This window comes from Ananas comosus, linkage group 11 (genome assembly GCF_001540865.1).
Source record: "Ananas comosus cultivar F153 linkage group 11, ASM154086v1, whole genome shotgun sequence".
NCBI classification, from domain to species: Eukaryota; Viridiplantae; Streptophyta; class Magnoliopsida; order Poales; family Bromeliaceae; genus Ananas; species Ananas comosus.
In genome coordinates, this window is record NC_033631.1 from 11,071,527 (window position 1) to 11,136,984 (window position 65,458).

General features: G+C 35.8%; 6 protein-coding genes and 2 long non-coding RNA genes across 12 annotated transcripts; 4 read left to right on the top strand and 4 right to left on the bottom strand.

The window, feature by feature from the left end:
- On the top strand, window positions 636-4,977 carry LOC109717382 (sphinganine C4-monooxygenase 1-like). The gene is made up of 2 exons (XM_020243141.1): window positions 636-860; window positions 3,884-4,977. Exons 1-2 carry the CDS (start codon window positions 636-638, stop codon window positions 4,463-4,465), a joined length of 807 nt encoding a protein of 268 aa, XP_020098730.1. The 3' UTR covers window positions 4,466-4,977.
- On the bottom strand, window positions 5,155-13,089 carry LOC109717381 (common plant regulatory factor 1-like). 2 transcript variants are annotated; one of them, XM_020243139.1, is made up of 13 exons: window positions 12,857-13,089; window positions 10,829-10,906; window positions 10,596-10,640; window positions 10,419-10,511; window positions 9,283-9,363; window positions 9,067-9,126; window positions 8,683-8,831; window positions 8,540-8,588; window positions 8,389-8,437; window positions 7,914-8,161; window positions 7,099-7,176; window positions 6,894-7,019; window positions 5,155-5,778 (listed from the first exon to the last, which is right to left on the bottom strand). In XM_020243139.1, exons 2-13 carry the CDS (start codon window positions 10,886-10,888, stop codon window positions 5,560-5,562), a joined length of 1,257 nt encoding a protein of 418 aa, XP_020098728.1. In that variant the 5' UTR covers window positions 10,889-10,906; window positions 12,857-13,089; the 3' UTR covers window positions 5,155-5,559. The 2 variants fall into 2 exon arrangements, with proteins under 2 accessions (XP_020098728.1, XP_020098729.1); XM_020243140.1 differs by lacking the exon at window positions 9,067-9,126 and having other exon boundaries at window positions 12,857-13,088.
- Window positions 18,719-20,226, top strand: LOC109717032. The gene is made up of 2 exons (XR_002218101.1): window positions 18,719-18,971; window positions 19,101-20,226. It is a non-coding gene; the product is annotated as an uncharacterized LOC109717032 (long non-coding RNA).
- Window positions 26,337-36,574, top strand: LOC109717515 (ABC transporter C family member 10-like). 4 transcript variants are annotated; one of them, XM_020243353.1, is made up of 15 exons: window positions 26,337-26,546; window positions 26,986-27,982; window positions 28,572-28,640; window positions 28,728-28,799; window positions 28,899-30,934; window positions 31,389-31,709; window positions 31,801-31,887; window positions 32,114-32,710; window positions 33,029-33,193; window positions 33,294-33,588; window positions 33,967-34,181; window positions 34,379-34,684; window positions 35,151-35,214; window positions 35,308-35,547; window positions 36,180-36,574. In XM_020243353.1, the coding sequence occupies exons 4-15, from the start codon at window positions 28,784-28,786 to the stop codon at window positions 36,293-36,295; spliced, it is 4,458 nt and encodes a 1,485-aa protein (XP_020098942.1). In that variant the 5' UTR covers window positions 26,337-26,546; window positions 26,986-27,982; window positions 28,572-28,640; window positions 28,728-28,783; the 3' UTR covers window positions 36,296-36,574. The 4 variants fall into 4 exon arrangements, with proteins under 4 accessions (XP_020098942.1, XP_020098944.1, XP_020098943.1 ...); XM_020243355.1 differs by having other exon boundaries at window positions 28,732-28,799; XM_020243354.1 differs by lacking the exon at window positions 26,986-27,982.
- Window positions 36,848-38,283, bottom strand: LOC109717705. Its single transcript, XM_020243580.1, has one exon. It carries the CDS (start codon window positions 37,975-37,977, stop codon window positions 37,057-37,059), a length of 921 nt encoding a protein of 306 aa, XP_020099169.1. The 5' UTR covers window positions 37,978-38,283; the 3' UTR covers window positions 36,848-37,056.
- Window positions 38,755-44,126, bottom strand: LOC109717164 (receptor kinase-like protein Xa21). Its single transcript, XM_020242838.1, has 4 exons — window positions 44,010-44,126; window positions 41,677-42,796; window positions 39,642-41,540; window positions 38,755-39,450 (listed from the first exon to the last, which is right to left on the bottom strand). The coding sequence occupies exons 1-4, from the start codon at window positions 44,124-44,126 to the stop codon at window positions 39,233-39,235; spliced, it is 3,354 nt and encodes a 1,117-aa protein (XP_020098427.1). The 3' UTR covers window positions 38,755-39,232.
- Window positions 44,141-45,971, bottom strand: LOC109717165 (receptor kinase-like protein Xa21). Its single transcript, XM_020242839.1, has 2 exons — window positions 44,903-45,971; window positions 44,141-44,644 (listed from the first exon to the last, which is right to left on the bottom strand). Exons 1-2 carry the CDS (start codon window positions 45,969-45,971, stop codon window positions 44,271-44,273), a joined length of 1,443 nt encoding a protein of 480 aa, XP_020098428.1. The 3' UTR covers window positions 44,141-44,270.
- LOC109717706 lies at window positions 46,064-48,448 on the top strand. The gene is made up of 2 exons (XR_002218261.1): window positions 46,064-46,150; window positions 46,254-48,448. It is a non-coding gene; the product is annotated as an uncharacterized LOC109717706 (long non-coding RNA).

A 65,458-nucleotide genomic window follows, 5' to 3' on the forward strand; every position in this document is an offset into this window, starting at 1 on the left:
GAACTTATATTATGAAACATATTTGATCTCATAAAACTATATAAACTGCCAAGTTTTTTTGTATAATGCTAATTCTTATTCAAGGCCCTAATGTTTTATTTAGTTGACTCTAAAATTTTAATAATGTTTTAGTATAGTCCTTACTACCTTAGAGTAAAAACTACGCTAGTCCTTAATTAGCTTTCAACAATATTTTTAGTTTCTACACGATAAATCCCGACAATCAGTAATTCATCCACTAACACTTTTAGTTTGACGACTTAATTTTTCAATAGAAAAAGTCTTATTACTCAATCCAAAATAGGGTTGAAATATGCGATGAGATAAAAGAGTAATAAATGCACAGATGTAATCGCTGTAGGTACGTAATAATTTACTAAGTCATCTATAAAAGTTTGAAAAATGTTACTTCAAAACATAATGGTCATTTTTGAAATAAAATTCAGCGTCAAACAGTAAATCGACGCGGTGGATTAGTTTACAAAATTTGCAAATAATTTGGGGGCAAAATCACAACTTCGCAGGTGTATATATAGGAGCATTCCTGTTCCTTTGTTATTCACATACCTTTTGAAACATTTTGTTTCTTCTCCATCCACCACCTTGTTCCATAACGTTTCCCATATATGCAAACAATGGGGTTCATCGGATCCGACGACTTCTACATGATGTTCGCTCCCGTTGTAGTTTACTGGGCGTATTCGGGGATGTATGAGGTGTTGAGCTCTCGCGTGGAGAAATACAGGTTACATTCGAGGAAAGAGGAGGAGACAAAGAATTTGGCGTCTAAGAAAGATGTAGTTAAAGGTGTTCTTCTGCAGCAGGCCATTCAAGCAGCTATTGCATTCACTGTGCTCCAGGTTTGTGACCGTGGCTTATCCTACAGTATCTCTTCATTTTTTTTTATTTTTGTTGTATCAATTTCTTTTTAAGCCTCTGTAAGATTTTTCTCTCTTTTCTTGATCTTGTTAAGGATTCGGATAATTAATAAGAGAGTAAATTATTAATTTATACTAGTTTGTAGGCACTTAAACTTGTAGATTAAACGGATTTTATTAGATATGTCATATTCCTACACTCATCTGGGCCTAGGCTGGTCACAGAACTGTCTAATAAATCTGCGCGCGTAAGCTATTATCCAAAATGCTGTGGTTTTGAGCGCCATAATTTTGAAATGCATGAGTATGCGAGAGTCCGAATCTCTAACTTTTTAAGTAGCAGTTGACGTAACAAATTAACCACTAATTAATTAACTAGCTGGGCCTATGTAGTGGTGGTTCCTTTCAGGATCTGTTGCTAAGATAAAGAGAAAAACTTAGTCAAGATAAAGTGCTTGATCATCATGATCTTTAATGGCAAATTTATAGCTCCTTTAAACATGAGCTAATTAAGCATTTATTTTGGCCTAGTATCTAAATTTTTTTTTATTTTAAGAAACTTAAACACACGTACCATCCCTAGCGCAAGTGGCAAAGGGCTTGATGCTTGGTATTCGAGGTTCTAAATTCGAGTCCTAGTTGATTCACATTTTCAGCTGAAGTTTATTTCTAAATAAAATAAATGAAGCAGGTAGCATACTTTAAAATTTTCTACTTTTTACAACTACAGAAAGTTATAAAATAGAACAGTACTTTTACAGGGAGCTCCGACAGGGGGCGGAGAACAGAGAAACCTTTCCCCACATAGAGATGTTTTGCTTGATAGAGTAGGTTTACGATCGTGTTAGTTCACAATTGTTAGGCTAGCAATGCTCTATCCTAATTAAATCCCTACTCTATTGGTCAAGACAAGTCAAAGGGGGTGTTGGTCCCCTCTTAACCCAATTTATTCCATTTGATATGTACATGTAACTAGAATTTAATTTTAATATATAATAATAATATCCACAGCTATTGTACCTCTGAGAAAGGTTCGGAATCAAAGTAGACCCCCATCAAAAATATTCAAATGCATTTATTTATGAGATTTAAGCACGGATTGACTGTACGTGCGGTCCCGAGCCGGTCGTGCCGTACTGTGCCAAAGTTGTGCCTACATGTTTTTCAATATGTTTGAGCTCTTTTAGAGCTATTTCGAGATAAAAAGGTTATAAAATATTTTTTCTCAACTTAAAACATGTATATATCTTGTTGATCTAACAACTGTTTGATCAAATAATGGATCCTAATTGTATAATTAGTCGGATTATAATAAAAAAATATGAATTTGAAGATTGCGCCTAATTTCTTTTATTATTTGTGATTTAGTGCGTGTCTTTCTACAATTGACTTTAATTTCTTCTCCGTGAATGCATTTTTGTTATAACATGTTAAAATAACATTCTTAAATTATCAAGATGTCTACGCTCTAAGAAACTCCTTTCTTGTATTGGCAAGTTCGAATCAGTTTCCAAAGGGCTTTTTTTGTAAATAGCCCCCTGACAAATTTTATTTGCGAAAATAGCCCTGTCCAAAAATTATTTACAAAAATAGCCCTGCCCCTACCACGCCAGCGCCACATCAGCGCCACGCGGGCAGGGCGGGCCCAGATGTTTAAGTTGAACACGGTGAACCATTCACCGTGTTTTGTATTGGACACGGTGAATGGTTCACCGTGTCCAATACAAATACCCCAACAATGGCTAAGTTAGAGATATTTGTATTAGACACGGTGAACCATTCACCGTGTCCAATTATTTGTATTGGACACGGTGAATGATTCACCGTGTCCAATTAGCTATTTTATATTGGACACAATGAATTATTCACCGTGTCCAATACAAAAACTTTATATTGAACACGGTGAATGATTCACCGTGTTCAACTTAACCATCTGGCCCAGCCCCGCCCGCGTAGCGCTGACGTGGCACTTGCGTGGCGGGGTCAGGACCATTTTTACAAATAAATTTTTGACAATGCCAAATTTAAAAAAAAAATTTGTAAGGAGGCTATTTGCAAAAAAAGCCCGTTTCCAAAACACTGCTAACAACTACATCACACCTTGGAAAAGCTGTGTACTGTATATCCCACCTCCCATTGGCAGTGTCAGTGACAGTAACAGTAACAGTAACAGTGGATAAGGGGAGTTGGGTTCAGCAATTACCCCTCAGGCCTCAGGTTCATAACACTCGACCCATTATCCATATATAGTTTGGACCATGCATGATTCACCGGCGCATTTTCCTTATTGGATTCGAATTGTTTATTTATATGCATGTAAACGTTTGTGAGTATAACATGTAAGTAAATTCAAAGTATTCATCTGGTTACTATCCCGCAAGAGGACTTGTAACTGTCGACCGCCTGCTCAAACGTGGCATTCTAGCAGTTCATCACAGCGTCTTTTGCGCTTTCGACATGAAAACATGCGACCACCTGTTTAGTCAGTGTGTTTTTGTCCGATACCTTCTCCTCACTGCGGATGGACCGCTCTTATTCACAGAGCTCATGGAAGACGTCCGAGATCTATGGATAAGGGCTTCTAGCCTTAACGATGTTGGTACAAGATCCCAATGCCTAACCCGCCTGGCGGCTGTCTGGTGGGTGATCTGGACCGTGAGGAACAACTTCCTCTTGCGCGAGATACCCCCGGTCCCTTCTCTCTCACTGGACAGCGTACAACGTTTGATATCAGTATATATGGAGCGAGCTTTCGGCAGTGTTCTGACTCATATGTTTTACTTTTACTTTTACATTTACATTTACTTCTATTTTTTCTTTACTTTTTAATTAAACTTTACCTTTATTTTCTTTTGTTGCCTTTTTTTTTTCTTTTAGGAAGTCTTAGCTGCTTTCACCATGTATGCCTAGTTTATTTTACCTAATGAATGAAGCAGGTAGCTTGCTATCTTTTTCTCAAAAAAACATGTAAGTAAATTAGACACTTGTTGTTTTTGTGTTGACAGCTAACAGGCGATCGCGCTCAAATCGCTGCTGCTTCTGCCGCCGCCACAAGCCCGCTGCATTCTCTTCTCGTACTCGCACAGCAATTCCTCGTCGCGATGTTCGTCTTCGATGCGTGGCAGTACTTCATCCACCGGTACATGCACTCCAACAGGCAGTTGTACCGCCAGTTCCACTCCTGGCACCACCGCGTGGTGGCGCCGTACGCGTTCGCCGCGCAGTACAACCACCCGGTGGACGGGGTCGTCACCGAGACCCTGGCGGGGGCAGTGGCATACTTCATCTCGGGCATGTCGCCCAGAACTGCGGCCTTCTTCTTCTCGGTGGCCACCGTCAAGGGGATCGACGATCACTGCGGCCTCATGCTGCCGTGGAATCCGTTCCACGCCGTGTTCCGCAACAACACGGCATACCACGACATCCATCACCAGCTCGCAGGCAGTAAGTGCAACTTCTCGCAACCGTTCTTCGTGATGTGGGATCGGATTCTCGGGACGTACGCGCCGTACACGCTGGAGAGAAGGGAGGGGGGCGGCTTCGAGGCGAGGTTGGTTCGGAAAGACAAAGTCGGCCACGATTCTTAAAGTATCAGCCGCATTCTGTACCATGCTGCTTGCGAAGAGCAGTATAACACAGTTCTAAGGTTGAGCAGATGTAAAACTAACAAACAAATTACGAATAAAAGCTTGAGTATATGTTCCAAAGTATAAACACTCATTTTCATACTCTCCGTTTTTTTAATAAACAAACAAAATTTGAAAAACAAAAACACTACTCTTCCCAAGAACCAATTTGACAAAAAAAAAACTTAGATCAATCAGAAATCCATTTTCCGAAATATTTCCCCGCGAAAGTGCGAAACCCAACACCCCCAAATGGATTCAAAGACGGAAAAAGCCAAAGCAATTTGGTGATACTGTGGTATTCAAATAATGCCAAGCTCTGACTGAAAATATACAACGGAAAACATTTGAATACTGTTTCATACGCAAAGATTTAAATTTTTAGAACAATCAAAATGTTCGCATTTATAACCAAAGCAGTGGTTAATCTAAATCCCATCAGACTACTAATTTTATTTAATCTTCTTCCCTAGTCACTTCAAAACCACACCACATAACCATTTTAACTGACAACATTCTTTCTTCACATCACCGTACCGTCCGACATCCGATTCCATCATTTTCCAGGAGATAACATGCAGGCAACCAAAATCTGAACTAAAGATGAATTCACAGCACACGAATAACATAAGCACAAAACTGAAACAGTATAACCTTTAACCATTGAACACTAGTATTAACTACTAAACACACAGCACAAAAGATGGAAAGGTGTTTTGAGGAACAAAAGTGAAAGCCTTTCTTAAATATTTATAGTTAACAACAGTTCTTTCTTAAAGTATATGTCCCTAACAGCAGTTCTCTTTCCAAATGACCTCCACATGGGATTCTAAAACATTCCAACTCCATGAATGGGATCACACAACTTATATAAACACATTATAAAGTTAGAGACAATAATATTACAAAACGAGTTAATAAAAAGAGTCCGAAAGGAAGGTTACCTCATCTGTACCTAACCGCAGGCTAGTTCAATCAAATTCCCAGAATGATGTTAATACTAGGCAGTAGTTTTGGGCTGATAAACTTTCCCAAAAGTACAAGATTAGTGAAGATCAGTTCGCGGCAACAGCATCCGTTCGCTGGCTCGAGCCCAGAAGCTGGCGAAGCTTCGCAGGCTCCTTATTGTCTAACTGCACACCTCTGCTAGCTGAGTTAGGGTTATCGATCATTGATAAGAAGTTCTCGACAACAACTGATGAAGATCCATCAGTTTCCATTTTGTCAGGAGATACCTCTTCTATTTGGGTCATTCCGGCGTTCTTGAGTTTTTCCTGAAAGTCAAAGAAATAAGTAGTTCAGAAGATGAAAAAACTGATATTCTTCAAGCAGACACACGTAGATTAGTTTAAATGTTTTGTAAATTCGTTCTCCATTGCCAAAGAGAGATTTTAAATTATCAAAGCACAGTGTCACTATCAGCACTTAACAGCTAAGTTCGTTTTGACACCAAAAGTAGTTTCAGAAAATCTGAGTTACCCTAGAAATAATGCACAGAGAATAGTTCCATCCTCCACATGGAATAGCATCCCATTTTTCCTCATAACTACTAAAATTCACCCCTCAAAATTTTTTGTTTGGGCAATCATAGAACGAATGTATATATGTATATGCACATGCGCATGCACATGTGCATATACATAGATACATTGGTTGTGCATGCACATGCACATGCACATGTACATATGTATGTATGTATATATATATATATATAGAGAGAGAGAGAGAGAGAGAGAGTTGAGCTGGAATGCTATCGGTAGCAAACGAGCTCCGTTGCCACCCATTTGTTTTCGATGATGGAGCCTTCAAATCGACGATCGGCACCGTTGAACATGATCTATATCACTTAAAGTATCTAGAAATCAAATTTCAAATCTTTTCAACATCATTGACATAATGATCAAAGGGTTTCAACATTCGTAATTTTAATGGTCGATATGAGGCGTTTTCTCGTTTAACGGTGTAAAGCTATCCATATCAATTGAATTTTTGTTAAAAAATTCTTTAAACTATTTAGAACAAGATCTATACTCTCGATCTTGATTACAAAATTCCTATCATCACTTTTTAGAGGATATTCATTTTCAGCCGTTCATTTTTACGCCCACTTGATGAACAAGAGAACAATATCGAAAAAGTATAAAATTTGATTTCTAGATACTTCAAGTGGTATAGATCATTTTCAACGGTACCGATCGTCGATTTGGAGGCTCCATCATCGAAAACAAATGAGTGGCAACGGAGCCCGTTTGCTACCGATAGTATTCCAGTTCAACTCTATATATATATATATACATATATTAAATTTTCAATCATAGCAGGATGAGCCAGGAAGAGAAAAATGTTATGCCACACAAATATATCCTCAGCTGAAACTGTCTTGAAGTACCATGAGAGCAGAATTTTCTAATCTGAGCTTCTCCGAGTTCTCCGTCAGCTGATTTATTTCAGATCTAAGGGACGAATTCTCAGCACTTAGTGACTCAACTTTTATGGCAAGCTCCTCGGTCTCAGCCTGCAAATGCAAACATAAGAAATGTAATAAGTGAAGAGACAGTAAAAATACTCAAATATGAGGTACCGATGTGAAATACCTGTTTCCTCAGCCTTGACCTTCTCGCAGATTCTCTGTTCGACTGCTTTCTCCTTTCACGTTTCAGTTCTCGTTCATCCTGGAGAAATATGAGTTAAAAACAGAGTCAGTCAGCTAGAAGAAACCATAATTGCAAGTGTAAAGCCAGAAATCATCTGATGTACATCTATCTATTCTTGCAAGCTTTTCCTTGAAGCCACCGCTCTAAACCATATCATAAGATTTTAGACCATCCAAGAAAAGTCTAAAGATTCACCAGAGCATTTCCAAGATAAAGATAAAAGACAGTCAAGGAAAACAGGAGGAAAGGATATCTATACCATATCATAAGATTTTAGACCATCCAAGAAAAGTCTAAAGATTCACCAGAGCATTTCCAAGATAAAGATAAAGGACAGTCAAGGAAAACAGGAGGAAAGGATACAATAAAGACAACAGCTTTAGGACAAAGGGGTAGGTAGGGCTGGATCAAAATAAAGCACATGTTTGAAGTAAAATAAGAAGCACATGAAGTGATCATCGGAGTAGGAATTGCCAGATTACCAAGATTCAAGGACCTGATTGATGATCCATTCAGGGCTTCTGCAAAATTATTTATAGAGCAGCACGAGAAATGATGACAATCTGTTTATCACATCTCCCAACGCATTCATGCTAAATCTAGAGGAAGAGAGCTCAAATTGGAGCTCTTACTTCTCAAGTAGAGAAGAAGTTTCAAAAGATGAACACGCATCAAGTGGCCTTCAGAACACGCATCAAGTAACAACCAGTAGCATTCACACCAATTAAGGTAAAATTTGAAGAGAACAAACAGACCTTTGCCCATAATTCAGGAGGTACTCCATTTCGACCAGTAATCATAACGCCAGCAGGTGGTGGAACTGGCGTGCCAATGGCTTTTACTTTAGTGATATCGAAATCCATCCCTGAACCACTTGAAGGCACAGAGCCTACTGGATTTCCCACGACATTTGCTGTTGCCACTGTAACACTTAAGGGTATTTTTGAGCTGTTTGTTCCCCTGCCTTTGGATGCATTGGCCCTTTTGTCTACCTTACAGTCATCTGTGCATACAATTCACTGTTAATCAAAGACTAATCACTGTGGAATCCTAAGAAAAAACTCATGGCTTTGAAGAGAAAAGCAGAAAATGAATTCATTTGATGCCCACTTGGCAGCCACATAAACAGTCAAACAACTCTAACAGAGAAATGAAATTGCTTTTGCCGTCTAAGCAGTTAGATGCTACCACCCTGCCTAGTCGATATATTACAGTAGGAAACAAAAGTACCCGATGTTGGTCTGTCATCTGAGCTCCGCTTTCGTTCATTTCCATTCCCCTAGAAGTATTGAGACAATTTTTAAAAATGTAAAGAAGTTATTCCAACTGCACCTGCCTGAAAAGATCTGAAAATTATTTAAAAAGGAGAAAATTGCAGTACCCCAGATTCACTACTTCCATCACTTGAGCCGTCTGTACTATTGTACCCACTGTACAATTTGTACCCACAAAAAAAAAAAAAAAAAGAGATCAGCCGACAATACATAATCTATTAGTAAAAGGACAAAAGTAAAGAGGTCTAACCTCCCAGCATCAGCACCAGATTTATTTTCAGCATTTTCATCATCCACTGAAACAGAAATTCCATCAAGCCCTTTGAGTTTTTTTGTCGGCCCTTTGTCCTTATTACTTGCTGACTTGGCAGGTAAATCCGTGCTCGAAGGATTCGCCGTCTTAGGAACAGATGTAAAATGAAAAACACAATTACCAATCAAAGTACCAATATCAAGTTCAGCACACAACACAAAGATCTGTATTTGAGGTGTAATACTAGTATATATTCCGACAGCAGTAGTAAAAAAACAAACAAAATTATCAATCAGAAATAGGTAAAGAACCCCAAAACAATATTTGGAATGTAAGAGCAGCACATGTCACAGAAACAAATACCTAACAAACTATGCCTACCACTAGAGCTCCGCGAGAAGCGGAAGATGGTGAGACCCCTTGAGAATGCACATGAGATCCCTGAGCATAAATCAAATTATTGTTGAGTTGATTCACCTATATCTGGACTAGGTATGTGCAGCACTTACAATAGTTCTTTTACAACATCCAAATTTTTTTCAGCCAAGTTGATTCAAATATCAAGTTAAAGCACATATGATGCCATCTCTGACTTACAATGGGCGCAGATGGATGAGAGTAGACTCCCCCAGGTGAGTATATTGGAGCATAAGGTGACCCAAAAGGCGGCAGCAAAGGCTGAGTCACAAAAAAATTATCAGCGAGTAAATAGCAGGAATGATGCCAAAATCTGGGTCATGCAATAAAATATACTAGATAACTAGACAAGGATTTTTTGCCTAAGCCTTGAAATTTTGAATATATGTCCAGTACTGAGTATGCCGACTTGTCAACACATAACATGATGGCTCTGTTGAAAAACTTTATGCTCTTCATTATGTGCCCCAAACAAATATTAGAAATTTTTAATAGAAAATCCTTTAGCAAAACCTCTTGGAAATTGCTAAAATACACATTTGGTGAGGTTTTAGTTTCTGACAATCAGTTCTGACCAGGGATTTTAGAAGGAACTCAAGGTCCAATGGAAAGAAATCTTCAAAATAAATATTTTCAATGTGGAAATTCGACCTTTACAAACATGTTTCCTGACACATTCTTACATCATGTGAATCATTCAGATGCAAGTCTATAACAAAACCCCAAATTTACAAAGGATTTAATCGTTCGATACATGCTAAATACCTTCACTGCATATTGTCTTCCAACATGTGAAGTTCAAACTTCACAACTTAAATTTTTTTTAAATTTCACTTTACAGAAGTTCGAGTTCCGTGATTTACTTCTTGTCCTGGCACTTTCTTTCTGTCTAACATGCATTCTCTTCTACATCTTTCTTGTGCATCATTAGGCAATAGGCATGTGAAGATAAGCGAGACATGCTGAACCAACGAAATAGGTTCTTATTCTTCAATGTTATAAAATGCAATTTTGCCAGTAGAATTGAGCAATCAGGTGAACTCTTAAAACTGAAAGTGTCATCGTAGTTAGTTGGTCATTCTGTTCATCAAATAATATTCTTGATTAATATACTGCCTAAAAGGTTGTTGAATGTTGATGACAATACCTAACCAACTGGTTGATGATGTAACTTTTTAACATGTCTACGCTAATGATATTATCTAACTTATCAGTCGCAAATCCCTATTACTTTTCAAAGCGGATGTTTACTTGGAAAATGGAAAATTTCAAGTTGCACAACAAGGTATGGAACAGAGGAAATAAAATTCAAGTACCTGAGGAGCCCACATATATGGAGGAGGTGCATGACCAGGGGCAACTGCTGCGCCAAAATATGGAGGCGGCATCACACCAGGCCCATAGTAGGCCTAAATGGAGAAGGAACTAGATTAATACATAGTGCTAAACATGTTGTTGAGACAGGACAAATAGAAAGATTCGGGTAACCATACCTGCATAGCTGCCCAATCAGGATATGGGTATACAACTGGTTGATCCTGCAAGCATGAAAGAAACAATTGAGCTTACACGGTTTGGATTGACTAGAGTAGTGAGGCAAGTGGAGACCAATTATTCTATTTTTGACGTTCACAGGTGATATAACTAGCTTTGGGGCAACGCATACTTTCTAAAATACCATATGATTTAAGAAGATCTTCAACATTCCCCAGCATTATTTACTTACCTGAACAGGTGATGCCGATTTATCAGACTTGGGAGGGGCTGCAGCTTCTTCATTTCCCATAGAGATCCTTACGGAAACCTGAGCAAGGAGAAATATAGTTATTACACTCATGATTGATTATAATTTGGACAGCTACCTCCAGCATGATAGATCTGCATTTAAGGAAATTGGAAGCATTGCAACACATATAAATCGCGGTTGTCCGCACTCTGTGTCGCATTATATCTATCTTTTCTGGAAAACCCACGAATAGTTTACAAAATTTTATGGTTGGTGGAATAGTTCTCTATGCAAGAAACCATGATCTATGCACAAATGAGACAGTTTCATTAGTTTAGCTCTGAAAATGGAAAGAGATAACTGTATAAGAAAACTTACTTTTATGTCATACTTTAAAAGTTTTTATCAACCAAACAACTTTTAACTTTTTTTCCCCTAAATTTACATTTTGTCACTTACTCAAACTTTTCAACCCTGCCGAATTTATCCTAGCCAAAATTTGTGATTATTTGTCATGGTCTTGCAACTATAAATCTTAACTCCACTGGGGAAAAAATGCAACACAGAGAAGCATGTGCTTAAAAATTACGTGTTCTCAATTGCATCCTCATAGACCCGAAACGAAGCCTAAGTTCTTAAAAACGAAAGGAAAAAAAAAAAAACAAGTATGATATATTTTAACTAAAAAAGAAAGTTTGTTAAATTAGATATATCCAGCCAGATGCCTGCTTCCATAGACAAGAATAACAGATAGACAAATTCTGATTTCTGCATATTACAGCAAGCAGTAATCCGAAAAGCCAAAAAGTAAATCATTTAAAGCCTTGAACATAACTTTATAAAAGAGCAAAAATAGAAACAATCCAAAAAAAATGAAGATCCATACAGAAATAGCATCAGATAGTAAACAACTTTAAACCAACTGACCGACCGTCCCTAGAGCAAGTGGCAAAGGGCTTGGTGGTTGGTACCCGAGACCCAAGTTCGAATCCTAGTTGATTCACATTTCTAGCTAAGTTTATTTCTAAATGAAATAAACGAAGCGGGTGCTACCTATCTCTCTCTCAAAAAAAAAAAAAAAAAAAAAATTAAAACCAACAGTAGGGCACACAAAAAAAAAGGTTTTGAGTCATATTAACTGCTCAAAAATTCAATTCTCACCTACAGAAGAATTTTCTCAGGGATTAAAAAAAAAAAGCACAACAAAGGTGTGATAAATTTGAAAGATGAAAGAACAAAAAAAGATTCTTCACAGAGCATGCAAAAGTTAGCTTTTTTTTTTTTAATCTGGGTTTAATTATCCCTATATCCACAGGGAAAAAAGGTATAGAGCAAATTAGGCATGTGTAAGCTCATACAAAAATCGCCTTAATTTGGCTGATGCGGAATTTGCTCGATGTGATTTATCCATAACTAAAAATATTTGTTTTTTAAAAAACAAACTTACTAAGAAACAAAAGAATTGAGAAAAAGTTAAAGTAATCTGGAATTTTCCTTGAAGGGTGAAGTGAATTGAACTCTAGAGCGGGGGCAAATTTGTCTTTTCGGGGATCAGAAGGCACAGGTCGTCTAACGTGTCTACTTTGAACGGTCAGCGATGAACTCGTTGAGATGCGAAATGACGAAAATACCCCCCACCCCACGAAACATAGCATAGTCGATTTTTTTCGCGACTCGTTCGCGATTCTCCAAACCTTCTCGCCAAATATTTAAAAAAAAAAAAAAAAAAAAAGCGCTCTACCTCGAAATTTTCACTGCATCCAATTTTAAATACTTTCGCTACGATCAATCTCCTCTTTTTCTCTCGCAATCGAAACAAGTTGTAGATCACATGATCATAAAAAGCGAACGATTCTACTTCAAATTCTAAGTAAATTCCCGAGTAAAAAGCATTACGAATCACAAAGTCGCACATGACGAATTGCGTAAAAGTTTTAAGCCCTAGAGATCAATAGCAACAACTACTTAGAACCAAGTAAAGTACAAATCCAGCATTCTTAAGCACAAACTCCCAAAATTCCACGTTACCTGAAACTTCTCCACGAAGAACACCTCGCTCTAAACCCTTCTACGTGACGAAGCTCGAATTTGAGAACGTTGATTTGAGGAAAGGAGAGGAGAGGAGAGGAGAGGAAACCGTATACGATTCTCTCCAATTTCTACTCTTCCTCCATTAGAGAGAGATTAGAGAGAGAGAGGGAGAGAGAGAAAAGAAGAAGAGAGGAGGGTTGTAGAGAGAGAGAGAGAAAGAGAGGAGGTGAGGGAGCCAAAGAGAGAGAGAGAGGAAGGGGGAAGCGGGCGCCAAGCCAATTGCCACGTCACCAAACACGTGTCCACATCCGGGACTGGGTATACGGCGTACGAGCGCGATCCTATGCGGACCAAAAAATCCGCGCCACCATTTGTGACCACCGCTACTGAACCAAACGAGAAATTATTGCGTGCACCCCGTGTATAAATATTTAATTTAATATATATAAATATAAGAATATACACCACACACATAGAAAGCTAAATTTGAAAAAATTAATATATCAAAAATCATCACTCTTTATGATTTGATTTGATTGGGTACACAAATATTTTATTTTACATGTTTTTTTACTTACTCAAAAAAAAAATGCAGTAATTATTTGATGACAAATATAATTAGATGTCTAGAATATCAATCTATACTTATACTCTTAATTTTTTTTTAAAATAGAACAAAATGAATTATGTTAAATATGAAATGAAATTTGTCTAAAATCATAGCTCTCTAAAGTTTTCATATAATTTGTACGTATTTGTTTATATCCATATTTATTTTCCACGGCAAAGTTAATAAAAAGTCCATAGCTTTAAAATTATAATTTTTCAATTTTATTATTTATTTGACAGTAATACTTACTTCACTAAATGTTCTCATACTAACATACAAAAGTTAGAACAAAAATTACGTGAACTAATTTTTTATGGGCGTCACTATCGGCTAGCATTTTCAAAAAAATAATTTACTGACAAAACTCAAATTACAACAAATCAAATAATAATAATAATAATAATAATAATAATAATAATAATATTTATTCCTGAAAAATCCAACGAGGAGAACAGTGCTACGGATACACCGTGATCACTGATCAGGCAATCACCGGGTCGGGGGCCCACGGCATTAGGTGGCGCACTGGGTACAGTTCGGGTGCGCATAATTTCTCCTTTTTTTTTCTTTTTTTCTTTTTTTTGAGGAGAGAGAGAGAGAGAGAGAGAGAGTTGGCCGTCGGTGTTGGGGGAGGGGCGTAGGGCCAATAAATAAAATAGTTTATTCCCCGTCAGCTGCGCGACACGTGTCGAGGGATGGGGCGATCTACGCGTCGACGCGTCACGGATGTCGAGGTCCAGCTAATATCCGAGTCATGTGGCTGACGTGGTGAGACCACACCCCCGTGGGCCCCACTCTCCTACCTCTCCCCTAAATACAGTATCGCTGCGTCGACCGGGGGTGTGCGGTTAGGAGCCCAAACTCTCTCCCCGATTGGAGGGCGCGGGGCGGGGCCCACTTCGGGGGTCCAATTGGAGGAGATCGTGAGAGCGGGCGTGGAGGCTTTTGTAGCAGCGTTTGTTTACGGGAGGGTTTAAGGCGATTGGAATAGCGATTCACGTCCGGAAAATGACGGGCATCCGGGTCTCAGGATCCCGCGTGTCCTCTCTTTTTTTTTCTTTTTTTATTTAAGAAAGATTTTTTATTAGAGTTAATTTCTTTTTTTTTTATATAAACATAATAAATTATAATTATACTAGGCTGGAATACTATTAATAGCACCAATAACTTACTGCTATTAAGTTTTCTATCCTTGGATTAAAAGATATACGGTTAGAATGATGTGAGCCCCCTAGGATCGAGTTGGTGGTTGGTTGAATAGTATAATCTAACGGTTGACAATGATAAAAGAGGTAAATCTAACGGTAAAAAACTTGATAGTACCAAATGCTTTGTGCTATCGATAGTATCATAGCCGGACTCATTATATTCTTATAAAGTTCAATTTTTATATATTATTTTTATAAAAGTCCTAATATTTTAAAATATATCATTCTGATTTGTTATCGTTAAAACGTGAGTTATTTTATAAGTAAAATAATATTTTTAGAATCACAAATATATCTTTCTAAAAGTCCCAACTATTAATTAAAGTGGAATAAAAATATCAATTCATCTCATTATCTAACTAGGATTAAGCATTTTATTTATAGTTAATTAATTTTTTCTAACGGAACCCAACGACAGAAATATATTTAAAAATATTAAAACTTTTGAGAGACAATATATGAATATTAAAATTTATATGGATATATTTGTAATTTACTATGTTAGTAGAAGCCTATATAAAATTAACCTTTTTATTGATTTTAAATACGTAGTTCCCAATTGGCCCGTAAAGTTTGTGAAAATTACAGGAACAACCCCCTCCCCTCCTAATTTATTTGAAAAGAGTAAAACGGCCTTCAATTCAATTTAGAGACTTAAACGGAGCGGATCCGGAGGCAAAAAGAACTTGTATATTTCGCTTCGTTTTCCTAGCTGGTCAAGGCTTATTAGGAATGAATTAATTTTTATTTTATTTTTTATTCCTATGAATTATTTTTATTCCGAATAAGTTGGGATAAAAATATCAGTCGATCTACTTTTATTTTCTTAGCTAATTGGGTCGTACTCGGGATAGATTTTTCTTTTTTCTATTTTTCACCCCCAACATATTAATTTATTCCGTATAGATTAGGGAAAGAGCTCCACTAATCGGATCCATCTGCAACCCCACTATTTTTGTGTAGAGAAAATGATATTATATAATTTTGTGGATGAAAATAATAATAATAACAATTTTACTGATTGAATCAAAAACTTTACAAATTGATTCCGATGGGAACAGAGAAATTTGTGAGCTAATGTCAAGTTGGGCGGAGATAGAGTTAATTAGGGTGAATGGGTTCCGTAACGAATCCAACTACAACCTAAACTTGATCGGATCCGATGCAATCCAAATCCAACGTAAAATTATAACTCCGTGTGTTCTAGTTGTCATATCAGAGAGGATTGAATAAACATGGCTTGTCATTTTGATCTCAATTTCCTTTGTTTATATTTTATGCATTAAATTTGGCATAATATAATTCCAGGGTCCGGCTACTATACTATTATGAGTACGATCACCTTCGTACTCATAAGTTGTTTTTGATGATAGAGCTTCCGAATCGACGATCCACACCGTTAAACGTTATTTACAGTATTTAAAATTTCTAAAAATCAAATTTTATAATTTTTTGACATCATTTACCTTACGATCAAGAGGTCACAAATTTGACAATTTTTAACGGCCGGTATGGGATACTTGCTAGTTTAACAGTGTAAAAGAATCAGAATTTGTTGAATTTTAATAGAAAATTTTATTCACTACGTAGATAAAGATCAATAATTCCGATCTTGAATTGAAGGATCCGATCATCTTTTTTTAGAATGTCGTTCGATTTTGACCGTTCATTTTATGCCCACTTGATGGACTTTATTATGATTTCGAAAATTTACAAAATTTATTTTCTATAAGTTTCAAATACTTTAGATCATATTTAACGGAGTGGATCGTCGATTCGGAAGCTCCATCATAAAACAACTGATGAGTACGCGAGCTCCAATACTCATAATAGTATAGTAGTCATGGCCTATAATTCCATTATTATTATTATTATTATTATGTAATCCAACGTGGAAGTTTGAAGTTTGAAAATGACCCAGTTTAGCACACAAGCAGGTTGGACTAGAGCTGGAGAAATTTATTGCCTACACATTAAAATAAAAGGATAGGTTGTAGGCTTAATTTTTTACCAATTATTCTGCAAACTGATATGGACATTTGACTCAACAAATAAAATTTTCTTATATTATCAAACATAAAAATTTTTGCACGCAAAAAAAAAAAAAAAACGGTGCCTCATTAGCAATGGTATAGATCCACACAATTTGAATTTGACAATTCATCTAATTGCTAAGGAACAGCGGAATCAACTTCGTGTCAATTTATATAGAAATTTTAATTGATCAGACATATTCAAATTCTTAGCAGCGTCCAACTAAAAGCTAATTAATAGTCATATAATATATATAGGGGTGTCAAGGAACCGAACACAAGTGAGTTGGAGCCGACCCGTATTCGGCTTGTTCAATACTAATTAATAGCTATATATATATATATATATATATATATATATATACGTAATATATATATAAAATAAATTTATAAAAATCTTACCCATTAAACTTTGATCTAATGGTTAAAATTTTACATATAAATGAATTTTTTTATAATTGAGCTTGGCTTTATTATTTTTTTGCCAAAAATTAAATAATAAAAATATATATATTACGTATAATTATTTATTTACATATATAAATATATATAAATAAAAATTAAATAAATTATATATATATATAAATATAAAATATATGTATTCGATGTGTTATCGAGTGGTACACGAACGAGTTGAGCTCGGCTCCTGTTCAGCTCGTGTTCGGCTTGTTTACTAAACGAGCGATTCGACCTCGAGCTCATTTCGAGCCGAACACGAACTGGCTCGCGAGTAGCAAGCTGAATTGCGGCCACCTGCAAATATGTCACAACCTGTAATTTACTTATATCATCATGAAAGATCAATCAACTAATTTATAACATTCCAATATCATCAATCACTTTTTTCAGTGGTTGCATGATGAGCGACTAATGATTAATCTTGAGAAAAAGGGCCAAAAAAGAAAAAAGAAAAAAAGTTGCATGTCGGTTTAAATTGGGTCACACACGAGTCGAGCTCAAGTGTCCAACAGGTCCATGTTAAACCTATGATCAATTGTACGGCTCACATTGATTCAAAATTATAAATTTATTTTTTTACTTTTTTTTTCAAGTTTTTGACATCTTCGATTTAAGAAGATGACATATTTTATATAAAAAATAATTTTAAAATAGAATATTGTATGTCAATTGAGACATTTAATCACGCTTTTCACATACTAAATACTACAAAAATTGGTTAGTAAATTTAAAAAATATATATTAAATAAGATATTCATGCATTCGAATAAAATCTTAAACAGTTGATTAATCGAATCTTCAACCTTACAACTAGTGATTCAAAAAGAAATTCACAAGGAACAAGTAGAAAGATAATTACATAATATTTTTTCTAATTGTGTTATTTAATAATACTTTATTAAACAATACTGAATTTTGTAGCGGCGCCAACCAAGAGCAAAATTCTATATAGATAGCTCTTTACAAAAGATAACACAGTAAGGAATTGGATACTCTTTATCTGAACAGTATTTTCATCTCAGCTACCAAATTTATTTATTTCTAAGTACATGCAAAGAAAGTTATAAAAAATATGGAAAGTACTTAGACAAAAGATAGAAAAAACTTCAAATACCTCCCATATGATTTTACTTTTTTTCACTTAATATCCTGTGGTTTAAAATATATTAAGTTAATATCCTGTGGTTTTGCACTTTTTCACTTTAGTACCATGTGATTTAAAGTGTATCAAATTAGTACCATGTGGTTTCGCACTTTCTCACTTTAGTACCCTGTAGTTTCGCACTTTTCACTTTAGTATCTTGTGGTTTAAAAACTATAGAGTATTAACTTGATACAAAAATAAAATCATAGGATACTAACTTGATACAAAAATAAACCATAGAGTACTAACTTGATACAATTTAAACCACTGAATACTAAAGTGAAAAAGTGTGAAACCATAGGGTACTAACTTGATACACTTTAAATTATAGGATACTAAAATGAAAAAGTATAAAATCACATGAGCTGGTTTTTGAAGTTTTTTCCAAAAGATACGCAACCATTATGTAAGATTCTAGAATTTTCTACAAAGCTTTCCCCCACAAAACAGGTCCATAAGATAAGAAACTCCAATTCGCAGGCGTGTTAAATTTGCTACATCTAATCAAATTTAATTTTTGAATACTAGCCAAATCAATCAGCGCAAGTTACCGAATGATTTTGGTGTTACCATCCCAGCCAATACTGTTTGGCTTTCAACCAATACTGCTTGGCTCTAGTTTTTCACAAAATCTCCTCCTCTGCCACAATTATCAACGGTTGTTCTTTAAGTTGATTTTATGATTAATTCAATCATAGGCTAACTCCGTTAATTAAGGAGGTGTTTGGAATTTTGAAAAGTATCTCGAAAAATTATTTTCTGTCTGTTTAATTGATTTTTATAGCAGGTAGTGTGCGGGATGCACCATCAAAATACATCTCCCAGTGTGGGCCGATGCTTTCGGTCAACATCACCTCTTCATCAGGTAGATTGGTGATTAATGGAGAGTCGTCGGGGAGAGGGTGAGCAGCTAGGAAATCGGCCAGTGCTTGCCCTTTGATGGCCTTCTGAGGCACGTAGGTGATGTCGAACTCCATCATCAATACTGCCCACTTGCCAATCCCCAGAAGAAAGAAGAAAGCGCCTCTTGAAAGCATTCTTTGAAAGCCTCAATTCCTCTCTCACTCACGATGAAAGCTAAGAGCTTGCTCGAAGACAGCCCAAGACGGGGATTTGACCTCTTCTTGTTGAATTGATTCAGATAGACTCCAAAAATCGCAAGATCATGTCGAGAAAGTAGAAAAGCCACAGGCTCTCGTTCATCTTACCATCTTGTTAGAAAAAACTAAATTTTTTAGTTTTGATGGTCCTCTAAAACAAATTCTTGTCCTTGGATTATTGATTCTGGCTGAGTTACTCCAAATGGGGGGATTCATTCTCCCTTTTTGGATGGCATCATCCATGGAGGGGAGTCAGATTTCTGCGGATTCCAAAAAAAAGAGAATCATTTTCTTTCATGCGTCTCAGTTTATTCTTTTTCTTGCTAGGGCTTTGAAAGCAAGAACATCCTGCTTCCTGCTGTGTTCGGGATCCAGATCGGGATCGGGATAAAGAGTTGGCCGGATTGAAAGAGCGAGCGCGGGTGATCAAACTTCTTGGAAAAATCTATGCGAGGCAGACAGCTAGCTATTTTGCTTGACAAGTTCTATTAAACAATGAAGCCTAGCTGAGATACTGGATGCTTACCGAAAGAGGGGAATTGCAAATATTTTTTTCTCTTTTTTCCAAATTTTATGAAAAATTATGTTTTTATTTTCTTTTTTTTTTTGAAAAATGGATGTTATAAAAATATTATGTTCTTTTCATGCTTTTATAAGAACCAATCAACCAAATAGACAAATATCTCTTACCAGATTTCGGAAAAACCAAACACCCCCTTACAAAATTAAGGGCCACCGTGGCATGCAACCCACCCAATGGGGCCAGAGAGAGAGAGAGAGAGAGAGAGAGAGAGAGACCAAAAAAAAAAAAAAGAGAAAGGTACCTCAAATTTGGCTTCTTGCAATATAATGTATTTTTATTGCTCAATTATTATTGCATGGTTCATAAAATTATATTTAATTATTATTAGATGGTTTAGTATATTTTTGTTTGTTATTTCGTATTACAAATAATTGGACACAGCTATTCTGTAATTTTACTTTTACTTTACTATAAAACTTATTATTAAGTAAGATGCCACTTGGTGATGTTTAAAAAAATTTATTATACTATTTTGTATGAGGATAGATTTTCTTAAACAGAGATAAACTAATATATAATTAATTATAATTATTTAAATTATAGAATGATAAAATAAAAATAGTCTGTATTGCGGAAAAATAAAAAAAATAAAAAATAAAAAAGCAAAGAGTGAGAATAGAATCCGATATTTCCAAGCATCAATTTGATCTTCTGATTAATTTTGGGCTCCAACGTGTGAACGAGAAAAAAGTCTACTGTATTGTACTTACACTATATTATCAATAACAAATCAACTATATTTCTTTATTTGAAAACAAAGTATAACAAAAATATTTCTTTATAATTATGATGGGATAAATAAATTCAAAAAAAATATTTGATTGGTTGGAGATGTTGCGTCATTAATATAGCTGGTGCATTCTAAATTTTTTGGTAAACACTGCCGCATCTCTTGGACCACTGTTTCCTGCACCAGATCTATAAGTCATTTTGTACACCACAATCTCTGAAAATTTCAACACAGGAAAAAAAAAAAAAAAAAACCCTTAANGCTGAGTAGCAACAGATTCAAAATAAATTAATTTTTATTTTATTTTTTATTTTTATTGTATTAATGATCGATTCAAAACGGATGAGAAAAGAAGCGAATTTCAAGTGAATTTCTTGTTAATCAAAATGGATAAAGAAAGAAGAAAAGAAAATATTTTATGGCTCTTGTTCTATTTTCTTACCTAATCAGGGCGAGACTCTCATTTACGGTTTCATTTAAGATAGATCGAAAATAGGAGATCCGTCGAACCGGATCCATTTGTATCCGTTATTGGGATATTATGTACGGTATCTATACCATTAGATTAATTTTTACTTCTGAGACGTCTGAATGTCTGATTATTTGATAGCTGCGGTGTATCGAGTGTGTGTGTACGACCGGTGCAGTGAGTTGCGTGGTTGACAATGATGCGTGGATTGAACTACAGCCGTTGGATGATCAGAATCCCTACTGTCCAATATGGACGGTGCAGATTGGTTGGGTTTGTTCGGTAGGCAACGTCAGCGTCACACCCGCATGTGCGCGCTGAGAAGAGCGCACTTTATTACAATAATAGCATATAATGTATACAGTATAAAATATTCAACTATATGCAATTATAATTATAGCTTTTTTTTTTCTAGAAAAAAATAATACGCTATCGGCTTCATTTATTAAAATAATGAACTAAGCCACAGGGGCAAGACAACCCGGCCTCGGGGTGGGGGCGCAAAAAAGAAAAAAACACTAGAGTTTAGGGTTTAGCGTAGTACTATCGATTATCGATTACCAACAAGCCGCCGATTAGTTGAGAAAGATTGCTTCCAAAGATACGTCAGCTGTTTGATTTTGTTGGGAATTCCAAATAATTATAATTATAGTATTATACTCGGTTTATTTGGTTTTGTGCAAATGCAATTGCTGAGTTACATATTTTTTGTCTATTTAATAACCGGAAGTTTCTAACTATATTTGTTTTGTTATATATGTATGCAGTTATAAACATAATGTAGTTGAAAATATAGCAATTATAACTACATTCAAATATTTGGTTCTATGCAGATGCGACGGTTGCAGTTATATTTTCATGATCTGAAGCCAATAATTATATTTATAAATTCTATCTCCTCCCAAATAGTGTCATGAGATTATCTTATTAATTATTTAAATTTTTTATTTATAAATAAACAAGTGAATATGTGTAATATTTTTAATATTTTTTAAACTTATCAATTAATGGACACAGTATAAAATTTTTAATCTACTTAACTTTAGTTGATAATTGAAATTTCTAAAAATCTATTACAATTCTCTCTATTTTTTTTTTCAAATTCAATAGTTATATTTAATATTTAATTAGATTAGTAAGTTAACATCCACAATCAAATTCTATCAAAATTTATAAATAAAATTAGCATATGTTTATTTTTTTGCACAAAGCTTGCGTTGCATGCACATGGGCACTTTTATTAGAATTTATTTATTTATAATTCTATCTATGCAACGTGCATATTTATTTGTTACTTATTTATTTAATTAGTAGGTGCATGATTCCATTTCTCATTAACTTCTACAATTAGAACTTTAGTCAATTCAGTTATAGTTCTAACTGCAGTATTTGAATCTTTTTATATAATTCTAACTGCAATAGTTGAACTAAACTGCACTAAACGAATTACAGACTTTGAGTTCACATATAATTATAATTACAGTTCACAAAATTTTAGTTCGCATGCCGTTACAATTATACTACTGTTGTAACTAAATGCAATTAAACAATCCTATATTGTATCTTAAATTAATTATATTATGTCATCTAATATAGTAAAAAATTTTAATTATAAATATTTTTAATATTTTACAGTATACACAGTATTTATAAAAATATTTAATTATTTTTATAGAATAATTATGATAAAAGAAGATTTTTTTTGAAGCAATGTTGACCACAGCCTACAGACGGTCTTCCAAGCACAATTATTGCACAATTATTGACCACAACATTTCTCTATTCTAATATAATATAATCGATACCAGTGAAGGTACACGTGCGTTGCGACAGAATAATTTCACAATAAATAAATAAAAAAATAAAATTAAATAAAAAATATTAAAAATATATGAAAAATAAAGAAATAAATTAAAAAATAAAACATAAAAAAGTAAAAGAAATTGAAAATAAAAGCATAATATAGACAAAAAAAAAATAAAGGTAAAACTGTAAGAATCATAAATTATATTTATAGTATCAATAAAAATTGAGGACTAAACTATAAGAATAAGAAATTGTAGTTTAAATGAACATTAAATTTCATCAATCTCTCTCTTATTTTTTTGATGTATAACATATTTTTGAACAATCAGTACTATAAAATTAAGAATTATATTTCCAACTAAGTTTATTTTTAAATAAAATAAACGAAACGAATAGCCCATTTTCCTTCCAACTGCCACCTGGACCATCAACTGTGAATTCGATTTGCAATAATAGCAACTAACTGCATGGGGCAGAAGCAGAATCAACTACCACTCGAGTACAACAATGGTAAATTCATTGCATGGAAACGTCTTACAAAAAAGTTATCTTTTCAGGGTAAAAATCTCTTTGGTTTTGTTGATATATATAACATCAAACGATTTAATTTTAAAAAAAACTTCAAATACCCCCCTCGTGGTTTCACTCTTTCTTACTTTAGTACCATGTGGTTTAAAGTATATCAATTTAGTACACTGTAGTTTCGCATTTTTTCACTTTGGTATCCTGTGGTTTCGTACTTTCTTTCTTTAGTATCCTGTGGTTTAAAAATTACAGAATACTAATTTGATACAAAAATAAAACCATATGGTACTAACTTAATATACTTTAGAAGATAAACTAAGGGTACTAACTATATAGTGCAGGGTACTAACTATATTTTTCTCAGAAAAAAAAAAGAAAAAAAATATATTTTTTTAGGAGTTTTCACACAAAACTCGATGAATTTCGCCTAATCAAGCAAAATGATTTTTTTCTCCAGTGGTAATTTTGCTTATATCATAAACCCGGTCCATAGACCGCAGCCCATGCAATAACCTCTACGCCAATCGATTCTGACCGTCGATTTGCCCCCGGGCCGCCCTTTCCCCCTTCCGGAAACCAACGGCCCAGATCTTCCGACTAACCCCTCCATCTGTCCGTGCCGATTCGCGTGCCAGATCGTCGTCGCATCCCCAAACACGTCACCTCCTCTCTCTCTCTCTATTATTATTATTATTATTATTATTTTACTTTTAATTTTTCCCCACTCGTGGTCCCCACGCAGCACGTGTCCCACGTGGGGCCCACAGAGGATTCCCGAAGTGATTCGGTGCCAGCTCACGCCCCCCTCGCACCACTCCCCGGACGGTTGGATCGATGACGTGGCGCGCTTCCACGTGACGCTTTCATGTGTCGATCACCCATTGGCGGTGCGTCCCGTCACCGCGAGGCAGCGGAGGATCCCGTCGTAGCATTAAAGCGAGATTGCGATAGGTGGACTCGCGCGGGGCGGGGGGGTAGGGGGGGGTGCACGGTAAGCTTACCGCGCAAGTTGCCCGGCACTGCCGAATCGGAGCCGTTGGTCGTTGGACGAACGGGTAGAGATGAGGATGGGGCTTTGCGATGGAGATTAAACGAGGCTCCTCTATTCGGGTGGGGGATTACAGAATTGCGGAGCCGCCGTTATGATCCAATCCGAATGAGGCGGTAAATATAAATAAAATATTTTAAAAATACTTAATTTTTTATTTTATTTTGATTCATCCAAAAAATGCGGCTAGAATTTTTTTTTTCTTCTTTTTGATTTGTTTCAATCCACTAAAAATTAACTCTTGTTCCATCTCGCTGGACTTTGTTTTGGTATAAGTAGAGTGGTGGAACTCGAGTTCCATTACTGTCGTTATTTAATTATTTTGATATAAGTCAAAAATATAATGTAACCCAAGTTACGTTAGAACTCCACTTTACCTACTCTCGACTTCCTCTAAAATGCTGAATTCGACTTCCGCCACACTCAATCTCCTCTAAAAAATTTATTAAATAGTAAAATCTAAATCCTACTTCATTTATAATGGATTAGAATTATCTTAGTTATAATAATTTAGAATTATTTTTAAATAATAATAAAAAGTTTAATTATATAATTGGTTAAATTTTATAGCGATAAATTCGCCATTATATTTAGAAGATAACGGAATCTACTTACTTACAACAAAACAAATAACGAAATTTAAAAAACTAACTTTATCAGTACCAAGTTATATCAAAACAAATTGAAGAAGTAATTGAATTTAGCTTTCAAATTGTACAAGTTACGTCAAAACAAACAACAAAAAAGTAATAACACTTCTGAAAAACTCAAATACCACTGCACTTGACTTATATTGAATCTATGAATTCGTCAATCCAAACGCCCCCCAGGCAACATGGTAGAATCTGAATGTCTAAGTAATTATGTATTTTAGTAGTTTTTAAATATTTACCCGGTACTAATATACTATCTACATTATAGAAACATTTACTCGGTACTAATGTATTATCTACATTTAATAATCTTATAACTACGAGTTTATCATTTAACTGTATAATAATAATTTTTTTTTGTTTCAAAATTGAAAATGATGTATGTTTTTTTTTTTCCTCTGCACGCAAACAAATCACCCTATTTCGCTTCATGTGTAAAGCTAGCCGTGCCATTACTAACATGATAGTATGATACTATTGTTTTGGACCGTTCACATTGAAGAATCCTAGTTACACTGACCGTCTCTAGAGCAAGTGACAAAAAGTTTGATGATTAGTATTCGAGATCTCAAATTCGAATTCTAGTTGATTAATATTTCCAGCTAAGTTTATTTCTAAATGAAATAAACGAAGCGGATAGCGTGTTATTTATCTCTCTAAAAAAAAAATCTATCTATTAAACTATATAAATTCTTAATAGTTTTTGTTCATATATCAAGCTTTTTTTTACCCTCAACCGCATGTGATATTTACCTTTTCCTTCATCAAATTTTTAATTAATATATTTAATTGATACATATAAGCAGTTCTACTATTAAAATTTTAATTAATGTATTTAAATGTTCGTACAATCAGATATGATCCTCACATTTCTATTTCTAATTAATAATTCATCATGACCCTGTTCCTTTCCCTTTCCCTTTCCTCCACCTCCTACTTCCATTTATAATTCTCATATTTTTATTTCTAATTAAATTCATCATGACATTCTCCTAGATATATATAATTTTCATATTTCTATTTCTAATTATTACATTTTTATTTCTAATTAATTCATAATGACTTTTCGCATTTCTCAATCAAACTTTCAATTAATCTATCTAAACGATCTGTCGTCATCTACAATCCTCACCTCTGCATTCCTCATCTTTTCTTTTAAATCATTGCCTCCCTCCCTTCCTCCCTCTCCCTCATTAACGTGTGCGCACCTTTCCTCTCTGCTGCGGCCAAAGGGATCGTCATTACCATCACTATTGTTGTCGCCAGAGAAGGCATTGCCGGTTCTATACCCACTGTCAACAACGAAGAATCTTTAGCAGGTGTGGCAAATTATATATACACAAAAATATTTGATGTTATTTTATTATTAATTATTCTATAGTTTCTATTCGCTACTAAGCCTCTTCGTTAGTGTAATGCTTATTCATGGCTCAGAATTTTCTTCGCAAGCTGGTATAAAATAGATTTTCGATGATGTAAGATTAATAAAATTCTCAACCGAGATCCAGTAAAATTTAATTTTTCAGATAATGATAGTACTCGTATGTGCATCAGATCACGTTTTCGTTCAATTTTATAAAGCAACAATGATAAAAAAGACATGATATATCAAAAGTTAATATTCTTATATGCTAAACAATGCCTTCTTTTTCCTCTTTTTTTTTTTTGGATTTTTGGATTTGTTTAATGCTTAGATCATCAATTTACAAAATGTATAAAATTCCAGACACATTTATCCAATTAAAATTTTAATTTTAGGACGCTCATTGCGAAATATACTCTCGGTGCACGGACTGCGATATATCCGGCGCAGGGATATTGGTACACTTGCTCACTTGTGATTGGTCGTCATCATCTAAAGCCCCGAATTGAGACGCCACGTCGTGTCCACATCCTTTCGTATTGACACGTCATCATCGCTGTGCGCTGTGCGCTGTGCGCTGTGGGGTCCCACCGGGGAGACCTTTCGGTGAGGTGGTTGCCCCCGACACGGTGACGTGGCAACCAGAGCCGCAGAGACTGGTGGGGCCCGCGGAGACGTGGACGCGAAGGAAAAGGAGAGCGTGGGAGAGCTTCGTCGTCCGTAGCCGGATCCAGCTTCTCCGGATTTGTTATTTCGCGGGGCCCAGATACGAAAAAGAACCAACGGCTAGAATAAAATCTCTCGTCGTATCGTGGGGTCAGAGAAAAAGCCTATTGGGTCGGGTTTCCTCTCCCGCAAAATAAAATCTCTTTGGATTTTATTTATTTTTTTCCCCCAATTTTTACGGGACGTATCCTATAAATGGATTGTTACATGCTTTGGGCCAGTTTGGATCTCGGGCTTGGGCTTGACCCATGTTGAGTTAACAACTTAACATGGGCCATGCTTAGCCCAATTTGTGGTACGGCCCGGTACGGCACCGGTACGGCCCATTACGGGAGAACAAGCCGAAGCGCGCAACATCGGAGCTCCTACACCTCGCGAACCCCGAAGCGCTCACCGTCCCCGCGTACGATTACTGCCCACGAGGAACTCGATTTCCCCGCATTCCTCCCCTCGCATCTCCTAAACCCTCTCTCTCTCTCTCTCTTTTTACTCCAATGGCTTCTACTTCGCCTTGTTTCCTTTCTCAATCTCTTCTTCTTCTCTTCTCCTCCTCGGCCGCTTCGCTGCGGCCGAGCAAATTCGTAGACTATATACGCCGAGTTTGTCTACGATCACACTCTATCTTCGTCTACCACTCTATTCGCCATCAATTTCCTAAACTCCGAGGTTCGTGATCCAACCCTGATTACTACGTGCTGTAATGCTTTTGTTTTTGTTCTCTTTACGATCATACGTAGTGCAATTACGTTTTCAATGCTACAGTTACAAACAATTCAGCAAATTTTTTGTGAATTTAGTTACGCGGCTATATTGGACTGACGAGTGTTCGTGGATTGCGAAGTTGACGGATGAATCCAATTATTTGGTCCCGCGAGTTTGAAGAGTGTTTTGTAGAATTGTTTGCTAGTACAGCGTTATTCGAAATGTATGAGTTTAGATGTCCCAAATTTATTTAATTATTTCTGTTAATTATGCAGGGATTTTGTTAAATTCAATGGTAATCCTGTTAAATTCAGCTGTTCTATAGCTAATGAACTTGTTTAATTTAACAACCGCATGAATCCTGATTCACTTGGCAAAATAACTAAAACCAGAATAATTAAAAGTTTAGAGGGGGTGACTAAAAATAATAGTAATAACAATCTCCATACATTTTTACCAATTTTTTTTTCGTTTATTATTTTGATTGTTATCATCCATCTTAAAACAAATTAAAATTATCGGTAATGGATTCGATTTGTGGTTGTTAAATCAGAGTGGAGACATTGTGTGAATCACCATGGACTTTGATGCGTATTGATCTGAATCAGATAGCGTATGAAAGGTATTGATCGTAATCGACTTTTGAATATCATATCTTTCGGGAATAACCTTGTATCCAAATTGCTTATTATCTTAATATTTTCTGTAGAAAGACAAGGAAGAGAGTAGAAGCACTGTACCCTCGAAATTTTGATCCCACATGCTATGGATGCGTTTACACGTGAGTGCTAATGCGTTCCTCGGCACTGTTGTTATCTGATATAAATAGAATTTGGAAAATCGAAGTCCTGTTAATTGACTATTTTTATCTTTCGATCAGGTGCTCCAATGGCTTTCTGTGGAGGATCTATATGTTCTTATTATGGTGGAGGTACTTGTGATCTTGGTGGCGCTCTCTATTCTAATACATGCATGAACCACTTCTTAATCATCTCCATTTCAGTGCTTCTCTTTGTTGCCCTCTTCCTGAATTTTGTTCGCAAAGTGTCGTCCAGAATGCTCGTGATGCAAACGCTCTTTCGTCTCTCTTCGCCAATGCAAATTGCTTCTTTCGCTTATAATGGCTCTTTGGGTTTGGCTTATCTCAGCCTTGGGTTATGGATGTTAGAGGAGAAGTTAAGAAGCGGAGAACAGTTTTTCCCTATGCACTGGTGGCTAGTGGTGTTGTTTCAGGGTTTCACTTGGGTTCTTATGGGTCTGGTGTTGAGCATGAGGGCCAAATATATTGGAGAGGTCTTCGTTAGGGTTTGGTCGGGGATTACAGCTGTTTTTGCCGGATTCATATGCATTTCCTCTATCTTGGGTGTACTTATAGAGAAGAAACTATCCATTAGAATAGCCCTCGATGCGTTATCACTACCTGGCGCTATTCTTTTTCTTCTTTGTGCCTTCAAGGGATCCAAAACTATAGATAATTATGAAATTATTGAGGAATCTCTTTACGCACCTTTGAATGGCAAACTTGATCTCGACTCAAATGATTTAGATGGTTCGATCTCCCCATTTGCAAATGCTGGTTTCCTCAGTAGAATGTCATTCTGGTGGTTGAACTCTTTGATGAAGAAAGGCTATGAAAAACCCTTGGAAGAGAAAGACATACCTCAGTTGGGTGAGGCAAATAGAGCAGGGAGCCGATACTCTCTGTTTATCAAAGAGCTTAATAAGAGAAAACAGGCTAGTCAAACCACTTCTCCATCATTCCTCTGGACTATAGTTTCTTGCCATAAAAAGGAAATCGTAGTTTCTGGGCTCTTTGCATTGCTTAAGGTTCTAACTCTTTCTGCTGGCCCAATGCTTCTCAATGCATTCATCAAAGTATCGGTAGGGATGGGAACTTTTAAATATGAAGGCTATGTTTTGGCCGTGGGAATGTTCTTGGTAAAATTCTTTGAATCTTTATCACAAAGGCAGTGGTACTTTCGAACCAGGTTATTGGGTCTACAAGTGAGGTCTTTGCTATCTGCCGCCATTTACCAGAAGCAATTGAGGCTGTCCAGCTCAGCTAAACTAGTTCATTCTTCCGGGGAAATAATGAACTACGTTACTGTTGATGCTTATAGAATAGGAGAGTTCCCTGTTTGGTTTCATCAAACTTGGACTACAATCCTTCAACTTGGCATTGCTTTGGTAATTCTCTACCATGCTGTGGGTCTCGCAACTATTTCCTCTATGGTTGTCATAATACTCACTGTTCTCTGTAATGCTCCTGTGGCAAAGCTACAGCATAAGTTTCAGACGCATCTAATGGAAGCTCAGGATGGGAGATTGAAGGCTATGTCAGAGGCTCTGGTGAATATGAAAGTGCTTAAGCTCTATGCATGGGAAACACATTTCAGAAAGGTAATTGAAGGGTTGAGGGAAGAGGAATGTAAATGGTTGTCAGCGTTTCAGCTGCTGAAAGCGTATAACAGCTTCCTCTTTTGGTCATCTCCTGTAGCAGTCTCAGCTGCTACTTTCTTAACATGCTATCTTCTTGAGATTCCTCTCTATCCTAGCAATGTCTTCACCTTTGTAGCGACTTTACGTTTAGTTCAAGATCCAGTAAGATCGATTCCTGATGTTATTGGAGCTTTCATTCAAGCAAAGGTGGCTTTTGGGCGCATAGTTGAGTTTCTCGGTGCAGCTGAGTTGCAGAACGGGCATGTTAGACAAAAGGGCACTAATGACGTTAAGCATCCAGTCATAATCAAGTCATCGAGCTTTTCTTGGGATGGGAATCCATTATGCCCCACACTAAAAAACATCAATTTAGAGCTCAAACCCGGTGAAAAGGTGGCAATTTGCGGTGAGGTTGGCTCTGGAAAATCAACTTTATTGGCAGCAATTCTTGGAGAAATACCAATAACAAAGGGGGCTGTAAGTTTCCTTCCGTATTGACATTCTCATTAATCTTAATGTTAGACATTCTCATTAATCTTAATGTTAGGGAAATTTTTAGTGCACTTCTATGCTGCATTTGTCTGTTCTTATCAACTCTTTCTTCTTGTGCTCCTAAATCGAGATCTGAATTTTGACCCCTTTTAATGAACTCTATCCATGAATATTTTCAAATCTGCTAGACGTAATACTCTGTCGATCAACAGTGATATCTTTTGCGTCACTTTATAAGTTACTCGTGATTAGCTCTTCATATGGTTTTGTACATGCTTGTGTATCTGTAATGCCTGGTTGCATGCACTTGTCTTGGTTTGGTTTCTATTTTCAAAAATTGTCTATCAATGACTTCTTCCATGTTTATTTGTTTCTTCCACTAATTGTTATGAATTTACATTTCCATATGACTAACATGCCCTTTTTTTGTGAATGGCAGATTGAAGTTTCCGGAAAAATTGCATATGTTTCTCAGAATGCATGGATCCAGACAGGAACAGTACAAGATAACATTCTCTTTGGGTCAATAATGGATAAGCAAAGATACCACGAAACCCTAGAGAAGTGTTCCTTGGTCAAGGACCTTGAGATGTTACCGTTTGGAGATCTAACTGAAATAGGAGAAAGAGGGGTAAATCTTAGCGGTGGCCAGAAGCAACGCATTCAACTCGCCCGTGCACTATACAAAAATGCAGATATATATCTCCTGGATGATCCTTTCAGTGCTGTTGATGCTCATACTGCTACTAGCTTATTTAATGTAAGAACTCACCAAAATTTTTGATAGGTTTATTACTTCTTTGCTCTCTTTATTTCCTGAAACAGCTCCATTAATTTTCTGATATGTGCAGCAATATGTTATGGGAGCTTTATCGGAAAAGACGGTCTTATTAGTGACCCACCAAGTAGACTTCCTTCCGGCATTCGATTCCATACTGGTTAGTATTTGTATCGTCATGAACAAATTATTTTGCCTGGTTACTATGAATGTATGGAAATCTTCTCTAGCAAAGCCTGTTCTGTCATTCGGGTCTATTTTGAATCTTTGATACAAGGAGAGTCTTTATCCAAGTTAAAATCTTGTTTTGGTACTTGTTATGTTTTTGTACAAGTAAGATTTATTCTTCAATATTCGCATCTAAAATTGTCGTAGTCCTTTTCCAGTTGATGTCAGATGGGGGAATTTTGCGTGTTGCTCCCTACCATGAACTGTTGAGTTCCAGCAGAGAATTCCAGGACCTCGTTAATGCGCACAAGGATACCGTGGGTCCCGGAAGGCTCGATAAGTCTGTTACTCGAAGAGAAAATGAGACTGTTAAGACAGAAATTAATAATACTTGCAGAAGTGAAGACCAAAAGATGGGAAAGTTGTCAGGAGATGATCAGCTGATTAAGAAGGAGGAGAGAGGGACAGGTGACACCAGCTTAAAACCATACCTACAGTACTTGAATCAGAACAAAGGGTTCTTGTATTCCTCGTTAGCTGCTCTTTCTCATGTGATATTTATAGCTGGCCAGATATCACAGAACTCATGGATGGCCGCAAACGTACAAAACCCTAATGTAAGCACTATGCGACTGATCACAGTGTACTTGGCCATTGGATGCAGCACAGCTATATTCTTGTTAAGCCGGTCCTTTTTTATAGTCGTTCTGGGTCTCGAGGCATCAAAGTCTATCTTTCTTCAGTTGCTTAACTCGCTCTTTCGTGCACCCATGTCGTTCTTTGACTCCACTCCTTTGGGAAGGATTTTGAGTAGGGTAAGCACATCTGTAGCAAAACTGTGCTGTGATTTGTCTACCTATTTATGAAACATTTAAATATATGCTCTCGACAATACAAAAATGATCCACGTTAAAGTACTTTTTCTAATAGAAAGCCAATTATCCTCTTTTAATTGGATTTCTCTCCATCTTAAGAGAGGGTATTTTCTCAAGGAAATGCACCTTTGAGGGCAAATGCAAAAGCTCAGTTTTTACAGGCTAATAAATGTAACAGATGACTTCGCAGAGTTATATGTGTCTAGTACCATGACTTATCTACAGGTTTATCATATATTCTGGTTTCTTATCACACAGGTCTCCTCTGACTCGAGCATTGTCGATCTTGACGTGCCATTCAGTTTAATCTTCAGTATCAGCGCCACTATGAATGCATACAGCAACCTTGGGGTATTGGCTGTTATTACCTGGCAAACCTTGTTTGTCTCGATACCAATGATTTACTTGACCATAAGATTGCAGGTGAGAACTAAAATTAGAATTTAATGCTGAATATCCATTCTATTATGTTTGCTTCTAGGAAATGTTCATAGTGAGTGCAAATTTTTGTTCCATTTTCTAGGGGTATTACTTGGCTTCTGCGAAGGAGTTGATGCGTATAAATGGGACCACAAAATCTCTTGTAGCAAATCACCTAGCTGAATCTGTGTCAGGGGCAATAACTATCAGAGCTTTTGAGGAGGAAAACCGCTTCTTTGCAAAGAATTTGGACCTTATTGACAGGAACGCCAGCCCATTTTTTCATAATTTTGCAGCAAGTGACTGGTTGATCCAGCGGCTAGAGACTATGGGCGCTGCCGTTCTTTCTACATCAGCCCTTGTAATGGCTTTGCTTCCACCAGGGACATTTAGCTCTGGTGAGTTGTAATATGGCAATGTTTGCAACATTCTTGGTTTTCCATTATGGGAAAAGAGAGATCAGAAGTGTAACAATACTTTGGCAAATACACATGATATTTTTAGAGGAACTCTGCTCGGCTCTTCCATGAGCTTGAAAAAAAGTAGCTGGTTCTTTTTTTTCGGGCAGGGGGCCTGTTTTGCATGGTTCTATTATTAAGTTGAAATCTTGCGTAGTTGCATGAACTGGTGCTAAATTTATATATTTGTGATCATTAGCTTCAAAAATTTGAACCCAGTTCTCATGGTATTTCTTCAAACAATTAAGAAATGTGGTTTCTTTTGGAAGTTTTGTTAATATTCATGATTAATATATTTGATTTCTGCTTTGAATGCAGGATTTGTCGGCATGGCACTATCTTATGGTTTTTCCTTAAATATGTCCCTTGTCTTCTCAATTCAAAATCAGTGCACGCTTGCAAATTATATCATATCTGTGGAAAGATTAAATCAATACATGCACATTTCTAGTGAGGCTCCGGAAGTTGTTGAGAGCAACCGGCCTCCACCCAATTGGCCTGCTTTTGGCAGGGTGGAAATTCAGGATTTAAAGGTAACTAGCATTCCTTTTCTTGTAGTCTTATAAGTTTGACACATTCCCATCTATACTTCTGCAACATAGGTGCACTACGAAACTTTGCATACTATACGTTTGCAAATAGATGATTTCAGACGAATATTTGTAAAAGCCTCCAATGTCATAAAGGTTTATACATGTGTTCCTATGCTGACCCGAACAATATCATACAGATCAGATACAGGCCAGACACTCCTCTCATACTACACGGCATAAGCTGCACATTTGAAGGAGGGCACAAGATCGGGGTAGTTGGCCGGACTGGAAGTGGGAAAACAACTCTAATAAGTGCATTATTTCGTCTTGTTGAACCAGCTGGAGGAAAAATTACTATAGATGGCATTGACATAGCCACACTCGGGCTCCACGAGCTGAGGTCTCGGTTTGGGATCATACCTCAAGATCCAACACTTTTCCATGGGTCTGTAAGATACAATTTGGATCCTCTTGGGCAATACACAGATGATCAAATATGGGAGGTAATAAAATCTCTGAACAATATGTTATCAAGGTTAATTTTCAAAAAAAGAAAAAGAAAAAAAAGAAGTTTTCAAAATTGAAATGGCTGATTCTGAGTGAGAACTTTGTTCATTAGGGTATAAAATTGTCAAAGTGACATCATTACTTCTAGACGACGTAGTATTAGGTTGTGTTTCTCCTGATAAATTGAGCTATGAGAACTATTTTCCTTTGCAATCAACGGAACATCATGAGTTAATGTTGTCAAATCTAAAACCATCAGTATATCTATGTGGCAAACATGCTCTGAAACTGCTCCATCATCTATTGTGTCATGAGTATCACCTTTACCTTTGTTCAGAATAGATTCGTAATAAACATTTAAAGCATATATTGTTTTAGTACCTTTCAAATTTCTCTTCTACCACCTATATAGTACTTAGCCAACGTCTGTCCTCAGGTGCATTTTAATGTAATTTTCTGTAGGTCCTTGGCAAATGCCAGCTTAGAGAACCAGTTCGAGAGAAAGAACAAGGCCTCGATTCACTAGGTAAAGATAGATATGCTTATATTACCATGAATGTGGCAACGCTTTAGTAATTTCCTTTTGCATCATGTTATTCTGACAATTACTTCTATCCAGTTGTGGAAGATGGATCAAATTGGAGCATGGGGCAGAGACAGTTGTTTTGTTTGGGACGTGCCCTGTTACGGAGAAGCCGCATTTTAGTGCTAGATGAAGCCACAGCATCGATCGATAATGCCACTGATGCGGTTCTTCAAAGGATAATAAGAACTGAATTCAAAGACTCTACTGTCATTACCGTCGCCCATAGAATTCCTACCGTGATGGATTGCACGAAGGTTCTTGCTGTTAATGATGGTGAGTTAAAAAAAAAAAAGGAAATTTTGCAGCCAGATTTATCCATTGCTTGATTATACATGATTTCACTTGCTCATAAAACCCATTCACAATGAATAAGCGTGAAAATTATGATGCCCATATGTGATTGTGGGGTAGGTGCCTTATGAGAATAAATATTTTCTCAACTAGTTGCTTGTGAATCAACAGATATTTCTTTAAATTCATTTTGACTACGCAAAATCCATCTGAAAAGAAGGGAAAAAAAAAACTCTCTGCCAAGATATTTCCTAGCATGTACAGGAACTAGAGTAAGTAGATATGGACCGGGTTAAGTGAGGCAGGTGGCTATTTTGGAATTTCAGGTCAAATGCTACTATACGCCGGCCTATCCATGAATTTGATTTCTATAATTCATTCCTTTTGCAACAGAGTTTTTCAGATAGTAGCTTCATCTATTTGAGTTTTCTGCAAACCTCATCAGTCTTTTTGAAATGATCTCACTGTTGACAAATATAACATCAGTTGTGAAAAATTAGGTGCATTCAACTATCTTTAATGGGAATCTAAGTGTATTTGCCGGCATTGGCATTGGCAACATTGCAGAACTTCTTATCTCATTGTAACTTGTAAGTTGTTCCTATTTCTACCAGGGAACCTGGTGGAGTATGATTCTCCTGCAAAACTGATGAAAACGGAGGGATCCCTCTTCCGAGAGCTCGTCAAAGAGTATTGGTCCCATACTTCGGATGCATCAACAAACTCTTGAGTGAAGCTATTAGTATTGCCTACCAGTTTGATTACGATACCAGACTCAAACGAGTTAAGTGAGCTTACCCTTGTTCTGAATTACCTCATCTATCGCTCACTATGAATGTGGATTGGAAACGAAAGGCGGAGGTCATGCTTTTTACTTCCTAAATGTCAATACAGGGTTGATGCAGGATATTTAGTAGTAAAATTATGTGTGTAATATCTCCTAATTAATGAGTTTTGCTCTACATGTACATTAACGAAGGTTAGATAAGACTTCTTTGGTTTTATCCTATTTTGTTTGCAGATTTTAGTTGTGGTTCTTTCACATGGCAAAGCATATGCATATGAAGAGGTTTTTAAAAGATTATTTGATTGCCAACCTTTTAAAAGATGTCGTCGATCGCATCCAACGGTTTAAAAAATTGAATTTACGACTTTATACCTGAATGCTACGCATCCGATAGAGAGTGAAACTTTAAACCAGTGTGTTCTATCCTCATAAGCTAAACAAAATATGCACCAATTCAACGTACTCGTAAGCAGGATGAAATACTCTTTCTGCATATAGATACATCCCTTGCTACGCTGTAGAATGAATTTAACTACTGAAACGTCAAAAAACCAAAAAAAATCTGTATAATCTGATCTAAACTGTGTTATTCAAAAGAAAAGGTTTGAAGAATCATCCACCGGAATGAAATAGAATCCTAGCTTCTTCTCCCTCTTTGCTCTAGAGATTTGTGGCTTCTCGTTTAACCGAAAAAAGGAGGCTTCTCACGGTGCTTCTTCGCTCTCGATAACTGGCTCAGTTCGACGCATCGCTGCACTCGGCATTTTGCTTCCCCCGACCCATACATTCTCCAAAACCTGACCTTCTTCTGATCTCCTCACCATCTCATCCAATTTCCTCTTCTTCACCAATTTTGTAACCCCCACCACTGCTACACCCAACACCGCTATCCCGACGACGCCGCTGCCTAAGACCACCACCACCCTGATCACCTTCTCTTTTGTGCTACGCACCGGCGATGCAGAAGCATTTATCGAAACCTTCGAGGGCTCAACAATGGCAAAGTGCCCCGTGCTTCTCGTCGTGCACGAATTCAACGAGGCCATCTTGTCGAGATGCACCGATCCGTCGAGTCCGAACCATGCACATTTCATCGACGAATTCGACCCGCCAGGCATTGCAACTTTCGGAAAGCGAAAGGCGATAGTATCATTCGATCTAAGGTTAAATTGGATCGCAAGCTGGATCGCACCACCGAAACTCGCGTTCGATGCGTCGTAGGCCAACAAACTGATCACAGGAGAGAGGAGTGTATAACCTGGCACATTGAAATAAGAGGAGGACCAGTTACTCCAATTCTGATACACAACTACGAATCTCCTTGTCTGAGGAACTGGCAATGTTCTCGGTGGAATTCGGAACGCGCTAATATTGGCCCCTCGGCGCCAAAACGTCCTACTCCGCAACCGCATCATAGAAGCCTCTATGCCGGACAAATTCGCGGGGAGGGGCACGTCGTAGATCACGCCGGTGTGAACCCCGTGCAATATGTCGAATGCACGATCGCGAATTATGGAATCCACGGAGTCGACGGCGGATACGTTGCTCGCACTCTGGCCATAAGAGAAGAGAAGAGCAGAAAAGAAGGTCGAGATCAACAACAACATGGTTTGCATTGCCGCCATCGAATCGAACCGGAATGGCGGCTCGGCTTACCGCTCTTTCTTCGAATCGGAGGCCGAACTTTTTCGCGGAACTTGTTCAAATTCGAATGATAAATGTAGGAAGAGGAGGAGGACTCATTTGAACTGCGATTCTGAGATTTTTCTTCTTATTACAAAATGGAGGGGATTCAAACAAGATTGTTTGAAGCCCCTCTTAATGAGAAAAAACAAGTGTTGCAAATGTGCGTAGGGGAAACGTACGTAAAAACACAATGGAGACGGCAAAAAGAGCAACGGTGCCAACGAGGAATTGAGAGGAAAGGAGACACGTACATGAAAACAGAAAAAGCTGGCACGGTACGTCCTTTCTAATTATAGTATTATTACAATAACGAACAAATTATGATAAATAAATAAAGGGTACCACTCCACACACACACACACACATAAAAGAAGGCGAACATATATGATTACATTCCTTGGCTAAGGATTTAATAATTGCTGTTCGATATTTCAAAAATTAGATAAAAATATAAGTAGGTGCTATTTTTTTTTTTCTCTTAAAAAGAAAAACATGATACGTTCTGATAAATTGGGAAAAAAAAAAAAAAAGTTAGAAAATTGAATCGGTAAGTGGGCCCCACATTAAACAGGCCTAGGAATATGGCCATTTAAACGTTTGCTGCAGAGCGGAAGCTATAGATACATTATTGGGCCCAATAACTCAGGTGCAAAGGGTGTGTCAGATCCTAGGCTATGGATGCTCTGCGGTTCATGTTATCCAAAGGTGGCTTCCTGTTTGTTAATCCTTCTCTTTTGCTTTTAGTTTACTTGTTGCGCACCAAGCGCTTGTTGTTTTGCCTCTGAGAGAAGTTGCTTGATCTATTCCATATGATAGTGCATAAGCTATATGTCATTAAAGGTGCTGTGGAAATGGCATGCATTTGATATCATGCTCTGTTACAAAATTATTGTAGGCTAGTGAACTCAAATTTACTGATAAAATGCTGAAAAGAAATATTTCCTATAACACCAGCTCATGCAAATTATATGTAAGTTGAAAACTTCTTGAAGAGTTGATAGGAATGAGACCTTATCGGTTAAGCTCTATGGCTTCTGATCTTCTTCAGTCTCACCACAACATCTTCCATAGTCGGCCTTTCTTTCGGCGTTTCGCTTGAGCAGGATAGGCCGAGTTCCAGGAGGGATGATAAACACCGGTTTTTTTATCCTCGCAGCTTCCTCCGTGCCGACATTAGCGGCATGGATGTTAACTTCAGAATCGAGGAGGTTTTCGTCGACGACATTCTCTATTGCAACATGAAATGACATTCTCTATTGCAACATGAAATGATTCGCCAATCCATTGTCTTAAGCTCGATCCTCCGACAAACATCTCATCGGTCGGCTTCTTCCTTGAAAAGACTTCTAACAGTAGAATGCCGTAGCTGTAAACATCCCCACTTGTCGACACTTTGCCAGCCATCCCGTACTCTATACATGTATACATAACGCGGCAGTTAGCTTTCCATCAGCGTAGTATTTTTTCTCTTTCGATCGATCAATGCAATGTAGTTTAGTCACAAAGAAATGCTTTTCTTTGGAGTTGTCATGAAACAGTTATTATACAAAGTAAACAAGTAGCATACTAAGAAAATGTATTCAGCAGTTTTGAAGTGACGTACCTGGAGCAATATAGCCTATTGTGCCTGGTGCGCTTGTTAATATAGAGCATGAATCATCCTCGGAAATTAACTTCGCAATGCCAAAGTCGCTGACATGAGCCGACATGTCCTCGTCGATGAGAATATTACTAGGCTTCAGATCACAGTGCACCGCAGGTGTTGGGCATTGGTGATGCAGATATTCCAACGCAAGCGCCACATCCGTCATTATGTTTATCCTCTGAATGAGGTCCAAGTAGTGGATATGAGAATATAACCACTTTTCGAGGCTCCCGTTTGGCATATATTGAAGAATTAAGGCCTTAAACTCTAAGGTAGAGCAAGTGCTTATAATCTTAACAAGATTTCTATGCCTAACAGTACTTAGCACTTGGCATTCTGCATCAAAACTTGCTGATGCTTTTTGCAGCTGAAGGTTTAGCACTTTAACTGCAATAAGCATTCCGTCATCTAATCGGCCTTTGTAGACCGAACCAAAACTTCCTGAACCGAGTAAGTTTGTGTCATCGAAATCATCAGTGGCACGCACAAGCTCGTGGTAAGAAATTCTTCTATGGTTATTCACAGCCAACTGATCTACAGTACTAATTTTCTTAATCTTCTTTCTCCTAATCATGAATATTATGAGGAAACAAGCTGACAATATAGCAAAAGCTGTGGGAAGAAGGATTTCTAGTAGATATTTTCTGCTTCTTGAATTTGGAATGGGTGTTGCCATGCACGGCGGTACACCAAATTTACTTGCTCCGCACAATGCCAAGTTGCCTATGAAAGAGCTAGCTGTGAGGTGATTGAATATTCCTCCTTGCGGAATTTCGCCTTCTAGTTTGTTATATGACAAATTTAGGCTAACCAGGTAACGAAGTCTTGAAAAAGATTTCGGAATCGAACCTGCAAGGGCGTTTGAGGATAGATTCATACTAATCAAGTTTAGTAAACCACCAAAAGATTCGGGAATTGGACCTGGGAATGAATTGCTTGAAAGGTTCAGGTTGGTAAGCATTTGGAGATTGCCTAAAGTGCTTGGAATATTACCAGAAAATTTATTTGCCGAAAAATCCATTACTTGTACTAATTTCATGTTTCCAACTTCTGCAGGTATTACCCCAACCAAAGAATTATATGAGAGGTTAAATAGCACGAGATCTGTGAGCCTCCAGATTGCCGAAGGTACTGTCAAGGACAGTAAATTCGCAGCTAGAGAAATTTCCTGAAGTCCAGTTCCATTAGATATTGACTCAGGCATTGCTCCTGAAATCATATTTTCCTCAAGGTGCAACTGGCCCAGATGTCTTAATAGAAATAATTCCTTGGGAATTGATCCATTTAATAGGTTGTTTTGCAGATGCAGCCGTTGTAGATTCCGTAGATTACTTATTGAAGTTGGGATTTCTCCGCTGAATCCATTACTACTTAAGTCCAAATTGTTCAGACCACTAAGATTTCCAATTGCAGAAGGAATATTTCCGTTGAGTTGGCAATTAGCAATGTATAGCACCTGAAGATTTCTTGAGAGATTTCCAACAGCAACTGGCAGAGAGCTTTTGAATTGATTGTTCCCAATATACAAACTCGTCAAATGCTTGCAATTAGCCAGAGGTGAAAGGAACTCCAATCTGCCGCTAAGTTGGTTTTCCGCAAGATTCAAGAAACGAAGAAGCTGGAGATTGTTAAATGTTGTGGGAACTGGGCCAGTAAAACTATTATAGGAGAGTTCAATGGCTGATAACAGCGAACGATTAGATAGAGAAGCCGGTATCTTTCCACTAAACAGATTTGCTGCAAGATTTAAGACTCTGTAGTTTTGGGAGCCGGTTGCCAATGTCAACCGGAAGATGTCCGGTAAAATTATTGAGAGTAAGGTCAAGAAACTGCAGGGAAGATATGTTAAAGATTGTGCTTATCTCTCCTGTCAATCCATAATTCTGCCCCAGGAGGAGGGTTTGCAAGTTCGGTAGTCGTCCCAACTCATTAGGAATCATCCCATAGAGGTTATTAGAATCAATCTCAAATTGCTCAAGTTTGGTGAGGTTACCAAATGAGGATGGTATAGGCCCAGAAAGATTATTGCTGTAAAGAAGTAATATCCTAAGACTTGGTAGGTTCCCAAATTCAACTGGTATATTCCCCATGAATTGGTTGTTGTACAATTCTATGTCTATTAGATACTTGCACTGGCCCAACTGCTGTGGGATCAAGCCCGTCAACCGGTTATCATCTAGATAAAACTTTTGAATGAGTGGCAGCCATAGGCCATTACCGCCTTTTGGAATGTATCCGGTGAGCATGTTCTTCGACACAGCGAGGATCTGTAGTGAAGATAGGTTGAAGATCGAACTTGGTAATGTGCCCGTCAAGCCATTTTGCTTCACATGCAGGACCTCCAAATTGATGAGACGGCCGAGCTCCGTCGGAATGCCACCTTGTAGATTGTTGGAGGAAAGTTCAAGTATTGTAAGCTGCGTTAGGTTTGCGATAGAAGGCGGTATCAAGCCAGTGAGGTTATTGATGCTAAGAGATAAGAAACGGAGCTCAGGGTAGTTCCCAAGCTCAGCGGGTATAGTTCCAGTGAGTTGGTTGATTGCAAATGATAGCGCTTGGAGATTCGCAGAGCCGGTTCCTGTTGGAATGTAACCGGAAAACTCATTGATTGCACAATTTAGCAACTCAAGGGAGGAGATGTTGAAGATGGATGGTGGGATAGGTCCGGAGAGTCGGTTCCCTTCGAGGAAGAGTGTTTTTAATCGACGGAGACGACCGAGGTCATCGGGGAGATGGCCAGAGAGAGAGTTATTGGAGAGGTTGAGAATGCTGAGGAAGGAGAGGTTGGCAACATGCGGTGCGATGGTGCCGCGAAGGGCGGCGTGGTTGAGTTGTAAGGCTGTAACTCGCTCCCCACGGCGGCTGCACCGCACTCCATACCAGCTGCAGAAGGATGTGTTAGCATTCCAGCTGCGTGAGAGGACATCATGGGGATCGGATGTGATGCGTCCTTTGATGGCCAGCAATGCCGACAGATCAGTGCTGTAGTCAGTTGACAATTCCGTCGTCTGCTGCGAACAAGAAAATAGTAAGATGAGCAGCATCATTATACTCTTGAAGGAAAGTGGATTGTTCATTGTGTTGGTTTGGAGCATCATGTTCTCCTCAGTTCTCTGTGAGACAAAAGGACAACAATAATTCATCAATGTGAGTATTCAAAAGTCTTGCTTTCGGTCAGCAATTTCTACGCAGTGAACTGAAGAAAAATATCTGATTGTTGACTCCCCTTCACCGTCCATCAAACAAATTATTGCATGCGCTGCAGTATTTATTGTTTCTTAGGGGAGAAAAAGATGATAAAAAAATTATAACATTTGAAATATAGACTTTCAAGTATTGTAGACTATATTTAATGATCAATATTTAGACTTTAAAGTCTTTAGACACAGTGTGTGAATCGAGTGCAGTGCATTCAATAATTTCTCCTGTCCATTCTGTTGGTGGATTGTTGATTAAAAAGTCCTAGCTGTTGCTTTTGTTGGTTTTTGAAGTTTCTAGCAGGCTCCAAACTCTAGATTATTGTTCTAAGAAACCCACTATGGCATTTTTTTGGTTTCTTAATGTGGAAAAGCTACTTTTTATATGATTAATTTGGTTGACTAATATATATTTAGTCCAAGTCAAAGTTAATGGAATTGCTTGCATTAGTGGAATTCTAGATGAGTAATAGAATTAGGAATATAGTAGTTCATTTTTATCTAGATTGAAGTGTTCTTTGACAGAGAGGTTTGGTCCTGCTTTTACTTTTATTTTTACCCGCAATCATAGTTTGTAAGGGTAAACGTTGTCTAAGAATTTGTAAAAATTAAAAATTAGAGTGCAATGAAGTGATATTAATTGTGAGAATTGAAAAGAAGAATCACATGAAACATTCTGATCGATCGACCATACCTACTGCTCTTGGCTGAGGGCTTAATAGTTAGTACCTAAGGTTCCAAGTTTGAAACTTAGTTGCCTTAAATTTTTAGCTGAATTCATTTCTCAAAAAATAAAAAAAACAAGTAGCTTGCTACCTTTCTTTGTCAGCAAAAACACACACACATGATGCCTTTTGATAAATTGGGAAAAAAAAGTTGGAAAATTGAATAGGGGATCCCACACAAAGGACCCCACATCAAATGGGCCTAGGAATATTGCAATTTAAGATTTTGCTTAAGAGTGGAAGCTTAAGATACATTATTGGGCTCAAACCCAATAACATTAGGTGTTTTGGTATGTGTCTGTTGCAAAGAGTGTGTGAACTTCTCTGCTATGTGCGCTTTGGGCTTCATGTTATCACAAGGTGATTTCCTATTTAGTAACCCTTCTTTTTTTCTTGCAGTTTACTTGTTGTGCACCAAGTGCTTGTTGTTTTGCCTCTGAGAAGCTGCTTGATCTATTGCTCATAGCAGTGCATAAGCTATATGTCATTAGAGGTGCAGTGGAAATAGCACTTGATATCATGCTCTATTAGAAAATTATTGTAGACTAGTGAGCTCAAATTTACTGATAAAATGCTAAAAGGAATACTTCCTATAACACCAGCTCATGCAATTATATATAAATCGATAACTTCTTCAAGAGTTGATAAGAATGAGCCCTTTTCGGTTAAGCTCTATGGTTTCTGATCTTCTTCAGTCTCACCACAACATCTTCCATAGTCGGCCTTTCTTTTGGTGATTCTCTTGAGCAGGATATGCCCAGTTCTAGGAGTGATAACAAACACTGGTAGTCCAAGCTCGCAGCCTCCGCATTCATCTTATCACCGTTGGCAGCGTCGATGTTCACTTCATATTTGAGAAGATTTTTGTCGACAACATTTTCTATTGCATTTGGAAAGGACTCAGAAACCCATCGTCGTAAGCTCGATTCTCCCGCAAACATCTCATCTGTAGGCTTCTTCCTTGAAAAGGTCTCCAACAATAGAATGCCATAGCTGTAGACATCACCGCTGGTTGATACTTTACCAGCTTGTCCATACTCTGCACACATTTTTTCATGAGAAAGCTAGTTAATTTTTTTGTCATAAGCAAAAGATTGCACAAAAGATAATTCATCTGATCCTTAATTGATCTGCAACTTTTTTGCAAAAAAGATGCAAAGCTTCTGGATACTAAAGTAATAGAATTTTAATTGATCTGCAACTTTTTTGCAAAAAGGATGCAAAGCTTCTGGATACTAAAGTAATAGAATTTTAATATGTAGCAATTTTGTAGCAGGAAAGGGTTGAAATGATGTACCAGGAGCCATATAGCCGATCGTGCCTGGGGTGCTCGTTAATATAGCACAAGAATCATCCTCAGAAAGCAGCCTCGATATGCCAAAGTCACTCAAACGCGCTGAAAGGTTCTCACCCATGAGTATGTTACCAGGCTTCAAATCACAGTGCACCACAGCTATCGGGCAATGGTGATGCAGATATTCCAGTGCAAGCGCCACGTCCATCATAATGTGAATTCTCTGATTCAGGTTTAAGTAGTAGTTATGAGAATATAGCCATTTCTCAAGGCTCCCTTGCGGCATATATTGAAGAATTAGGGCTTTGACCTCTGGGCTAGAGCACGTGCTTATAATCTTAACTAGATTTCTGTGCTTGGCAGTGCTCAGTACTTCGCATTCTGCATCAAAACTTGCCGACGCTTTGCTCGATTGAAGGTTCAGTATTTTAATGGCAACGAGCAGTCCATCATCCAACCGACCTTTGTAGACCAACCCAAAACTTCCTGAACCGAGCAAGTTTGTCTCATTGAAATTGTCGGTTGCATAAATAAGCTCTTGGTACGAAATTCTTCTGTGGTTTTTCACATCCAACTGATTAACAGTAGTAGTTGTCTTAATCTTTTTTCTTTTAAACATGAGTAGTAGGAGGAGGCCAGCTGAAAAGATGACGACTGCTGCAATTGTTGGAAGAAGGAATTTAAGCAAATTCCTTTTGATTCTTGATTCTGGACCGGCGGTAGTTGTGCAAGGCGGTAAACCGAATTTTCTCCCTCCACACAAGGCGGTGTTTCCCATGAAAGATTCAGCTGTGAGATTGTCAAATGCTCCTCCTTGTGGGATTTCGCCTTGTAACTGGTTGTACGATAGATTTAGGTTAACAAGATAATGAAGTCTCGTTAGAGACTTTGGAATCGTACCTACAAGGGCATTTGAGGATAGGTCCAAACTGTTTATGCTTATCAAACCACCCAAGGATTCTGGAATGGGGCCGGTAAACGAATTGCTTGAAAGATTCAGGTAAGTGAGCATTTGGAGATTCCCTAAAGCGCTTGGAATATTACCCGAGAATTTATTTGTGGAAAAATCCATTACTTCTATTAATTTCAAGTTTCCAATTTCTTCAGGTACAGAACCATCCAAAGAATTATGTGAGAAGTTAAGCAGCAGGACATTTGTGAGCCTCCAGATGGTAGAAGGTATTCTTGATGATAATAAATTGGCAGCTAGAGAAATTTCTTGCAGTTCACTTCCATTTATGATTAACTCGGGTATTGATCCAGAAATCATATTTTGGTGTAGGTACATTTTGCCCAAATATCTTAACAGAAACAATTCCTCTGGAATTGATCCTTCCAATTTGTTATCATACAGATACAATTGCTGTAAGTTCTCAAGCTGTGCAATCGAAGATGGGATTTTTCCGCTAAATTCATTACCACTTAGGTCCAAGTTCATCAGGTTGCTCAGATTTCCTATTCCAGCAGGAATATTTCCGTCAAGTTGGCAATTAGAGATGCGTAATTCCCAGAGACCCATGGAGAGATTCCCGACAACAGTTGGAAGGGAACCTTTGAATTGATTATTCCCAAGTAATAGAACCTCCAAGTTCTTGCAATTTGTCAAAGAAGAGAGGAACTCCAATCCACCGCTGAGTCGGTTCGACGCAAGATTCAAAATTTGAAGCAGCTGCAAATTTCCAATTGTTGTGGGCACAGGTCCACTGAAACTATTCTGTGATAGCTCTACAACCGTCAACATCGAGCAATTAGAGAGGGAAGTCGGTATCTGTCCGGTAAAGTGATTGACACCAAGATGAAGTCTCTGGAGACTCGGGAGCAGAAAACCGACATTCTCTGGAAGATACCCCGAGAACTTATTATAAGTGATATCGAGAATCTGCAACGAAGATATGTTGAAGATTGCACTAGGTATCTCTCCTCTCAATCCATAATTCTGTCCCAAATACAAGTATTGCAATCTATGCAGGTAACCTAATTCATAAGGAATCACCCCATGAAGATTATTTATTTCAAGATCAAGGACCGTGAGTTCCGTGAGGTTACCCAATGAGGAAGGAACCGGCCCGGTGAGCTTGTTGCTGCCGAGACCTAAGATCTTAAGCTTTCTCAGGCTTCCGAATTCAGCCGGTATGTTCCCGCTGAATTGGTTTTTGTATAAAACAACATCTATTAAGTGCATGCAATGGCTCAATTGCCTTGGTATCAATCCCCTGAACTGATTATCATTTAGATAGAGGCTTTGAATTGACGGAAGCCATAAGCCATTTATGCCTTCCGGGATGTATCCGGTTAGCTTGTTTGTCGCCACAGAGAGCATTTGAAGTGAAGACAGGTTGAAGATTGAGCTCGGTAATGGGCCCGTAAAGCCATTTAGGCCCAAATTTAAGTATTGAAGATCAAATAGAAGGCTGAGTTGGTGTGGAATTTCACCTTGCAGGCTGTTTTCGGAAATATCTAATAGTGTAAGCTGTGTGAGGTTGGCTAAAGAAGGCGGTATCGAGCCGGTGAGGTTGTTACCTCTGAGAGATAAGAAACAGAGCTTTGGGTAGTTCCCAAGAGCAGCAGGTATGTTTCCGACCAGTCGATTGTACAGTAACGATACTACTTGTAGATTCACGGAGATTGGTTTTTCAATCGGAACGCACCCGGAGAACGAGTTGTTTGCGAGGTCAACGTACGCAAGCGAAGAGAGATTGAAAATGGTAGGCGGTATGGGTCCCGAGAGACGGTTGAACATGAGGTCGAGCGTCCTGAGACGGCGAAGGCGACCGAGGCCATCGGGGATAGGGCCCGAGAGTGAGTTGTTGGAGAGGTCGAGGGCGGTGAGGAATGAGAGGTTGGCAATGTGGGGGGCGATGGAGCCTTCGAGGGAGAGACTGGCAAGCGACAGGGCCGTGACTCGATCCGGCACATGTCGGCGGCCGCACGCGACACCGACCCAACTGCACAAGGATGCGTTGGTGCTCCAGCTACGCGAGAGGACGTTGAAGGGATCGGAAGTGATGCGCGCTTTGATGGCGAGCAATGCGGATAGATCGGTAGAATAGCTGGTCGATGATTTCGCAGGCCGAGGCAGTAGGACTAGAACTAGCAATAGAATGTAAAAGAGAGGTGGAAGCTTGGCCATTTTTTTTCGGCTGGTGAGAGTTGCATGGGAGCTTTCGCTGTGAATGTATTAAGATGCTTCTTGGTCAACGTTTTCTACGTAAGAGTGGACCCTAAAAGAAAAGGGGTAGTAGCGGTGGGAGGTTGACTTTTAGCACGCAATTGTTGACTTTGCTTTTGGAGTGGTCAAAAAGGAACTTTTTTGTGGGACGCTTCGCTCGGAATCTGGTCTCTCGCGCGGATAACCACAAATTTCCAATTTGTTTATGGGACAGCAGGTCCATTATTAATTTCCAACCGAGTTTCTCGTGAAATTTAATGCTTAGGTTCTTGTTGTTTTTCTATTTATATATTTTTGTTGATTCATGGAATCTTTAGGACAGTAACTATGATTTGTAACAAAAATGGAGAATGTGGTTGGAGAGATAAATTTTATGACTCCATTTTGCTATATTCTATTTCTCGCTCTGTTTAGTGAATGTCTTTGTGACTATTTATGATATCAATTGTTCTAAATCAAGCTTAGGCGTCGATTATAGAGATTTAGCAAAGAAAATACTTGATTAGATTTCTCGCATAAACTCATCTTCTCGGTAAAAATAACGTAACTACGTAACAAAACGTGACTCTCTTTTTATAACTCATGAAAAAATAAAATAAAATAAAATAAAATAAAAAGAGTACATCTCTTTCTTTCACCGTTGTCGTTTAGTACAGGACAAGGACATTAGACACGCCCACTCTTTTTGACTAGAGAGAGAGAGGGCTATACAGGATCAGCTTTTGCATAGCAATAATGTTCAGTTCAACACAATTAGTCAAAAGTTTGGTATTCGTGGGTCGCAATTACTCCATCTTGAGCCACCGATACACAATTACACGTACAAAATTGGATTCACAAAATTAAAAGTACTAACATAATCAGCACACCATGTCATAGTGTATTGTTGATGTAATTGCAATCAAATCTTTCTATGTGAGATAACCAATATGTTAACAGTACATAGAAAATCAATATTGTCAAAAAATAAAAATAAACTGATTTAGCTGTACTAAAAATATAAACTGATTTCACTATATTCTAAATCCGTCACACCACAATAAAAAAAGAGAGTACGTAGACATCAATGATTTTTTTTTTAATTTTTTTAAAAATAAATAGCATGTTATCCGCTTCGTTTATTTTATTTAGAAATAAATTTAGCTAAAAATGTGAATCAATTAGGATTCAAACTTAGGACCTCGAATACCAACCATCAAGTGCTTTGCCACTTGCGCTAGGGACAGTCAGTGTAGACATCAGTAACTTGATTCCACACTACTGCATACGAAAATACAGAGAGAGAGAGAGAGAGAGAGAGAGAGAGGAAATATTATATAGATTGCTGGAGCTCCCTTCACTCCAAGCAAGAAGAGGAGAAATGTGCTCTCAAAATTCTCCGCTTCCTCGCCTGGAGAAAAGTGAGCCCCAGCAACACAAAAAACCCCTCCTCTCTAATCGAAAATGAGAGAAATTATTAAGCACCATTACATGGAGAAGTGCACTTAAATAGACCAAATATGGAGTTTTGGAAAGTTATAACCCACAATTTGGCACAGTAAATAAAACTTACTAAAAAAAAAAAGAATCTAATTCTAATATGCGCCGAATTTGGAATCTAATTCTAATGTTTCCATCTATTTTACCCAAAAAAAAAGAGAAAAAATCTAATGTCGGCAACGTATTGTTATCTGGATTCTGAATCTGCATCGATTTGTAAAAAGAATCTCACGTAGATCTCACAAAGTTCATTAAAACGTTGCTATATCATTAAATAAATGTATTGCGACGATATATAGAGGGAAAGGAAACAAGGGGAAATTGGAATGTCAAAAAGGGGTGGTTAATCAAATCGTTTCATTCATTGTTTTTGATGAATTAGAGAACACCTTACTTATATTAATTGCACTTGCCTATTATATCTGCTGAATTATATATTAAAGATAGAACCTAAATTTTTTTATTTTTTAAGTTTTCTTTAATCGATTAATATTAAATTTTAGAGCTCAAATAACTATTAGCAATTAATTAATTAAGTTTTTTTATTTCCCTATAAACTAGTTTATGCTATTAAATTTTCTAAATTATCGATAAATTTAGTAAAATCTCTAGTTTATTTGGCGAAAATTCCACACTTCCGGAAACTGGTACTGGGCCATAAAATTCATGATCTGGTTTAATTGGGCTCTTAATAGAAAAGCATAAGAAGTTTACTGGCCCAAAACGGAATGAATAATTGTTTTTTAAATAGAGCCCTAACGAAGCCCATATTTAGGAAATGGCCGGGAAAAATTGTTCAACTCTTTAGTATGCTTTTGTAACAATAGCGCAAGTGGCAAATGGCTTGATGATTGGTACCCGAGATCCCAAGTTCGAATTCTAGTTGATTTACATTTCAAGCTAAGTTTATTTTTAAATGAAATAAACAAAGCAGGTAGCATGCTACGGAGATTGAGCGCAATCATATGAGTTCAACGAAAACTAAATTTGGAATCAATTTGAATGAGTCTATTGAGATTTAGGACTATTTGATGTCTACACAGTGTATTTTCAAAGTTAATAATTCTTTTTTTTTTTTCTACACAGACAATTTAGGTGTTGTTTGTCATTTATATTTATAAATTTAAATTATTAGAAAATAAGTGTTGTATGGATAACACAATAGTTTCTCGAACGGCACAATTTTCATACGCTTCTGTTTGTGTACAAAAATAAAATTGTAATTTGACCATAAATCAAACTTATTGAAAGTTACTAACTTACTATTAGTCTGAGTTTGAATTTTCGAAAGCAACTTTTTCTTTAAATGGTTTGAGATCATCTTTCACAAAAAAAAAAAAAAGGTTCAAATTAAATCTATCTTATAAATAGATAACGAATCTCTGCTTCTAGTTGACGACAAAATCAATATTTTTTATTTTTACAAAACTTATTTTTAATCGATAACAATTATGTCAATCTAAATACCCCGCTAACAAATAAAGAATACTAATAAACAGTAGAAATCGCCTTCGTCTATAATTTCTTATACTTTACATATGCATAATTTTTAATACATGAAAGTGCTTTATTGAAGTACAATACACAATAAACTATGCAATATAAGCAATACTATCAATATATTTTGTAAATAGTGGCAAAGTTTACATTCATAATTTTTTCCCTGGCTAGCTAGTTAAGTATTTATAAACTTATCTAGTCATTTTTTTAACAAAAATTCAAAGAAAAAAAAAAAACTGTATAACTACTGAATATTGAGGTGTAGAATATATGTACACTTCTTAATTACTGTACATCCTTATAATTAAGAAGTGTACAAAACATATTTTATACAGTATTGTACGCAGAAACGTGTACTACTACCTAGGAGCGTATTGGATCTTAACCGAAGAAGGGTTAACGGTACAAAAGAAAAGGAGATGGGACGTTGGAGGTGACCGCATAGGGTCCATTATAGGTACGACCATGTCCCCATAGACTAGACAATACATAGGTATAGGTTACCCAAGGTATAGGTATAGATATAGGTATAAATATATACGTACGAAGAGATGGAATATGATAGGAGGGGGAAGGACGTGAGAGAGGCGTCATAAAAGTACGGAATACGGAGCAAGTTCCCAAACGCCCTCGTACCCGTTTGCGTAGTCACTCGGGCGAAACCCGCCATATTAATTCTCCGTGTACCCGTGACCCACCCTACCTACTAAGGATGTCAATAGGTATAGATATCCAAAATTTTATTCGAACTCGAATCCGAATGAAACAGATATATTCGATGGATATGGTTATAAAAAATAGAAATTCGACGGATATACATTCGGATATGAATTTTGATTGTACCCGATCCGAACCCGAACTCGGTCTGAATCCGAATTTATTTTGTATTATATATATATATATAGAGTTGATCTATGATACTTTTACAAGTATCATCCCCATGTTGCTATCACGTTTTTAGCCATTGGATCTACTTTTTGATTACAAATAACCCTGGGATCAAACACTATTCCACCTACCACCACCTACCACCACCTACCACCATCATCTCAACCTCACATCTCTCCATCCAAGGACTAAAAACACACAAGTATCACTTGGATGATACTTGTAAAAGTATTCTAGCCCTACTATAGTAATATATATTATTATATATTATATATATATATATATACACACCGAAAAATGGATTCGGATATGATATAAAAAATTAGAACCCGACGGATATTAGATTCGGATATGGATTTTGATTGTACCCGATCCGAACCCGAACCCGATCGAATCCGAATTTATTATATATATATATATATTATATTATATATATATATTATTATATTTGATGTTATATTTGAATTTGTATATTAAAAATTTAGATTTAATATAATATATTTTAAAATATTGAAAAAAAATATTTATTTCGGGTTCAAATTTTCAGAGTTCGGGTTCGGATTTGGATATGGATTTTTAAAATCCGCCGGGTTCGGGTCGGATTCGGATTCGGATTCGGGTTTGGAGTTGGGTTCGGGTTCGGGGTTTTAAAATCGTTTCGAATTCGACCCGTTGACATCTACTACCTACACCGGGAATAACTTAACTCTCTTTCAACCAATCAAAGGCTTGATAATTGATACCTGAAGTTCTAAATTCGAATTTTAGTTGATCTATTTCTAGCTAAACGGGTAGATACTACTTATCTCATCTAAAAAAAAAAAAAAACTATTTTTTTTGCCCTTTTTTTTTTTCAGGCTAACTTATATTTTTTTGCCTTTAAATCATAAGGTGCGTGACTTATAGATACTTTAAATTTTAATTTATTATAACTTTTAGATTTATATTTTATGAATTATTATAAGTAAATTTTATAATTTAATTTAGTTGATTAAATAGTAATTAATTTTTATTAAGTAATGTGACTTTTTAATTATTATTTCGCCGATAATCACAATACTGCTGCTTTAATTTTATACTAGCAATTACATTTAAAATTTAATTATGGTAATTTACATAATTCACCAAAAAAAAAATATAGTGACTTAAAGTTTGTGCACCAAAATGTCACATCTTTCAGACCAAAAATATAAACAGTTTTATTTTACTATTATGTAACTTTATCATATTTTATTATAAAAAATATATTATTAAATAAAATGGTAGAGTGATATATTTTATAAATTACAAAATGATTGAATATAAATTATAAATATATATAATATAGCATTTTATCATTCTATAATTTAATATTTTAACAATAAATGCTACTGGCAGGTTGAAAAAGAGTATGTAAATCTTATATTTTTTGGGGTCAAAATCTAAATATTTTTGAGTTGTTAGTATTAAAAAAATATTTTTGACAAGATTAATTAGACTCTTTGGATTATAGGGAATGCACTAGAATTGCTCATCAGCAGAAGCCCAAATACTGTGTGTCAATCTAATTATAATAATATTTTGTAATAACATTTTGTAATAAGATAGTGGATCAGGAACAAGAGCACTAATTATACTGATAGTTTTTTTTTCCTTTTTTTTTTGAGAAAAAGATAGCAAGTTATCTGATTCATTCATTAAATAAAATAAACTGAGAGTATATAATGAAAGCAGCTTAGGCCTTCGAAAAAAATATGCAAAGAAGGGTTAGGAAAAAAAAAAGCGAGATAGTAAAGAAAGAGGGGGCGAGGGGAAGGCGGACTATCGTCTTCTTACAGCAGCGCAGCCTAGTTCCTTGTCAGGAGGTTGACACGTTCTAGTGACCGGTTAGCGTACGTTGACCGAAATTTTCTGAAAAACGGAGTTGTTTCTATCCCTCTAGACCAACCATCATATTGCTGCCATAAGGGTTAGGCCTTTAGATCTCATCAGTTCAACAGAAATGTCGGAGATTCTATCCCAGAGATTTCGAACGTCGCACAGGGTATCACCAGGTGCGATCAATCCGTCCACATTGTGAATTAAGATAATCATGAACTTTAATTTCATATTGGATGGAATTTTTATTACCATTATGAAATTTTATTATTATTGCTAAAAGTGGCTCCCACACGCCAAACAATGGATTCGATAGCATGTGAATGCGCGTGGGGGAATTGTGGGTAATGTAGAAGAGAAGTGAGGGTAATAATTATAATAATTATTATTAATTAAATGAGGGGCCATAAAAAGGATGGGGACAAAACCAGCTGTAATTTGGAGAATGTATTACTCTTATTTAATGCGAAAGCCAATCCCCCATGCAAGTGAAAGTGTCGAAGCTTAGCTGGAACTCGACACGAGCTGCATCGGTACTTGTTAATGCTTAGCATCTATACTTTGTGTCTATAAAAATCTAATACTTTTCGCATTAATTTTACCACTATAATCTTAGATATTCTGTGTTTATTTGGCCTGAGCTTTTGCGCATGTTTGTGTGCGATAAAATGGCAAGCATTTGCTAGATTTTGATCTGCGCAAATGTGAGTTTTACATTATATATGGTGTAGAATATTTATTCAGAAAACTATTTTACAGTATTGAAATTTTTTGTGCAACTTTGATTGAACAAACTCACCTACAATAACGATGATCTTTTGTTTTACACTTACACTTCTCATAAAATTAATACCCGAAATTCTGGATCAATGATATATTAATTCCTGATTAATCTTGTATTATTGTAGCAAAAATATATATAAAGAGAATGACTAGTTTACTATAATAAAATATTCATGATTAGAGTTTAAAGCCTCAGAAGCTTGGGAACTTCTTAATTAGAACATTTAAACTAAGATTATCACGATTGTGACATTTACATAGGACCACACCATATATGTTTCATTATATATATTTTATAACATTATATATATTTGAACCATGCCTTCTTCTCACTACAACAGAATTAGGTTATAGGGACACATGTTTGGGACACTTTTGAGTAAGTGTTCAATTTATGCTAAAACTTAAAAAAACATCCACTAATGCCTAAATGTAAAGTCCAATCCAACCAAAAATAAAAGATTACTCTACTCAACCCACCACACCCAGTCTATTTGGCCCGATTACAAACAGAAAAGAAAAAAAAAAAAAAGAAAAATCAATTACCATCTTTTCTTCTCTCTTCACTCAATCCACTGAAATTTTAGACGAAGAGCATTTCCTGTCGTCCTCCTCCGCCACCGCAGCCAACGAGATAGAGTTTCGGCGGTTGCTAAATGCTTAAATAAATGTTGGTAAATTAGCAACACTCTTTTAGGTTATAGCGACACTCTTTAACTGTCACTATATACCTAGCGACCCCACATATAGTAACACTTTTTAAAAGTGTCGGTAATTTTAGCTAGCAGTACTTTTTTGACATGTACCTATATTTAAAAGTGTCGCTATAGACTTTTTTTATTTAGTGTCTACACTTATGTATATGCATGCTTTTCTACAATGGATTGGTTTATTCTCAGCAAAATGCTATGCACCATGTTTTTTTTTTTCTTTAATAAACAATGCGTAGGTTTTATTCTTGTAGCTAGTAGGGATTAAATACCAAGTGTTGCTTCAAAAGCGCGAAAAAGAAAAAAGTAAAGTGCACTACATGAAAAAAAAAAAAAAAATTGCTACATTGGGGAATTTGATCTTAGTCCTTTCCATTTATAGCACGACTCGTAAAGCATTACACCACACCCGTGAAAACCATGTGGGCACTATTGAGTCGACGTGACGGTTTTTTTCCCCTAAACGGAAATATTAGTAGGTGTCTTGGTTTATGGATAAGTAGGTTCAGTACATTAAATTAGATATCTTTTCTTTTGTAGATTCTGTATACTTTATTTTCGTACGTTAAAGGATAAAATTTTGAAAAACCAACGCCAATAATTTGTACAATCTTTTAATAGATGTGCATTTGCTATAGCCCACTTTTAAAAATTTTTACCGATCGTTTCCAGCACAAGTGGTAAAAAAATTTAGTGGTTAATACTCGAGACCCAAGTTCAAATCCTAGTTGATTCACATTTTTAGCTAAATTTATTTTTAAATAAAATAAACGAAACGGATAGCATGTTACGTATCTTTCTCTCTAAAATTTTTTTTTTTATTTTTTTCTACATCTCTTATTAATTTGTTTAATAAAAATTCTTAATTTTTTGGTTAATTTTAAAATAAATTAAATGTAAAATTTATACTTATAGGTAGGTGCAGAGAATTTTTTTAAAAAATTTATGTTGGTACAAGGGGCTAGATAGCAATTAGAAAATAAATTGTAATTAAGATGCAAACTAGTTAATTTGATTGGACATGGGAGCAAACGAATTTGGGTTGGATGGGCCAATCCAAGCTTTTAAAGTTTGAAAAGATGGGTGACAGTGAGACAGAGGGAATCTCACGTTTCATCAACGTAAGGACAACCACTTCGAATAATGAAAAATCCAAAAGGAAGAGAAACTAGTATTCCCTCTGAGCCTTTATTGTTTGATTTGATACGATCTACTCATGTTTTCATCCTTTTCACCACTCAAAAGGAAAAGTTTTTTTTTAAGAAATTAATATTATTTCCATCCTCGCAACAATTGTCTAGCGAGATTATCACCTTAGCCTCCGTTTGTTTCGGGGTTAAAAAAAAAATAACTATTTCAGAAATAGAATTAAGTTCAGAATTAAAGTGGGATTAAAATTTTTTTATATTTGATTAGGGATTGCAGTTAGTTTAGAATAATAAAAAATAATGTTTGGTTGAAATAGGTGGGATAAAAAGATAATGATTGATTGGAGTAGGTAGGATAAGAAATATAGTGGGTTATTATGAATAGAAAATAGTGTTTGGTTGGAGTTTGGTGGGATTAGCTAATCCGGAATAATTTATTTGAGGTGGGGTTAGATAGGGTTAGCTAACCCCACCCATTTTTTGAGGTGTTTGGGAATAATATGGGGGTTAAGAGGTTATTCCACCCCTTAACCCCCAACCAAACAAGGGCTTATGGTTTATTGTTGTTGTTGTTGCTGCTGCTGCTTTTTGTTTTTGTTTTTTTTTTTTTTTCTTAAGAAATAGGTAGCATATTATCAACTTTGTTTATTTCATTTGGAAATAAACTTAGCTGAAAATGTGAATCAACTAGGATTCGAACTTGGAATCTCGAATATCAATCACCAAACGTTTTGCCACTTACTCTAAAAACGGTCGGTATTATCACCTTACTTTGCCTATATAAAATCTAAAGTATAATTATAGTGTATGCATTTTTTTGCATTATATAAAAGAGAAAAAAAAGGGGATGTTCTTGCTAACGACGAAACATAACACGTAGAAATATATTGTGAGTTTGAAGAACTCGATCGACACCTGCATGCGGTTAGTGCAATGTCGCAACTTCACAACTTACGTGAAATGGCTAGTTCAGTTCAGTGAGAAGTGAATTTCAGCGTTTTTATCGCCAAATTTTTGTTTCTTTCACTTTCACAGGATCTAGAATTTAGTCCTCGAGTTTGCATCCAACAAACGTGCCTGCACTTAATTTTCTTTATACGGTAAAAGTGATTTTTTTTCAGATTCATACTACCCACCAATTTAACAGGGGTACGAATAATCTTTTTTGTATGAAAAAATTGCACTCGGATGGTACATAAGAAAATTTTTTAACTCTATGCGAATAATTTTACTGAGTGAGCTAGACAGAGAGAGGCAGGAATGGCCTAGATCAATGTACCTCGAATGTCAAAATTGCGCTACTGATAAATGGCAAGCCTTCTAAGTAGATCAAAGCTGAGGCGGGGTTTACTTTTTTTTTTTTTATTTTTTTGAGATATAGGTAGCACGCTACCCGCTTCGTTTATTTTATTTAAAAATAAACTTAGCTGAAAATGTGAATCAAGTAGGATTCGAACTTGGATCTCGAGTACCAACCACCGTGTCTTTTATTACTTGCTCTAGGGACGGTCGGTCTGAGGTGGGGTTTACAACAGGGAGACTCGCTCTCCCCCTTTCTTTTTGTAATAGTAACGGAATGCTTAATGAAAACGACGGACGTACGTAGCAACAACAAGTAGCCTTTTCGGAGGCCTAGGACCTTTCGAAGAAAGTAAGGTTGCACTTAAATAGTATAGTATGCAGAAGACATGCATGGGCTTCTTCTACGAGACAATGATTAACTTCATTGCCAACCTTCAATTTATGTGGGGTCTTTTTGAATGGACTCGATCGAGATTGAAGATTATTTAGGATATAAGCTAGAATTAATTCTTCTACATGAGCAACACACAACGAAAAAAAAAGAGATTAGCCAACATCCTATATATCTTTCGAGACAGGAGAGCTTTCTATATGATACCTAGTGCTGCTCCTTCCCAATAGATAGTTAAAGAAAGATGAGTGGTTGATCGTAATAAGCAAAATTCAAAAGTGAATCCTGTGAAGAAGACAATTTAAGTTTCTATCTCAGGAAGAGAGACCTGTCTTGGTAAATTCGGTTTATCTACTTCTTATTTATATCTTCTCAATCTTCAAAGCACCCACACCGGCATATAAAGGCTCGGTCATTTTTTTGAAAAAAGTGTATGTCTGCCAAGAGGGATTATGCCTAATAGAGTAGAAGTGTATATAGAAATAGAAAAGACCAAGGACTTAAGATTAAAGACATGGCATTAATGAATACCATGTTTGTTTTTTTTTTTTTTTTTTTTTTTGAGAGAGAGAGACAGATAGCTCGCTACCCGCTTTGTTTATTTTATTTAGAAATAAATTTGACTAGAAATGTGAATCAACTATGATTCGAACTTGGGTCTCGAATACCAACCACCTAGCTCTTTGTCAGTTGCTCTAGAAACGGTCGGTAATGAATACCATGTTAGTGACGAAATAGTAGTGGCACTAGTTCCTCACGGAGCTAGAACTCAAATAGTGTAAAACTGTAAATTGATCAAAATGCTTTATCATACGAGAAGAAAACCCCTAAGGTATCGTTTGGTTCGGGGATAAGCAAAAAGTGGGTATTCCAGGGATAGGTATAAATTGAGGTATAAGCGGGGATTAGATCAATTTTGCGTTTGGATGAAAATTGGGTTATTTCTGGGAATAAGAAAAATAACGTTTGGTTAGGTAAGATGGAATAAGATTTAAAGTGGGTAGTTATAAATAAAAATTAATAATATTATAACTTTTTTATTTATATTAGAATTAAAATTTTTATATTTTATATTTATATTTTAAAATTTAAAATATAAACTTTTAAATTTTAAAATTTTAAAATCTCAAATTTACAATTTTAAAAATTAAAATTTTAAATTTTAAACTTTAAATTTAATATGAAATTTTAATTTAAAAATACAAAATTTAAAATTTCAAAATTTTAAATTTTAAAATTTTAAAATGTGGAATTTAAAATTTAAACCTTAATTTTGAGATTACAAATTTTAATTTTAAATATAATTTATTATAATATTTTAAATATTTAAATTTATTTAAATTTTAAATTTTAATTTATTTATATTTAAATATAATTTATTATAAAATTTATTATAATATTTAAATATAAATAATATGTATTAATATAGCACAATTAATAATTTTATAATAAAAATAATGTATTATAATATATAATATATTGTATTTATATAATTTAGTTTTAATTTATTTTATAATTTTAATTAAGTTTGAAATTAAGCATGGGAATAGCACTATTCCACTAAAATGGTGGAATAGTAAAAAGCTTGCTATTCCGGAATAACCGGGAATAGCAAGCTTTGACCAGAATAAAATATTCCGGTAAAAAATGATCCCGTTTGGCGGAATAGCGGGGATAATCCCCGCTTATCCCCGAACCAAACAGGGCCTAAGGGAAGGGGCTTTCTTTAGACCATACTCACACAGTGGAATAACATACTAAAATATAGAGACATCTGCAAGCAAGGAATTGCTTGTAGAGTGGGAAATAGTAAGCGTGTTAATTAAGTCATGGTCGAATAATTGGTGTCATGAAATTCCATTACAGAACAACTTTCAAAAAATCTTTAATAGCATTTCGAATAAGAAAATCTTAATGATGGATTGCCGCTTAAACGATGAACGGAGATGGAATCTTTTTCTTCAAGGATTTGATGGCTCAATGCACCAGAAAAGGAGTTGCCATAAGAGTTCAATGATCTATTCAATGGTCATTCATCGATAAATAGACCTAATGAGATCAAGTGAATTTGGACGATTGATCAAAAGTTTTTGGTTAAGTCCCTATATAACTTCGACACGGATGACAGGATACAGGACTAGCTAGCTATTAAGATTTAGAAATTGAGAATTTCAGTTGAAGTGCAGATTTTCATGTGACTCGTGTTAAGAAAAAAGATTCTAACAGCATACAATATGAAAAAGATGGGCTGGATCGTGGACCAAATATGTGTATTAATTATATGGATGTGAGAAGGAAACAGTAGACTATTTATTCTCCCGCTACATTTTTATTAGCTTTTTGCTAACTAATCCTCAAGTTAAACCTTAGACCCTTGTTTGGTTAGGAATTAAGGGATGGAATAACTCCTTAACCCCATATTTATTTCCAAACACCAACCAAATGGGGTGGGGACCCCACCCCAAATGGGCTATTTCGGAATAGCCCATTTGACCCATCCCACCCCACTACTCCAACCAAACAAAACACTATTTTATCCACTATCCTTCTTATCCCACCTACTCCAATCAAATATTATTTTTTACTATCCAGAACTAACTCCAACTCCCAACCAAAAACAAAAATACTCTAATCTTATCTTAATTCTGAACTTAAGTCTATTTCTGAAATAATTAATTTTTTTTTAACCCCGAACCAAACGGTATATTCTGTCATTTTGGAGAGAATAGTGTGTGATTTATGGAACACATTACTGGTTGGTGTTAGAGACATGCATATAAGAGATAAAGGCCTCACCTCCCTAACTAGCAGCTACGCGTTAGACGATATGGCTAGAGAAAAATAATATTATTTTATAGAAGAGATGCAACATATCTCCTATTGGTGCTTTCCAATATATAGTTGAAAAACGCTTACTTAGTGAGACCAATATTCTTGCTAATCTCTGTCTCTTTTTTTTTTTTTCTCTTTTCTCTCTCTCTCTTTTATTTTTATTTTTTATTTTTTTATTTCATTTTTTGAAGTTTTTCTATTTTATTTCTGTAGTTAAATTTATTTATTTTAATCTATAAATAAAGCCACACAGCAAGTAAATATTTTTTTAAAATAAAAAGAAGTGAGCGACAGATAAATCATAAATGTGAAAGCCTCCATTTTTAAAAACCACTTTACATGGCCGAGCTTCATTTCCCTTGATCTATGAACACACGATTTAATTTGGCACATATTTCTTCTTTGTAGTACAACTAAAAGGACAAAGTTATGTAATTAGGTAAATGATGAGACTTCATAGCTGTTGTAGGAATAGCTGTTGAGGACACTATAATGAGATCAGCGTATACATAGGTGCACCTTTTAGCGAACTTTTGTGTTGTTCGCGAAAAGATTAGAGAGAAAGGCACTCCCCAAAGAAAAAGCAAAAAGAGTTAAAAAGAAATTATCGATCGTTGGACGCGGAGAAGGGAATAATGATATTGCATCGAGTCGTGAGGTGTGGAGCACGTGAGGGCTAGCGTTTTATTTTATTATATACTTGTTTTTAGCCTTTTTTTTTTTTTTTAAGACTAATTTTATATTGGTCCTGAAAATATATTATAAATAGTAAAAATCATCATATTCATTCCTTTTTTAGAAAACATTTAATTTGCAAATATATATTTTCATAAGTTATGATTTATTCATATATGACTTTACTGATTGATTCGCCATTAATTTATTGACAGTAAATACGAAAAATAATTATTTTATTTGTATATATAATTTGTTTTTATAAAAATTTATTTTTTTCTCTCTCTGCTTGCTTTCGTCACAGCATATGCGCTGTCCCTTTTTTTTGCCACGATTGAGCCTTGCCTTCGGTGTCGTTGCCGCCGTAGATCTCGCCGTCGTCACAGAAAAAATAAAAAGGACGAGAAAATTGAAGAAACTTAATATTAAAATGTATTATATATATAAGGAATAATAATATTATTTTGTCTCTTAGCTAACTGCAGTTAATTTTTTCAACTCATAATTATTTAAATTTTGATAATAAAAAAATATTCGCTGATAGAAAGTCTGATAGTTTAAATTTTATAGAATAGTAAAATATTTTTATAAAAAAATTATATGTAATTATTCTTTATTTATTTATTTATTACTTTCATTTGTAGTTACCAGCACATAGATGAGAAGGTTTGAGGCACAACATGAAGTGGATGATTGGGTTATAGCTCAATAGATGACAATAAAAGAGTTGTCAAATCTCGTTCTCCCCAAATAGTCATTGGTGTAAACCTTATGGCACTGTTTGGTTTGGGAATAGGGATAGGAATAGGCCCTTATACCCCCCTTTATATCCAAACGCTAATTTTTTATCCGAGAATAGTAGTTCTCGGTTATCCCCACCAACACTCCATTTTCTATATAAAACTTCCTAATATTTTTCTTATCCTCGGGAACAACCCAATTTTTATCCAAACGCTATTTTTCTTATCCTCATACTTGTACCTATCCCTATAATAACTAGTTCTTACTTATACCCGAACCAAACGGTACCTATATATATATATATATCCAGGGATTCTTTGCGATATTTAGTTTTTAATGAATTTAAAAAATTAATGTTCTTAGATATTAGGAAAGGTAATAGAAGAGGAAGTAAATAAAAGTTTACCTTCTTAAACAATTACTGTAAGAATTAAACCTCTTGAATACCAATTAAGTGTCGTAACTAAATTTGGAATTAATAATGTTAGTATACAGCTTACACTCTTGACTCTTAGACGCATTTGGTTTACTTTTTATTAATCCAGAAATCAAAATAGGAATGGATGGTTGGATCGTTTGGTGTGCAAGAGTTTCATTCAGATTTTGATTTTCGCATGAAATGGAAATTCTTAATTACCTTTCTTTTCTAAGCTGGATTAGAAATTGAATCCGAACGTGCAGAATAAATTCTTGCTTCAAAAATGTCTAAATTTTATATTTTTATTTGAAATAAAATTTAATTTTAATTAAAATATAAGTTTAAAGTTAGAAATTAAATTTTAAATATTAGATATTGATTTTGAAATTAAATTGAAATCTAAATTCGTCAAGTAACTTTAAATTTAATTTTAAATTTAAATTCAAATTCAAATTTTACTTTCAGAATTTAAATTTTAAAATTTTAAAATTTTAAAATTTTAAATCCTAAATTATACTTGTGGATTCAAATTAAAATTTAGATTGTAATTTTTAAATTTGAATTTGAATCAAATCGTAAATTAGTTTAGGTTTTGAATTGTCATCTAAATTTTAAATTTTTATTTTTTTAAAAAAATATATTTAAAATTTTTGCTTATTCTTTTAAAATTTTGATGTAAATTTTAAATATTAAAGTTTTACTTTATATTTTAATTATAAATTTAATTCTATATTTTAAGTTGCGAACTCAATTTTAAATTTAATTTATTTTTTTTATTTTTTTGATAATCGAAATTTTTTTCCTTCTCATCCAAACAGTGAAGACAAGGATAAAATATTTGGATTCCGACAATTATTCTCAACCAATAATGTTTAGAGATTTTATCATTTTAGTTTTTTTATTCTATTCTATTCTATTCCAGTTTTAATTCTTTATTTTAAGGCAAACACGTCTTTAAATCATAAGATTTGGAAAACTGTCTTAATTTTTTAGTTTTGTAAAAATATTAACTATAGAATTTTTTTAAACAGTGATTTTTTAATATAAACAAATTGGCAAGACAAAAACTCAATATAGATTTTTCAATAAAAAATATAATATTTATACTATTTTAGATGTACAAATAGTATAGCCTTTTTTTTTTTTTATAGATATATCTTGAATCTTGTAGATTCTTCTATTGATTTTGTTAAATCTCCCCACGCCACATTTCAAAAGATTTGGCTATATAAGTATAGAGCTAGGCTTCTATACTTTCGAAAGGATGGAGGCCTCCGTATTTATAAGTTGTTTTCGATGATTGGACATCTGATTCAGCAATCGGTTCCGTTAGACATAATCTATGCTATTAGAACTATTTAGAAACAAATTTCATAATTTTTTCACTTCGTTTGCTTAGTGAACGAGTAGTCTCAAAATGAACGGCTGAAAATAAAAATCTTATAAAAAACAGTAATAAAAAACTCAAATTTCAAATCGAAAGTATTATTCTTGTTTTTGATATTAAGTAGAATTTTCTATAAAAGTTTCATGTAATTTGGATACTTCTACACCGTTGAACTTAAAAACGTGCTACATCGGTCCTTAAAATAGTCATTTTTGAGTTCTTTTGATCGCTTGGTAAATGATGTCGAAAAATTATGAAATTTGATTTCTACATAGTTCTAATAGCGTAAATTATATCTAACGAAACCGATCGTCGAATCGAATGTCCTATGATCGAAAACAACTTACAAGCACGGAAGCCTTCGTATTTTTAAAAGTATGGAAGATCTATTCTATAGGTGTGTATATATATATATATATATATATATATATACACACTGTATATTATATTGAAAAAAAAAAAACAGATGTCACGGCTGGAGAGTTGCTTATTGAAATGTTGAGCAGTATTAGTATGTTTTATTATTTTAATAATCTGAAGATCCGAATAAAGTTTCAGGGGAATATATACTTTACATTACCTCTATTAAACAATATATATAAGAAAAGTAAAGTAGTTTGGGTGCATTGGAACTTGTTACAAGGCCGAGAAGTACTGAATCATGCACTTAAAATTGGAACCGAGGAGATTGTCCTTTGACAAAAACAAATTTTCGGACTAAGCCGGAAATAGAGCCAACTATCTATCCTAGCCTATATACTCAATTGAAAAAGAAAAGAAAAGAAAAGAAAAACCCTAGCCTATATACTAGCCCAACATGCTTTTGGGGCATCCTTTTAGTGTGGAACAACCAAACTTCGAAAGATTTGTATGCCCCTTGGTTATTGTGGCATTTGCATTGAAAAATATGGAAAAAACTTTGATCGCTTACCAAATTATTTATTTATTTATTTATTTATTTATTTTGAGAGAAAGATAGCAAGCTATCTATTTTATTTATTAGAAAAAATAAACTCGGCGTACAGAATGAAAGCAGCCGAGACTTATGAAGACGAAAAAGAAGAACAGAACGAAAACCTAATAGTACCACATCATCCTAACCCTAGCGCAAGTGGCAAAGAAATTGATGATTGGTACTTGAGATCCCAAGTTCGAATCCTAATTAATTCACATTTCTAACTAATTAAGTTTATTTCTAAAAAATAAATAAAGCGTGTAGCATGTTATCTTTTTCTAAAAAAAAAAAATTATTTTTTATGTATGCTGACATTATATATAT

Excerpts from the sequence above, each read along its gene's own strand:
- LOC109717382 (XM_020243141.1), top strand. The coding sequence starts at position 636 with ATGGGGTTCATCGGATCCGACGACTTCTACATGATGTTCGCTCCCGTT. Across the intron at positions 861-3,883 it reads TTGCATTCACTGTGCTCCAG|CTAACAGGCGATCGCGCTCA; the intron begins GTTTGTGACCGT and ends TTGTGTTGACAG.
- LOC109717381 (XM_020243139.1), bottom strand. The coding sequence starts at position 10,888 with ATGGGAAATGAAGAAGCTGCAGCCCCTCCCAAGTCTGATAAATCGGCA. Across the intron at positions 10,512-10,595 it reads CTGATTGGGCAGCTATGCAG|GCCTACTATGGGCCTGGTGT; the intron begins GTATGGTTACCC and ends TTCTCCATTTAG. Across the intron at positions 9,364-10,418 it reads CATATATGTGGGCTCCTCAG|CCTTTGCTGCCGCCTTTTGG; the intron begins GTACTTGAATTT and ends TTTGTGACTCAG.
- LOC109717515 (XM_020243353.1), top strand. Across the intron at positions 34,182-34,378 it reads TGGAAATTCAGGATTTAAAG|ATCAGATACAGGCCAGACAC; the intron begins GTAACTAGCATT and ends AATATCATACAG. Across the intron at positions 35,215-35,307 it reads ACAAGGCCTCGATTCACTAG|TTGTGGAAGATGGATCAAAT; the intron begins GTAAAGATAGAT and ends ACTTCTATCCAG.
- LOC109717705 (XM_020243580.1), bottom strand. The coding sequence starts at position 37,977 with ATGGCGGCAATGCAAACCATGTTGTTGTTGATCTCGACCTTCTTTTCT.
- LOC109717164 (XM_020242838.1), bottom strand. The coding sequence starts at position 44,126 with ATGATATCAAGTGCTATTTCCACTGCACCTCTAATGACATATAGCTTA. Across the intron at positions 42,797-44,009 it reads AAGCACTTGGTGCACAACAA|AGAACTGAGGAGAACATGAT; the intron begins GTAAACTGCAAG and ends TTTGTCTCACAG. Across the intron at positions 41,541-41,676 it reads GCCTATACCATCCTCATTTG|CACAATCTTTAACATATCTT; the intron begins GTAACCTCACCA and ends AGGAGAGATAAG.
- LOC109717165 (XM_020242839.1), bottom strand. The coding sequence starts at position 45,971 with ATGGATTTTTCCACAAATAAATTCTCGGGTAATATTCCAAGCGCTTTA. Across the intron at positions 44,645-44,902 it reads GATCGGCTATATGGCTCCTG|AGTATGGACAAGCTGGTAAA; the intron begins GTACATCATTTC and ends AAATGTGTGCAG.